General features: G+C 36.4%; 5 protein-coding genes across 11 annotated transcripts in view; 3 read left to right on the forward strand and 2 right to left on the reverse strand.

The window, feature by feature from the left end:
* The window catches only part of EMB3131 (Pentatricopeptide repeat (PPR-like) superfamily protein), a 3,636-nt gene extending 355 nt beyond the window's left edge, over positions 1–3,281 (forward strand). The window contains exons 1-2 of one of the 2 annotated variants that reach the window (XM_088511504.1): positions 1–2,247; positions 2,877–3,281. The exon at positions 1–2,247 is cut by the window's left edge and continues 355 nt beyond it. In XM_088511504.1, the coding sequence (XP_088367630.1) occupies positions 1–1,981 (1,981 nt within the window). In that variant the 3' untranslated portion in view covers positions 1,982–2,247; positions 2,877–3,281. The remainder of the gene's footprint in view (positions 2,248–2,876) is intronic. The other variant, XM_059577451.2, reaches the window with a different exon arrangement.
* A 966-nt stretch (positions 3,282–4,247) lies between these two features.
* Positions 4,248–20,950, reverse strand: SRT2 (sirtuin 2). Of its 5 annotated transcripts, none has more exons than XM_059576024.2 (12): positions 20,712–20,950; positions 16,686–16,728; positions 16,325–16,562; positions 16,093–16,158; positions 14,581–14,626; positions 11,631–11,791; positions 11,409–11,538; positions 10,490–10,654; positions 8,258–8,385; positions 5,097–5,196; positions 4,943–5,012; positions 4,248–4,736 (listed from the first exon to the last, which is right to left on the reverse strand). In XM_059576024.2, the coding sequence occupies exons 1-11, from the start codon at positions 20,754–20,756 to the stop codon at positions 4,959–4,961; spliced, it is 1,176 nt and encodes a 391-aa protein (XP_059432007.1). In that variant the 5' UTR covers positions 20,757–20,950; the 3' UTR covers positions 4,248–4,736; positions 4,943–4,958. The 5 variants fall into 5 exon arrangements, with proteins under 5 accessions (XP_059432007.1, XP_059432006.1, XP_059432008.2 ...); XM_059576023.2 differs by having other exon boundaries at positions 4,248–4,747; XM_059576025.2 differs by lacking the exon at positions 4,248–4,736 and having other exon boundaries at positions 5,097–5,179.
* Positions 20,951–44,595: 23,645 nt separating this feature from the next.
* On the forward strand, positions 44,596–46,826 carry LOC132166217 (Photosystem II reaction center PsbP family protein). Of its 2 annotated transcripts, none has more exons than XM_059576996.2 (4): positions 44,596–44,984; positions 45,074–45,229; positions 45,795–46,119; positions 46,564–46,826. In XM_059576996.2, the coding sequence occupies exons 1-3, from the start codon at positions 44,613–44,615 to the stop codon at positions 46,053–46,055; spliced, it is 789 nt and encodes a 262-aa protein (XP_059432979.2). In that variant the 5' UTR covers positions 44,596–44,612; the 3' UTR covers positions 46,056–46,119; positions 46,564–46,826. The 2 variants fall into 2 exon arrangements, with proteins under 2 accessions (XP_059432979.2, XP_059432980.2); XM_059576997.2 differs by having other exon boundaries at positions 46,606–46,826.
* A 3,132-nt stretch (positions 46,827–49,958) lies between these two features.
* On the forward strand, positions 49,959–54,517 carry LOC132166704 (amino-acid permease BAT1 homolog). The gene is made up of 7 exons (XM_059577573.2): positions 49,959–50,290; positions 50,382–50,564; positions 51,059–51,178; positions 51,280–51,471; positions 52,407–52,712; positions 53,290–53,472; positions 53,847–54,517. The coding sequence occupies exons 1-7, from the start codon at positions 50,189–50,191 to the stop codon at positions 54,336–54,338; spliced, it is 1,578 nt and encodes a 525-aa protein (XP_059433556.2). The 5' UTR covers positions 49,959–50,188; the 3' UTR covers positions 54,339–54,517.
* Positions 54,518–54,673: 156 nt separating this feature from the next.
* On the reverse strand, positions 54,674–60,707 carry PAD4 (alpha/beta-Hydrolases superfamily protein). The gene is made up of 4 exons (XM_059577571.2): positions 60,622–60,707; positions 60,180–60,510; positions 55,863–56,582; positions 54,674–55,540 (listed from the first exon to the last, which is right to left on the reverse strand). Exons 1-4 carry the CDS (start codon positions 60,639–60,641, stop codon positions 54,785–54,787), a joined length of 1,827 nt encoding a protein of 608 aa, XP_059433554.2. The 5' UTR covers positions 60,642–60,707; the 3' UTR covers positions 54,674–54,784.
* Between the last annotated feature and the right edge of the window lie 241 nt (positions 60,708–60,948).

Raw genomic sequence — 60,948 nt, forward strand, 5'->3', positions numbered from 1 at the left:
CCCATCCCCACCGTCCACTCACTCTTCCCCTTCCCCTGACCACAACTTCTTCTCCTCCTCCCTCCGCCTCTCCCCCATTGCCCGCTTCATCGCTGACTCCTTCCGCAAGCACGGCAACCGCTGGGGCCCTGCCGTTGTCGCCGATCTCAACAAACTCCGCCGCGTCACGCCCAATATCGTCGCCGAGCTGCTCAAAGTCCAAATCGACCCTGCCCTCGCCTCCAAGTTCTTCCACTGGGCGGGCAAGCAGAAAGGCTACAAGCATGATTTCGCTTCCTACAACGCCTTCGCCTATTGTTTGAACCGTACCAATCGCTTCCGCGCCGCCGATCAACTGCCCGAGCTGATGGATTCCCAGGGAAAGCCGCCCACCGAGAAGCAGTTCGAAATCTTGATCAGAATGCACTCCGATGCCAACAGGGGGGTTAGAGTTTACTACGTTTACGAGAAAATGAAGAAGTTTGGGGTTAAACCCAGGGTTTTTCTTTACAATAGGATTATCGATGCGTTGGTCAAAACCGATCATGTAGATTTGGCGTTGTCGGTTTACGAGGACTTGAGGGATGATGGGTTGGTCGAAGAGAGCGTCACTTTCATGATTTTGATAAAAGGGTTGTGTAAAGCGGGTCGAATCGACGAAATGCTGGAGGTGTTGGGGAGAATGAGGACCAATTTGTGTAAGCCGGACGTGTTTGCGTACACGGCGATGGTGAGGGTTTTGATTTCGCAGGGGAATTTGGATGGGTGTTTGAGGGTTTGGGAGGAAATGAGGAGGGACAATGTGGAACCGGACGTGATAGCGTTTGCAACGTTGGTTACGGGGTTGTGTAAAGGTGGGAGGGTGGAGAGAGGATATGAGCTTTTCAAGGAGATGAAGAAGAAGGGCTGTTTGATCGATAGAGCGATATATCGGTCGCTGGTCGAGGCGTTTGTGGCGGACGGGAAGATAGGATTGGCTTGTGGCTTGTTGAAGGATCTGGTAGATTCTGGGTATAGGGCTGACTTGGGGATCTATAATTCGCTTATTGAAGGTTTGTGTGGTGTGAAGCAGGTGGATAAGGCTCACAAGCTCTTTCAGGTCACCTTTCAGGAGGGTCTTGAGCCGGACTTTGTGACTGTGAATCCCATCTTGGTGGGGTATGCTGAGATGAGAAGGATGGACGACTTTTGCAAGTTGATCACCCAAATGCAGAGATTAAGGTTTTCTGTCATTGATGATCTTTCCAAATTCTTTGCCTTTCTGGTTGGGAAGGAGGAGAGGACAAGGACGGCTGTACAAGTGTTTGAGGACTTGAAAGGAAGAGGTTATTGTAGCGTTTCTATCTACAATATTCTTATGGGGGCTCGTTACAATAATGGGGAGGTCAAAAAGGCGTTATCGCTCTTCGATGAAATGAAGGGATCAACTTTTGAACCCGATTCATCGACTTATAGTATTGCAATCGAATGTTTGGTTGAGGTTGATGATATTAAAGAGGCATGTGCGTGTTATAATAAGATCATAGAGATGTCATCCATTCCTTCTGTTGCTGCTTATCGTGCTCTTGCTAAAGGGCTCTGCAAAAACGGAGACATTGATGAAGCTATGATGCTTGTTCGTGGCTGCTTAGCCAATGTTGCTAGTGGCCCTATGGAGTTTAAGTATACTCTTAACATTTTCCATGCATGTAAATCAGGTGATGCCGAGAAGGTGGTTGAGGTACTGAATGAAATGATGCAGCAGGGATGTCCTCCAGATGATGTTATATACTCTTCTATTATTTCAGGCATGTGTAAGCATGGGACAATGGAGGAGGCAAGGAAGGTTTTTTCGAATTTGAGAGAGCGGAAGCTTTTAACAGAAGCCAATATGATTGTGTATGATGAAATTCTAATTGAACATATGAAGAAGAAGACTGCGGACTTGGTGGTGTCTGGATTGAAGTTTTTTGGTCTAGAATCCAAGTTGAAAGCAAAGGGTTGTACACTGCTGTCAAGTTGAAAATATGCAGCCACTCTGTTCTGTGACATGGGAACTGATGGCCATCTAGAATTACATTTCTAACAATACATTCTCCCAAGATTAGAATTGCTCCCGAAGAGATTGATAGACCCGTCTTTTATACTCCTCTGCATGAGGCAATAAGGAGAGTTAGAGAGAAGCGTAAGCTGGAGTATGCATCAGAAGGTGACTCTGGTGGCTTACCTCCTCCATTCCCCTAGAAGATCTCCAACCAGGACTCCTCTGACAACATCGTCATTTGCAAGGTCTCTCTTTCTGGCTCCATGTCTATGAATGACTATGAAAGTTTTATTTCATACGAATGTTGTTATTGTTGAGTTTTTTCGTAGTGATCCATCTCACCATCACCAATTAGTTAGTCTTATTGTACCTTGACACCAATTTTTTCATGTTTAAAGTACCACTCTTGTATTACTTACTATTGAAAACCATCCAACTCTAGGCCGAGTTTGCAGCAAGAGCTGCTGGTTGCAATCAATTTAGTGTCATGAAAGTACCCAGCTTCATTTCTTTCTTATGGCATGTTTCTATTACAGCCTACAATATATATATATATATATATTGCTTCCACTAATTGGACTTGGTAATAGGAACTTCACTGCTAGGATACCCAGGGAGTGGTGTAAACTGACTCTAATTATGTCAGCAATATTCCTTCATCAAAAACTGTCATTATGTCTCTTTCTGACACGTTTAGGGTTATCTTGAGTAGGTTTGCATTTTTCTGTCAAAAACTATAAACTGCATTCACTTGTCTTTACTTATTTCAAGGTATCTAGGTAAACCACAGATCATGTATGTGTCTCGATAATATTTTTTCTTCGTTTGTGGTTATTAAATCCAAATTGCTTATCTGTTCTTTCTTCTTGTGCAGCAGAATGTACTTCAGGATCACGTTGAAGAAATGGACAAGACAGTTAATGAGAGCTCGTAGGAAATGGTGCTTTGTTGATATAACTGGAGAAGTTTTAGCCTGTAGGCTTCTTTTGTTCTCAGTGACCTGAAACTTGGATCAATTGGTGATGTTTTACATTTACCTAGATTAACTGGATTGAGGATACCAACTTTGTGATTGGAGATTTGAAGGTGAAGCTCTAATTAATATATGTGGTTACTTGATCAATTAAGTTAAAGGAATAATTAATGTTCTATTAGTGTGAGAATTAAGTGTAAGCAGTGTTAGACCATACTGTGAAGTATTTAGATGAGAAACCCTCTACAAGTTCATTAAAGCCAAACATGTTTAAGCTTAATGGAATTCTGTCGCCATCTCTCTGCACTATCTTTTTCTTTCTTTCTTATCTCTGCATTAACTTACTTTGTCCCTTGATAATCCTATGAAAAAGAGTGGGAAAGTGGTGGAGAACCATGTAGATTTATTTCTTTCACATGCTTTGTTGATATTGTTTTTGACTTGTAAATGAATTCTGGTACTTAAGAGGCACATGCATTGATTGAAGAGCACCATGGAGAGCCTGGCATCTTTTGTGCCTGATTTGTGCTAGAGTAATGCTGGAGATTCCTGAAATACTCCCCCTCTTCTCTACTCCTTGTCATTGTCGTGTCTCCTCGTACTGTCACGTTGGCCAGGAAAAATAAAAAAGAACAAAAAAATGGACAACCAAGTACACTTGAGCTAAGATGCATTTTGAGAAAACTTCTAAAATTTTAATAACTTTTAATTTCATTTCTCGAACTTTCAATTTGATGCAATCACTCTTTTGTCAATTGTTTACGTTAAACCCTAACGAAAACGCTCAAAAAGGCCAAATTACCCCTCAATTTTTGTTTTTTGTTTTGTTTTGTTTTTGTTTTTTTTTTAATTTTAAATCAAGGGTAAATTGGAAATTTTATAAAAATGTTAAGAGTATAAAAGTTATTTTATCAGTTTTAACATCCGGCTACTAACAGAGGAGGTACATTGTATCAAATTAAAAGTTCAAGTGAAATTAAGAATTTTTGAAATTTGAAGGAATCTTTTTAAAAAGCGTAGTAGTTTAGGGGGTGAAATTATCACAAAAAAATGGTACACCCAAATGAAATTTTCTTTGAACAAAACATCCTAAATTCTCTTTCTCAAATCGCTTCCTATTGTGTAACACACAAAATTAATTGCTTGATCAGAATAGGCTCGTTAGTGATAAAATTACTTCACCCGATCGGCTTCTGAAGGGGAAAAAAATATACAATGCCAAACTATACATTCATCCAAGAGGAAAAAATAAAAATAAAAAAACCACAAAAGGGACATAAACTGTACATCTAGTCATCTACACTTTTGATCTCACGCAAATTAGTGGGTTTAACCATGACAAAAGCATAAGGATTATTCAAATAACAACAGCTAGCAAAGGGCTTCCTATCTGATACAAGCAAGAATTTCAGAACAAGTTTGGCTTGTCTCAATGAAAATCTTCTCAAATAAACCAACACTAAATGTCTACAATTATTTAGATGATAAACAGAGATCCTTTTTTACTACAAGTAATTTTTTTCACTTGCTTAACTGAAATTATTCCAGACCTACCCAAAGACGTAAAAAAAATCAATGATCAAATAATTTCTTCCTTTCTTTACCTAAAAGAAATCTACATTTACAGGCAAAGGCCATAGGCAATGTATTTCCACCAAAGGAGGTGCTAATAAAGCTTTCATCCCCAGATCTTGACATAGCCTCTAAAATCTTAAGACTCCCCTCTAGTAAGTTAGTCTGTCGTAGGAGGGTGGCCCTTTCCTGCACCATTTTTGAATGCAAAGGAAATGAGATCATGAGTCAGGAAGACCCTAACCATCCTTCATCAGTCAGGAAAAGGATAAAAGAATAACCTAGTAAATGCAATTAAAATTTGACATTTTCTGAAACCATACCAAGTCCATGTGGTGCCCAACAATTTCAAAAATCAAAGTAAACGAAAATGAAAGTTTAGGGTTCCATCGTACCTTGTTACAAGTATCATCAAAGGAGAGCAGGGATGCTGAGGGATCCCAGGTCAAGCACTCTTGGTAGGATCTGTAACAATTCAAGGCAAGCAAGTGTTGATAAACCAACATAAGTTGTAGAACTAGCTGCTAAGATGATCTCAAGAAACTGTACCTCTCCTAATCGGGCATTGATTTTCAAGGGCACAAAATCATCAGCCCGTGTTACACCTATGTTCACAATGGCAGTAGCAGCACCTGCCTCATAAGCAGCTCTGTGAAACTCAATGTGAAAAGCCTTATGAGCTACATATTAACAACACTGGGAGAAATGTGTGGGTGGATTTTCTCTATCAACCTATCCATATTTCTGGGTAAATAAATGGGTGAAAATAAAAATGATTCATCTGCTTCCTAAATCAGAATCTTGACACTGAAACCAAACTGTCTTCTAACATGTAGCTACCCTCATCTAAGTTGGAAGAAGAAGAAAAGAATACTGTTTTCTCCACTATGATCCTTCATACGTTTACATGGGGTTTAAATATTAAAAAAAATTACAATCTATTATGGACATGTACTTATTGCAGATTACAATAATAAATAATAGGAATCAAATCATGGTAAACAACACAGCATATCTTAAGTTTCCATCTTCAACACTTCACCTCAAGCTAAGGCAAAGATGTTTTGCATGCCCAACTTGCATAAGGCTGAGTGAAGAACACTACTAGACACTCCCTTTGTCAAAATATCTGCAATTTGTTCCCTTGTCTTCATATAAGTGCATATTATACCCACTCATAGTCTTTCATTAATACAATTTCAAGTCAATTTCAACATGCTTAGTTTGATCATATTGGATAGGATGGTGAGCAAATTAATTGCAGCTTTGTTGTCACAATACAGTCTCAGAATCTTTGGAATCATGCCCAAGCTCTTTCAATGGTATCTTCAACCATAACATTTCACACACTCCATGAATCATGGCTCTAAATTTTGCTTCCGCACTAGATTTAGCAACCACTAATTGTTTGTATTACGCCGAGTAACCAAATTACCTGCCACAAATGTGCAAAACATGATGTGGACCATCAGATCCATAATAGATCTAGTTCAATCTGTATCTGTATAGGCTTCTATTTTCAAGTGATCATATCAAGAATGTTAGAAGAGTGTATTAGGGTTTAAGGGTATTTTAATCATTGTTATATTTCTTAAAACCTATATAATAATATTTTGAGGTAGGCTAGGTACGGAGAATAAGCCTTCTCTTTCTCTCTAATATTTTTTATGCAAACCTCTCAACATGTTATTAGAGCCTAGGGTTTAATCCTTTCCCTGATACTGCTTGCTTCTCCCTTCTTTCCCTTTCTCGCCCAATTTTGTCTTGCTGTTGATCAAAGGAGACAGACTGGGCTTAATGCCTGTGTTAGAAATGTCGTCGAGATCACTATCATCAATGGTGTTATGCCGTCGACATCACCACAGTTGGTTCTGTCGTCGTTGGTGGGTTTGGTGTAGCCAGCAGAGCCGTACTTATGGCTGCTGGGTTTTAAGTGTTTCCCTATTTAAAAGAATGCATCAAGATGGTTGGTAGTAGTCGGTCGGTAGTATCTATGGCGGTTGGTGCCGTCAGCAGTGGTAGGAGACAAGTACAATGGTGGTTTGGTGAGTGGGTTTCAGTGGAGATCGTGTGGTTGTGATCAGAGGTGGTGTCTGTTGTCGTTGTCGTTGTGGTCGTGGTCGCCAGCAACTCTTTTGGTTTTGGAGAAGACAAAGTCTGTTTGGTTATAGGTGTTCTTTGTTCCTTATTCGAGATAAGGATATCTAGAGCTCTAGTCGAGCTATTCCGGAATATGATACCACATTTCAGATCCAGCCCAAACCAAAACAGGTCAGGCCAGTTCAGCCTGACTCCAAGTTGGGCCAGTCCTATATCGGGCAACTCAGTTTGTCAGCGCAAGGCACTTTGATTTACTGGTTTTGGTCACCACCCGGTACGGTTCATTGTATTTTGGCCGGTCCAGCCTGGTTCAGGCCTTTTCGATTCATTTTGCCGTCAATTCAAGTCAGTTTTCTCTCTATTTCATCCGGTTCTGACTAGGTTTGAGTTGTTTTCAGCTAATACAGGTGGTTTCTGTTTGCTACACACTTTCTTGGTTGTTTGGCTTCGGTTTGGGCTGTTTCTTGTGATTTTTGGCTGGTTGCTATAGTTATTTGGCATTGTTCTTTGTCCATGTTTCAACATTATGGCCACTAAATCAGATTAATCACTTCAGCTTCTATGGGCAATGCTCCTATGACATCTGTGAAACTAAATAGGAAAAACTATGTTTATTTGTCGTTTTGCTCAACAGTGAATGACGTGTCGTTTTGGACAAGGCTATATGACCTATAGTTTGCCATTCAACCCTAAACGACCTGTCATTTTTCTCCCACACCAGAACCACCGTGCGAAGCTGCCAGAATCGTACCTCAGCCACAGAAACTTCTTTTCTTAGAAAACAACCTGAAACATACCCAAAACTAGCTGAAGAACCCAAAAAGCGATGGAATACCTTAAAGAAATAAACACTCAGACGCTCTCTTGAAAGAGCAGCTAAAGGATTTGACTCTACACTGACGTCAACGACTGTACAACTGATTGTTTCTCTGTGTTTTGCTAGATACCAGCAAGGATTCTAATTGCTATGAAACCAAGTTGGAAGAAGACGAAAAGAATATTGTTTTTTCCACTATGATCCTTCATACATTTACATGGATTTAAATAGAAAACAGTTGCAAACTGTAATGGAAAGGTACTTATTTCAGATTACAATCAGAAATAATAGGAATCAATCTAATCATAGAGAATCAACACAGCATATTGCAAGTTTCTATCTTCAACAATCTATACAAGATATCTGGAAGGATAATAACATATATACACATACAAACAAAAAATTATTCAGCCATTAGAAAGTACATATTTTTTCTAGCTGAAGCACACGCTGATACCAAAAAAGCATTTATCCCCTTCTGCAACTGCCAATATCATCTTCTCATAGTGAGCTAATGTGAAAATGTTTTCAGTCAAAGAGAACCCATATGTAGAGGATTAGCCAAATTAATAGAAGCTTTAGTCCACTCTATGAAATTACGATTCAACTAATAGATACTACCGAGTTTTGTTAACTAATTTAGGATGGTGAAACCAAGAACAAATGAAAAAGATCTTTCCATATATAGAGGTACGTGGTAAACACTATAAATTTAATATTTTACTTTCTCTCACTTTAATGTGAAACATATGTACAGAAAAAAAAAAAAAAAAAAAAAAAAACAGAAAGGTACCTGACAAGCCGGTAAGCAGACATGGTCATCAAAGATGATCCTAATACAAGAAACGCATCACATCCTTTTGCAGTTTCCATTGCCTTATCAGCTCTATCCTTGGGGACATTGTCACCAAAGAAAACAACCTTCAAACATGTAAGATAAGAGTATCAAAAACACTGCCTCAATTGTTTTTCTCGTATACTTAAAACATTGAGTGTGCAAAATTACTGCATGCAAATGGATTTCTTACATTTTTAGTGTTGGCTAATTCGGTGTCCAAAATACTTTAATGTAATTTGATTTTAGACAAAATGCTTTTAAGAATCCTTGTAAAAATCAAGTTTTCGGTGCTTAGTTCGAATGGGTCAGCAGAAGAGGCTATTTCTTGAAGCACAGATTGATCCATTCCAAGTGCTGTTCTATTTCAATTGGATAGATGAAGATTGAAGCTAGGCAAAATGGTCTGTTCCAAGTGCCGTTCTATTTCAAGTTTGGACAGATGAAGAATAAAGCTTGGCAGAATGCTCTGTTCTATCAGCCGTTCCAAATAAGGTTTGGATGGAACCTTTGTTCAATGTTGTTCAAAGACAAGTTGAGAGCTCCATTCAAGTCCCATTTCAAATGCAGTTCAGATGTGCCGCTCAAGAAAACCTTGTTTCTATGGTTTAACCAAGTCCAGTTCGGACGGGCCATTTATCAGTTTGAATGGGACAATGTAAGGAGCACATCGAAGACTTCCAGAGAACTCCGTCCTAAGTCCCGTTCTATTTCAGTTCGAACCAAAGTTTTCCAGAGTTAGCCATTCTATTGGTCGCCCTATTTCAGTTCGAACTAGTAGTTCCAGGCTTCCAGTATTGACCCAGTCAGAGTAAACAATCATAACTTTTAATTTCAAAATCCAAAAAGACAAACTCAATGGCGTTGGAGAGCAAATTCAAAATGTTACAATTTTTTATTTCATGAAATGTTTTCAATTCCAACGTTTAGGGAGTCAAAACGGGCTGTGAATATAAGACTGAAAAGCTGAATCGCTGGAACCTACTCCAATTTGAACGAGCAACTTACCAGTTCGAACAGGAGTCTTAAAACTGCAATTCTTGATCAGCCGACTTCTAGAATTTAGGACTACTTTTCCAAGTCTATTTAAGGGCTTTTAGAGCACAATTTTTGGGTGGATTGGAGGCAATATTTCCAGAGAACAAATAGCCAAATAGCCTTTTTCTTCATGTTCTAAGAGATAAAGTTTATGTTTTTGTGCTTTCAATTGCTCCACTCTTAGAGTATTTGTTATAAACCACAACCCTTCATCAACAATAATAGAAACCTATCAAAGTTCTCGTAAAGGAAATCAAATAGTAGAATTTTTCAGAAGTTTTTAGAGAACTACTCGGTAGTAGACAAGCGGGCCACTTATCTAATGCAAGAGAGTGTCAACTTAAAAGGTTTCGTAAGTGTAAACTTCTTGTATTTTCATTCTTCTATAGTTGATTGATTTCTTGAGTTTAGCTACCTCAGAGTGGTTTAACATTTAAAGAGTTCGTCGAAAGGTTTCCACTTCGTCACCAAATTACTTGTATTAACTGATTTATCGCTTTCATTATATTTGGTGAATGTTTGTGTTGTTACTTATTTTTAAATTCCGCGTTATTTTTATAAACACCTATTCAACCCCCCTTCTAGGTGTTATTGGAATCTTGGACTATAATTTTCAGGATTGAACCAAAAAGAATGAGGACTGAAATATCACCGAAAGATTGAACAATGCAAACAAGAAATTGGATAACAAATGACCCCCATTTTATTGCATGTGATGTTACCACCCAGCTTCCAGACAATATGGAATTTACAGAACTGCAAAGCATACTCATGATGCAATCTTCCCCTGTATTGCACATCAAAATCTACAAGAACCTTTTCATAGTTTAATGGGGTCAATGTGTTCATTTGAAGGGGAATAATGATTATCAACTATTTACTCTCTATTGAGAAGATATAGGTGATTTTCCTAAAGTCTACAATTACTTCTAGATATTTCTAGTGCATATGAATTCAGTTGTTTAACAAGAATAACAGAACAAGCCAGATCCAGTCAATTCCATTACATTTGTCCAGTGGTGCCTTGGCAAGCCTGTCACATAGATGTCAACATTACAGTTTAAATTCATGATCCTATTCGGTAAAGTAACAAAAGCTTTCAGAAAATGTAAACTGAAAACTTCTAATTTATAGCAAAAAAAAATATCTTACATCAGGTTTGAGCACACCATTGCATTTTTTGCAAGTAGGAATATGAAAATCCTCTTCCCAAAATTTTTCATCAATTTCAATATCACCGTCAGGTCTTTGCTTCATGCCAAAGCTTTTGTCTGACCCAGAGCTGCCATAGTCCAAGCTTTCAATTGCTGCTGCCCACTGCAGTAGAAAATTAAAATCTTGCTTATCAGTCAAACATGGGTTTGCACCTGAACATTAGATTCTACTGTTCAAGGCATAAACAGTGATATAAAGCATTCATAAATTAGAAGGCAACAAAAAACTGAAAACATGACAAATCCTACCTAGAAGATACAAGAAAGTGTTAGCCACATTTGCAATATTACTTTAAAAAGTTTAGTTGAAGTTACAATAAGAGCTCCCTATAATCACTTATAAAGCTCAGTTTCACTTAGGATGCAATGTATGACTCAACACCCGTGTAACACCTTCACATTCCACCAACCCAATATGGGACTTAAATTTTCGGAATGTCACAATCTTCCCCACTCAAATCCCTGATGTCCTTGTCAAGGCTTGCGCCACTATGCAATGCCTCAGCGCTATATGGTGTTACTGGGTTACTTTGATACCATTTGTCACCATCCAAAGAAGCATTAGTCACATATGTGCTATTACTTCAAAATGACTAGTTGAAGTTACAATTAGAGCTCTCTAAAATCACTTACAAAGTCTAGTTTCATCTAGTAAGAAACCAATGTAAACTTGGCACTCATGTAACCTCATCATAATTCACCAACCCAATGTAATACTTAACTTTCTGTGGTGTCACATTAATGACCACTCATAAATCCCCTTATTAAGAAAAGGTGATTCCGAAAGTAACCAACAATGTAACATGAGAAGCTTAGATAGTTGCGAGTCCAAGAAGAATAAATTGCTCAAAACTAACCTTTGGATTAAGCTCCTTCACTTGGTCCTGAAACAAATTCCGACAAAAGGAAAAACCACAATCTAGACAAGCTACAGTATACACAGTCCCATGTATTTCAAGTGGGTTGCTACCAGCACGATGATGCAGCCTGAAACAAGATAATTATAAATTAGTCCCATTGGACTCGCTTCTAACATGTACAATTTCTCAATCAAGGGATAAGGACATATAAATAGTTACCTGTCAACATTTTGTGTAGTCATAAAATTTATCCGGCCAGCATTTTCTAGAGATGCTAAAGCAATATGGGCCGCACTCGGCTGTGCTGCAGTAAACCGTCTCCATCCAGCATAGCTCCTGGTCCAATACCGCCTACGTGCTCGACTTGATCGGAGAAACTCCTGTTGAGAATCCCAGAATACTAGAACTTACAAAGAAAGAATTGACACAAACAGCAGTAATTGATAAAGTGATTATTCACAGCTTTGATCAACTGTTTCAAAATTTTGCAAGAATCGAGCAGAATACAATTAAAAGTTTACCTTGATGAAACTAAAAAGAAAAATTGTGAGTAAATAGACTACCCCGTTTAAAACAGAAATGAGAAGCAAATACATGAAGGCTAGTCAATATGATTTGTGCTAATGGCATGCTTCTATAATTAAATAAATCTTTCAACTATGAAGAAATATCAAGGGAGCAATGACCACCTATATTCCAGAACTTCACACCAAATACAACTGTTGCCCAATGAGAAGCAACAAAGATCCCCCCACCCCACCCGAATTCTTCTTTCTGGTAATTAGTGTCAACTTTTCCTCCTACTCGTACACAAAAATTGCAGATGTTTTTTTTTTTCGAAACGAATTAGAACAATTGTCACCATAAAACATAGGATACCAGTATTACAATCCAAGTTAATACTCTCTCCATAATGAGTGGCTCAGTTGGCAAATGCTCAAATTTTGAGGAGCAACAAACACTTAAAACTTTTAAACATAATTTTCCATATTGTCCTTCAAAAAGTAATCAGCATGCATTTAGGCATATACATTTCTTTTACAATAAAGGCTGTGTAGCAGATGGTGTCTTCATGTCTTTTGTGGTGCCTTTGGAAGAAAAGGAACGAGAAGTTTTGAGGACCGTGAAAAGATACTGGCAAAAATTAAGTCGTTATTCTTCAATACTCTGTATCTTTGGACAGTTGCTGTTATTTCTCCCTTGGTAATTAGTTATCTTGTTTTCCTTGTTCTTTTTGCTCCTACTAGCTAGATGTTTTATCTTGTATACTTCATGTGTACTTGGAGGCGCCTTACGCTTTTAATGACATTTTGATTACCTATCCAAAAATAATAAAGGTTATAGTGAAAAGAAATTATTTGATTTTGGAAATGGACATACATTATGAGACAATAAAAAAACGTGAATTGAGCCACTCAATATGGGATGAACGGAGCGATAACTCTGAAAATATGCCCAATTGTTAGAGATGGTGGTCTGAATAGATGATTATTTTTCAATTTATTAGCATGTTCATTGAATTCTAGGTAATATTAAACCTTTCTGACAATAACTTGTTCGCTACTTAGCTTCTCCATTTTCATATAGTTCTCTATTTCCAACCTTCCTAACTTTGACCTCACTCTTTCAGTTAGCCTTCAAATTTTTTTTATTTTTTTGATAAGTATTATATCATTAATAAAGCACAGAGGGGCACAACCCTAGTGTAACACTCCACCCCAATGACACACAATATTGTCCGCTTTTGCCTCCCCTCGAACTAGACTTCCCAAGAGGTCACCCATCCTGGTATTACTCCAGTAGAAGCACGCTTAACTGCAAAGTTCTTATGAGATCATGACCATCACGGCTTTAAAACGCGTTGTTGTCATTAAGGGTGTAGTATATATTTAAGCACATCCTCATCTCCATACCCAAGCGATATGGAACATCACAATCACCCCTTCTTAGGACCAGCGTCCCCGCTGGCGACCCTCATGGGATTAGCTCATTCTTGGAGTCTGTCCCAGCGAGTGCCCACTAGCGACCTTCATGGACTTGTGCACGCTCCCCCTATATCAGACTGAGCAATGGCTCTGATACCATTTGTAACACCCCACCCCAATGACACACAATATTGTCCGCTTTTGACTCCCCTCGAACCAGACTTCCCAGGAGGTCACCTATTCTGGTACTACTCCAGCAGAAGCACGCTTAACTGCTAAGTTCTGATGGGATCATGATTATCACAGCTTTAAAATGTGTTGTTGTCATTAAGGGTGTAGTATACATTTAAGCACATCCTCATCTTCATACCCAGGCGATGTGGGACGTCACACCTAGAGTATACAAAGATGAACCCCTACATGGAAGAAGAATAAAATATATTCATGAAATCTACTAAAGTATGGACAGCCGCTCAATAGTAAGCCACTATCCACATATACAACAAGTTAATCATATCCTTTTGCAACTCTACCACCGAAACCTCAACATCCTTCAAACATTATATGCTGGAGCCTTCCTTATTCATAATTGATTTAGGGCATGAAAACTTGTGATGAAATATGTCTGTTTTTATCATGAGAAGGAAATTGAAGAGAAGAAGATTTAGGGCGGAGATCAAAAAGGATGAACAGATGGAATGGAGTAGAACCTAAGAAAAGTAACAAGGTAGAGAAGATAATATCTGAGAGGGTCAGGGGTATCTTTCAAATTCAGAGAAACCCTGGAATTGAAAATGAGAGATATGAAATAAAGAGAAGCATCATACCAAGAAAAAGAGAGAAAGATAAATAAGGAAGATGAGAAAACCAGCAAAGAAGAAAAGAGATAGAAAGGCAAGGACCAGATAGAAAAGAGAAAGATTTGGAAAGCAGGAGAGGGAGAAGAGGAAAGATTAAATGAGAAAAGAGTACTCACTTATCCTATACCTTTTTCAATGAGAAAGAGGCTTTCTTTAGGTTTCAAAAAACTTGGGAATAACAAAGAACACGCTAGATCTAAATCTTCGTAACACAATAATATCATCAAGACCTATACCTCCTACTTAAATTGAAGATAATTAATGCAGATAAAAATTACTCAATCTCCATGATATATACCTAATATACCTATATATTTTTGGGGTATTAGATAGAAAATACTGCTATAGGATATAAATAGCACACAGCACATGCCTTCAGATCACCTGATGAGTAATTGGTTTGAAACCAGAACTATAAGCTCCATTTGGGCTGCAACATGATAATACACAACAATATTATTCAAAGAGTATATATAATTGAAATATTATTAAAAAGCACAAAAGATGCAATCCAAGTACACATGAAGTATACACGTGATATACCCAGCTAGAAAGAAAAGAAAGGTCAAGAAAATCATGAAAACCAATCAAATTATGATAGTCTAAACCAGTTGTCTAATGATAAAGAGTATTGACGAAGAAAGACTTTAGTTCCACCACCATCTTGCAGTCTTCAAAAGAAAAGAGTTTACAAGTGCTATGATCCCAAATATATGTAGATAGCTTGAAAATAAATTATATATTGCAATCTATGTAAACTTTAAAAGGAAACATCACTTTCACTAAGCTAAGATAAATACAACCACAATACCTTAAAATATAATCATTGTCACATTCTGAGAGCAAGAACACATAATGAACTTGCTAGTTATGATGGGAATAGGCAAATGTAAGAGAAAATAGGGGTGAATTTTATTCTACTCATTCATTCCATTCATTTCACATATATAGGCGCTTTGTACAATGTTTTAGATAATAGACAGCTCATACTAAGATAGCTCACTAGGGACAACTCACCATGTTTCTAGAATAGGGACACATCACACGTTCACACCCCTTCTAGAATAGCATACTATTCTCTAACAGAAACAAAACGCCAAACAAACTAACAATGTTTGGCTTGCATTAATGTTAACATTTCCTAACTATATGAACGACAGACTTATCTACTTACATTCAATCAAAGTAAAAGTGAAATCTTTGATATGTGACAAAATCATATAAGAGAAATATCGACAGAATGAGGGTCTATGACTGATAATGGCTTGCTCCTCTGTACATGTCATACATCCAATGTAGATGTATTAGATTGCCTCTCACTAGTGCACAAATTTCCTGACTACTAGGAAAAACTGACGCAGACAGATACATTTATTTTCTTCTCTGACGACAACCAACTACCAAATGCAGCATAGATAAAAAATAATACATGTACATATATTATACAGTCAATGAAACCTTTGCCCACCCCAACACAGTAGAACTTTATGTGATTGGAAAAGGTAAGCAATCAATAGTCAACATCAAAGGAGGATTGACAGTGTCAACAAAACAACCGAGAACAACTATCAACTCTTGCCAATAACTACCTAAAATCATGAAAATTACTTGTGTAGAGTCTATATACACTGAGGGACCAAAAACAAAGGCTTAATGTGATCAATCACAAAGTGCAGCATCAGCAAACATAACAAGGTCTTCAACAGCAACATATAAAAACACAAAGACACAACATCCTTTCGTTCTGTTTGGGGAAACTTTCAAGAAGCTTTTAATTCCATAAGTTACAGTTTAATGTTACGTCACACATATTAGCAGACATAAGGACCCAACATCAAAAGTTTTAAAGACAACAATTGTGGATCCAAGCTCACACAACCAAAGAGGAGCAAGAACCTTCTATAATCAGGAATTCCACATTCTGTGCTAATCCCAGCTCCAGTCAATACCATGAGCTTCGTGCTGCAAAACACCATATGACCAATAGAACAGAGCTGGTGAGAAAACTAATAACAAAAAAAGGGTGAAAAGTAAACAGTTTGAGTCATAAGATATATTCATTCTGAAAGATATGTTCATAAGCTACACAAAGTTTTAAAAACTAAATATGAGAATATCTAAGATTGACCTTTGATCAAAGAATTGATACAAGAGGTTCACATCATTGATGCTAGGAGGATCTGAATCAGGAACCAACTTCTTGTCCCTCAAAAATTTTGAAGGCACCTTTTCTTCTCTCCCTGATGAAGTCCCAGGGATTGAAATCCGACATGAGGTTTGTACAGACTTTACAGTGCCCTGGAACAATATGACTCTTCTTCCTGTGCTCGGAGATAGCCAATTTTTGCTATTTGATTGAAAAATACCTGAAGTAAAGAAGAGATTTCAAGCACATAATATCAACCATTTATGACGCACTTAAAGAACAAAAGTTGGGAATTTATTAAATGATGCTAAAACAATTTGGTAGATTGCATGGGCATACTTGCCTGGCATAATGCCCGATTTGAAAAAACTTGCACTTCTGGAACTCTGCATAGTCAACCTGAACAATTAAGTATCAAGAAATCCAAACCGCTATTGGACAGAGCCATGGAGAAATGATGCTGAATTACATAATCAAACAGCACACACTACTTTCCTTGTATAAAAAAAGATATGTATGAACCTTGTCTAGATGGTTGAAAGCTTTTCATAGAAACTTTTATAGAATATTCATTGCACTATTCCACTATAATAAAATCCCGCATCTTTATTTTTGAAAACTAAAAGCTATAAATATATTCATCCGATGTGTATGCAGAAGGTTGTGAATGGAGTAATTATCAGCCTTCAATTTGACCATTAGGTACCATTCATCTTCATCATATATAATTAATTTTACATTTAGTGGAATCTAGAACAATCTGCAATGCACCTAATAACTTTTTCTCTATGGGAGCTGAATAGGAAATAATTTGACAATGATGAAAGATAGAAGGGTCTCCCTTTGATAACTCAAATAGACATAGAAAAGCATCAAACAAAAATGTGAATATATAAATCCATAAAATGTGAACTAGCATCTTATGTAACAGAAGTTGGCTCAAAGAGAAGTTTCCCAAAATAAGTAAGTTCAATTGCATTCCCTTTTTTTTTTCTTTTTTTTTTCCCTCATTGGTAAGATAAACATGCGCCAGATTCTTGAACTCACGACCTCAGATTCCACCCTCCACTTCTAGATGAAGAAAATGCCATTTGTGCCAAATATAAATAGTTCACACAAGAAGGGTTTCCAAGTGAAGGGAAAATATTCACTTAAATCACTACCAAAAACGCATGCCAATTCTAGTTCTACTTGCCTTCTACACACACTAACTAAACTTCAATAACACATTACACAATTTTATTAAAAAGACAATGTAAAAAACAATTTGCATAATTATCTCTGGGGTCCTTTCAACTCTTCCAAGTAAGGTCTCATTGCAAGGAACGAATTTGAACTAGGACCAAGTGGTGGCTAGAGTTCTCTTCTACTCTATTTAAATTTTCAAGTTTTCCTAATAATTTTAAAACTTATTTATTGGTGTTTCCAAGTAACTTTAGCACTTCTATTTTTCCATGTTTTCCAAGAAACTTTAGGATTTATTTTATTTTCTTTTTGGAGTCTTCTAGTAACTCAAGTATTTCTTTCTAAGCTAGGATTGTAGATATAAAGGTTTGCATTGAACTTCTTTAATTATTGAGTCATTGAGTTTATTATTGAGATGTTTTATTAAAAGGAAGGTTTTCTTCCTTATTCTTTCTTCCTTGTGGATTTCAAGGAATTCAAGAAAAAAGATGTGTTCATCTTTTCTTCTCTATTGCTTATGGTATTTCAGTTGATATCTATTCCCTCAATTGATGGTTAACCCATGCAATGGCAGCAACGCCCTTGGAAACAATCCTCGCAACAAGTAGGGCTCTCATAAGAGCCGAATTTATGGACTTCCAGCATGAAATGCAACAAACTTTCCATTAGACACAGTATGCTTTGGACAATATTTAAGCCACTCTTGCTTGACTAACGATCCAAATGTAAACCACAACAGTAATAAGATTCACAATGATGATGGGGCTCGTAGGCAACCTGCTCGTAATCATGCTCATATGTCTATAAATAGACAGCTAGCCTATAAAAAGAACTCTAGCGATGATAAAGAGTTTTCCAAATGCGGATTTTAAAAATTTGATGAAAACAAGCATCAGGATATTGGTGATGGAAAATCTAGAGATTTTCACATGAACTTATTGGAAGGTTTGTTGATAGACTTTATGTTGGGACTATTACAAACCCAACAGGGATTTAAAATTGTGCTTGTAGCCTTGTAGTATTTGATAGGAATTCGAAAAATGGCACATTTCATAGCTAGCAAGAAGACTTCCAGTTCTACTTATGTCTTGAACTTATTTTTCAAAGAAATTATTTGTTTCATGGAGTTTGTGAATCCATTATATTAGACTGAGATACTAAGTTTTTATCTCACTTTTGGAGCATCTTATGGAAAAGGTTTGATACGTATCTAAACTTTAGTAGCACTAGTCATCTAGAATCAAATGGACAGACAGGTGGTAAATCAAACTTAGGGAAATCTTATTCTTTACATTTTTGGAGAGAAGCCAAAGTAATGGGACCTTGTAGTCCCACAAACACAATTCGCTAACAACAATACAGTTAAAATATTCTTAGGAAATGTGCTTTTTGAGATAGTATATTGTAGGCTGTCAGAACATGTATTAGATTTAGGCTTCACTTGTTTCACTATAAAATGTAAAATGTATCTCATAAAACATTTTCAGTATTTTGAGGTGTTTGGCTATGCTTCAAAGCTTGGTCAACCGGAAAACATTTTCGGTCAACAGTAAAACACCCATTGTTTTCGGTAAAATGGTTTACCTTTATTTAATGCATAAAAGATTTCACATTTACAACTCCTCTCTCTTCAAATCTCTCCTACCTGCAAATACCCACACCATAGTATATTTCAGACACCACCCTCTCTTCCGTCTGCACCAACCCCCACCGGAGCCACCCCATTAAAAATTTAAATGTTCATAATTTCACATTTTCAATACATACCAAACAATGAAAAATGTTCTCAGAGAAACTTTTTGAAAGTTACAACAAATACCCAAAAATTCTTTTTTTTAAAAAAAAATAAATAAAATTTCAGCTAAAAACATTTTACATCAAAAAATGTTTATGTTAAAACAAACGAAGGCTTAGTTCCATTTCCTACGGATGAAGTGAGACAAAAGTTAGAAGAGTCAAATATCAAGTACAAGAAAACCACAGATAAGATGCAGAGAGAAAGTATTCAAGCAGGGTTATATTGTCATGTTCTATTTAAGGAAAGACAGGTTTCCTGGGGAAATGTATAACAACCTCAAGAATAAGAAGTATGATCCTAGTCTCATCATTTGGAAGATCAACAATAATACATATGTTATTGACTTGCCAGATGATATGGCTATCTCTTCAACTTTCAATGCTCTTGATCTGTTTTTGTACCATACTTTGAATGATGCATCTTCTTCCAGTAATAACTCAAGCAAGGTCCGTTTAAGCAGGGAAGGCTGATGTAGAGTTTTCTTTCGCTTTATTTAATTTTCGTGTTTTCCTAATAATTTTAAAATTTCTTAATTTCTGGATTTTCCTAATACCTTTAGGAATTGTATATTTTCAAATTTTCCTAAGAACTTTAGAATTTATTTTATTTTAGTTTTATAATTTATGTCTAGGCTAGGATTTGTAACCTATATACCAGCTTGAATTGAACTTATTTCATCATTGAGTCATTGAGTTTATTACTGAGTTATTTTTACAAAAAGAGACTACTCTTTCTAGTTCTTTCTTCCTAAAGGGTTCCAAAGAATTCCAGAATGAAGATGCAATCTTCTAATTTCTATCGCTTCTATCGTGTCACAATTTCAGTCTGAATGTATTCCGAAAATAAATAAATAATACAAAAGATATTTTATTACATCATGTATTATTCACACTAGAAGCATTCTTGAGGCTAGAATACCCTGCACTTGGGGGCGAGAAACAAGGATCCAGAACCTTCTTAAACACCTGCTTCTTCTTGTACATTGTGCACTTTATCAGGCTCTATTAAAAGAGAGATTCAGTTCCACCATCTACTAAATACTACACAATTTGTATGTTTTTCCAACGCTTTGGACACAGCCAGTTTTAGTAAACATTATCTTTTTCCCTAAAAACAAAATCCAAAACATAAATTCAGCTTCATCTGTATGTTTTTCTTCCCAATATTCGGAAACCCATGTCCCAAACATCGTTCCTTTTCCTTTCCTTTTCTTCTCTAACCTCTACTAGTAAATACTTAACTGTGTAAGAACCCTTCAAAACATAATATATATATAAAAAAAGCATTCAATCAAAAACCCAGAAATGAGCAATATTCAGAAAAATGACTACGAATAAATCCAACCATATATAATGAGCAAATATAAGAGAAGGAATTGGAACTGACAGGGAAAAAGGGTAGGTGGAAAGGCAAGCGCGTGAGCATGGCCATTTAATTGCCTTCGCAAATTTGAATTCTAGTACGTTGAACTCTCTTTCTCTCCTTCTCTGAGAACCTGTCAGCAAAGGTGGTCGGATTTTGGCAGAGAGAAGAGGCAAAGGCTATTGTCGGTCACTCTCTTCCAAGCATTGGAAGCGTCGGAGGTAGTTTCTAATTTCTATTTCTTCCAATTTTGGTCCACCGGGAATGGGGGACACTTTTTCCACGTTGCAAACTTCTCTACCATTTAAATCTTTACAAGAAATAAAATACGATCACTTGTATTTATTAATAAAAAAATTGTTATGGGCCTAATCATGGTTAATATATTTAAGGAATTTGAAATAGAGATATTCATTTACTACATTTTGGATGGTAATATTGTCTAATTGTTTTTTGCAAAATTTTTGACAAGTTTGCACTTCGAAGGGCATGTTTGAGTGTGTATTTGAAGGGTTTAAAAGTATGTTTAACACTTAAAAAGTTCGTTTAAAGAAAAAAAAAAAAAAAATTACTCGTTTGGTAAAAAAAATTGAAAGCGCTTTTAAAGGTTTAAAAGGTCCAAAAAAAATGGTCAAAATATACTTTCGGCAAAAGCTAAAAAATGAAGCTTTTGTCAAAAAGTATTTTTTGACTTAAATGCTCTATTTCTCAAACATGCTCTAAATGCACTAAGGGCTTGTATGAGTGGCCTAAAAGTGCATTTAACACTCAAAAAGTCCGTTTAAAAAAAAAAAAAGTATATGTTTGGTACAAAAAATTAAAAGTGCTTTAAAGGGTCTAAAGAGCCTAACGTACTTTTGACAAAAGCTTAAAAATAAAACTTTTGTCAAAAAAAGTATTTTTTTGATTAAAAAAATATATTTCTTAAATACAATTGCAAACATGCTCTAAAATTGATCATCTCCATAATTAGAGTGGGCAATTATTGTTAGCGGGCAGTTGTCTTAGGTGAAGTTAAGTGTTAGTGGGTCTCAACCATATAAGTTATCTTATGTTGTGGGTAGTGGGTAGTTATTTCTTGCATTTGGTATTGTATTTAAAGCTTGTTAGAATTCTAATGAAAGGTATTAGAAGCATTTACAATTGAAGCCGTGAGCTTATATAGCCGTGTGCTAGAGAAGGAATTGGCCCATATTTTTAGTGATGTGGCAGATGGACAATCACATGAAAGGGAGGATCGAAATTTGAAATTTGATGGGCCTTGGATCTAATGGTTGTTTCGTGGCCGGCACATCCTTAATGGGCGGTCACTTCAAGACAAACATCATTAGCGGTGTGGGCCACCCGAGGTCGAACCTGATCGTGCTGCTAGTGTTATGTACGATAGTGTACAATATCCGGGACACTCGTGTTGTATTACAGGTCATTAGGGACAGCGCCAACCTTGCTGAGAATACGTAATATCTCAGGTATACCATACTGTTGAACTATGACTGTTACCTTATATCATATGCATATATCGTATACCTGTATCACATCTATGGAAAACTATCATAATGGACTTGTTGCATACTTTATAAAAACCAGAGTTCATTACAAAAATTGGCATGGGCATTCTATGCATTAATATTTACTAAGTCTTTAGACTTACCCCTTTTATTTTATGTTTTTCCCCTTCCATTACGAATAATTGCGTGATTTAGCTATCTTAGACGAAGATACATTCAGACCAGACATGGGTGATTGGGCAGGATCTTACTCGAGTCATTTTGGAGGATATGGATCCAGTTTGGTTACATTCTATGTGGATTGATGGAGGAACCACCCGAACAGAAATGATCGGGATTGTTATCTCTTTAACTTTGCTTAAACTTAGGATTTGATTTGTGATATTCTGTTAAGACGATTATATTATGGGTTGTAACCTTATTTGATGATGGTCTGATGACCAATACATTTAATGATTATCTTTATATTATGAGATATTTTGTTTACTCTGGTATATGAATGTGTGGTTATGTATGTAATGCTCTCTATTTCTATAGTTTAGAAAGTCTTCCACTAAGGTCTCCCGTCTATGAGATGTTAAAATTCTCGAGTCTATGATAGGGATGGGAGACGAACTATGGAATCAATTACTAGTTAATTGACTTGTCCATCGGGGTCATTACAATAACATCTCCCTTTTCCATGCTTGGGCTTCCCAGAGATGACGTACAAACATAATCCATGTTATAAAAGACGCTGTCGGGATAGAATGGAGGGATAAGCAGGGAGTAAGTACAACCTTTGTTAATTTTTTTCAGGAGCTATATATGTCAGAAGGGACGAAGGGAATCATGGAATGCCTTGAAGGCCTTCAAGCCACGGTTACAACATAAATGAATGAAACCCTCTTGGCTGAATTCACGAATAGCGAGGTGGAGACAACCCTAACATAGATGGCACCATTGAAATCTCTGAGGCTTGATGGGTTCACGGCGGTTTTCTTTCAGCAGTCATGGTCCACAGTGAGCCTTGAGGTATGTGCAGCGGTTTTGGGTTTTCTAAATGGAGGGGTTTTTGATGATGCTCTTAATAGTACTTATATAACTTTGATTCCCAAGAAGAAAAAACCTAGCAATGTTATAGAATTTCAGCCCATAAGCCTGTGTAGCATACTTTATAAGATTATTGCAAAAGTGATTGCTAACAGGTTGAAAAGGGTGGTACCTCATTTCATTTCCCTATTCCAAAGCGCTTTCATCCCAGGAAGACTAATTATGGATAATATCTTGGTAGCTTTTGAGGCGTTACATACCATGAATGGGAGGAAAAAGGGGAGAAAAGGGTTTATGGCGATCAAGTTGGACATGACCAAGGCGTATGAGAAGGTGGAATGGCTCTTTTAGAGGAAATAATGCGGAAAATGGGGTTTGCATCAAGGTAGATCCAGATGGTTATGACCTGTGTACGCACGGTTTCTTTCTCAGTCTTGATCAATGGACAACCTCATGGGTGTTTTTTCCCTACGAGGGGAATCCAACAAGGCGACCCACTTTCACTTTACCTGTTCATTTTATGTGCGGAGGGCCTTAGTAACTCGTTACAAAAAGCAAAGACCAAAAAGGAGAGTACGGGGCTATCTATCTCAAGGGGAGGGTGCGGCTTAGTCATCTTTTCTTTGCGGAAGACGGTTTGCTATTTCATAGGGCTACTCTAGGGGAATGGTCAAAATTGCAGGGGATTTTTGACACCTATGAAAAAGCCTCGGGACAACGCCTTAATAGGGATAAGACGTCCCTATTTTTCAGCAAAAACACTAGTCCAGGGACTCGGGAAATAATTCAATTGATGGTAGGGGCTAATTCCACACATTGCTATGAGAAATATTTTGGCCTCCCATCCTTAATTGGGCAATCCCGGATTCGCTCTTTCAAGAATATTGAGGGGAGAATTTAGGATTGTCTAAATGGGTGGAAGGAAAACTTTTTATCCTAGGCTGGAAAGGAAATGCTCCTCAAAGCGGTCATTCAGGCAATCCCTACCTACACAATGAGTGTCTTTCAATTACCAAAGTCTTTATGTAAGAAAATTAACTTTTTGATGGCAAGGTTTTGGTGGGGGCATAAAGACAACCTATCCCGGATAACATGGATGACTTGGAACCGGATGGGCTTTACAAAGAAGAAAAGTGGCTTGGGTTTCAGAGACATTGAGTGTTTTAACCAAGCTATGCTAGCAAAACAGGGATGATGTTTACTAAAATACACCACTTCTTTGATGGCATAAGTTTTGCAGGCAAAGTACTATCCAAGGGGTAATTTTCTCAAATCCAAACTGGGTTCCCAACCTTCCTATGCATGGCGAAGTATATGGAAGGCAAAAGAATTGATTAAGGAGGGTATCATATGGCGAGTAGGTGATGGACAAACAATTAAGATTTTGGGTGATCGTTGGATCTCATCTCCAACTACAAATGCAATTCAGTTGCCTATTAGCATTCTGCCTTTTGATGCACAGGTGTGCAAGCTTTTTAAGGAGGGCCAACAAGAATGGAATGCTCCACTCCTGCGGGAACTATTCAACCATGAGGAAGTGGATAAAATCAGTAGCCTGCTTCTCTGCTCTAGAAGACAGCCAGATAAACTTATATGGAATGGCACACAAATTGGAGACTTTTCAGTTATAAGTGCCTATCATTTGGGCAAAGAGATTATGGAGAAGGATAGAGGCTATGGATCGCGAGGACACCTAGTCGAAGAACTTTGGGGGACTTTATGGAGAATACAGGGTCCACAAGTGGTAAAAACGTTTTTGTGGAAAGTATGCCACAACATCCTACCGAACAAGGCCAATCCCCATCATAGAAAAATCACAACTGACCCATTATGCCCACTGTGTTGAAGGGAGGAAGAATCACCAAGACACATACTTTGGAGCTGCCTGTCTGCAAGAGACGTGTAGATGGAATGTGGTAGGAAGTTTTAGAAATTTCCAAGCACTGAAGAAGATTTCATAACCATTTATGACACTGTAGAGGATGTTAGATGATACAGAGATGCAACTGTGTGCCTTGGTCGCCAGACTGATTTGGCTTCGAAGAAATGGGGTGGTGTATCAAGGAGAGATGGTGTCTCCAAAAATGATGGTGAGCAATGCCAGGATACAAGTAGAAGCTTACAACGCAGCAATGGCGGTTAGGAAGGAAAATAAGGGATCTTCTGTGATGGCAGGAGTAAAGTGGTCCAAACCTCCAGAAAATGTAGTGAAACGCAACTAGGATGCTTTCCTTGATGAGTGACGAAAAACAGTGGAATTAGGAGTTGCTTGCGACTTTGAAGGACAGGTGTTGGCTGTTATGTACGACTGAAAATCCATGACGACCGAACCAGAAGGGGCAGAAATGCTAGCTTGCTAGAAAAACAGTTGCAATGTGTCTCCAAATGGGGTGGGATAAGGTATGGTTCGAGGGAGATGTACTCATGGTGGTCAACGCTCTACGATAGGAGGACAAATGTGGGGCCCGCTTTGGGCATGTCATATAGGAAGTTGTTGAGAACTTGAAGACACTGTAGGAATGGCGGGTGGAACACATTCCACTGGAGGCCAATGGGCTAGCTCACAATCTTGCTAAGTTTGCTTCATCATTTACACAGAGACAGTTGTGGGTAGGAGTTTTTCCACCCTGTATCCATGAACTTGTACTTGCTAAACAAGCATTTTCTTGATTAATGAAAAATGATTTTTCTCAAAAAAGAAAAGAAAAAGTTTACCATATGTAATACTGTTTTAGTTATTTCTACCACGACAATTTCGGATCTAGACCCTCAAATGCTAGTTAGGAGGTAATTAGCATATATTAGTCACATGATTCAATAGAATGATAAGTTTTTAATTGTCTTGCATCGTCTCTTTCCATTGTTAGAGTATATTCACCTAACTATATAGTTGAAGATTATCACCTATCTACAGTTGAAGTCTATTACCTATCTACTGTTGAAGTTTATCACCTATTTACAGTCGAAGTAGTCTATCACCTATCTACGGTTAAAGACTATTCACTTAGTCATAGTTAAAGACTATCTACGGTTGAAGACTATTCACTTAGTCATAGTTAGGCTTCGTTTGGCAATAGCCTTGTCCTAGATACTGTTTACTATTTGACCGGTTGACCATAAACTTTGAACTTTCAACCTCAAAATTTCACACACTTTTGACCGTATTGCCCCCCTGCGCTCCATCCTTCACTTCCTGAATTTTTTTCCTTGAAAATCTCCAAAGCACACAACCAGCGTCCCCCCTGCACTCCATCCTTCACTTCTTGATTTTTTTTTCCTTGAAAATCTCCAAAGCAGTGAAAGCACAGAACCAGGCGTCCTCCCCCCGCTCCATCCTTCACTTTTTGGTTTTTTTTTTTTCCCTTGAAAATCCCCAGAGCACCAAACATCCTCCCCCCCCCCCCCCAACCCCCTGCGCTCCATCCTTCAACGTCCCCCACGCACAAGATCACGATCGAAGGTACTGCATATAGATTTTTAGCTTGTGTACTGCATATAGATTTTGCCTTGTTTGGTTAGATAGAAAAAATGAAAGAAAATTAGAGAAAGCAAGGAATTGAATAGTCTCTACAAGAGACCGGCCACCATTTTCCCATTTTCCCTTTGTGGCCTTCATCAAATTTCACTTCTAGTGCAAGTGAAATTATAAGGAAAATTTGGCTTTCTGGGATGGATTTTTCATGAAAGGGTAAACATTTGGGGTTATTGTTTGAGTCTGGTGGTGTCGGTGGTAGTGGAGCTGGGGGATGTTTTTATGGGCTACAATTGTAGAGAACACCCCCCTCCCAAAAAAAATAAAATTAAAGAGGCGGAGTGTGAATTAATAATTGATGGTTGGATGATTTGGGGGTGAAAGTGTGATGGGCTCACAAGGGAGATTGTGTGAGGGAGAAGAGTTCGTGCGCTGGGAAAAAGGGGAAGAAAACGAAGGCTGGGGGCAGAGTTCTTGCCTGGGAAAAAAAATGAAAGAAAACAGAGGTTGGGCAGCCTTCGTGCGCTGAAAAAAAAAAAAAATGAAGGACAAGAGTGTAATTTCATAAATGGGAGACTGATGAGTTGTGTTGACAAAGCACTATTATCGAGAATGTACAGTGTCTAGGCTGACTCTAGCATGTTACCAAACACCCCCTTAAAGACTATCTACAACTTAAGATTATCACGTATCTACAATTGAAGTCTATCAACTATCTACAGTTGAAGATTATCACTAAGCTACAATTGAAGACTATCACCTAGCTATAGTTGAAGTAGCCTATGACCTATCTACAGTTGAAGTAGTATATCACCTAACTACAGCTGAAGACTATCACTTAGTCATAGTTGAAGACTATACACATTATCACATATTTTTGTTTTCATAACATACATGATTTGTACAAGTACAAACCATAACAGACATGATTGAGGTTACAAGATGCGTAGCCATCCCTTCGAGGGCCTTTTTGACATTTGCCCTGGGTACTGGTGGAGGTGTTGCCTTGTGTGGAGCTACGGCGGCGGGTGGAGGCGTTCTAGTTGCCAGTGGAGGGACGGCTCCGACTACAGTCACGAAAAAAGTAGCATGATAGTGAGAGTGAGGGTCATTGTGGTTTCGAGAAATGGAAGGCTCTTTGTTGTTCTGAGAAAAATAGTAGAGAGGAATAACTTAGTACTTTAAGCGTAGTTAAAATGATAAGACGACCCCCTTAGCTTCACACATGGCGACGCCTCCACCAGAACCCAGGGAAAATGACAAGACGGCCTCCAGAGCTCCACATGACAATATGGCATCTCCACCACTAGCCAGGGCTGATGACAAGACGGCTACTGGAGTTGACAGCAGCTTCAACCGGTACTAGGTCATACCCAGTTTATTTGGGCCTCCTAATGCTCATTTGGCAAACCCTCATTCGGACTACATTTGCCATTGCCAATCTAACAACAAGAAGATACTCATGGACTGGTTGATCTTTTGTGGACTGATTGAGGCTATTTCTGATGCCTACATTGGTGACGAGAAGTCTATCAATTGTGGACTTTCCAGCTATGCGAAGAGACATTTGTTCTCTAAGGTGGGCTTAGAAAGAACAATCCATATAACTATGAAGTTAGAAAATATTTTTATGCTACAACAAATATCTCAAGTAGCGGCAGCGTGTTCATCAAGAATCCATTTAAAGTATTTAATTGTCCTTAATCATACCTGTTGTGGTTTGTACCTATACAAATCATGTATGTTATGAGGATATAAATAGGGAAAAATGTAGCTTACCCCTTGAAGTTTCAGGAGTTTTTCAATTTTAACCCCAAAGTTCAAAAATTGGCAATCTACCCCTCTGAAGTTTCAAAAATTGGCAATTTAAACCTTCAGTTTAATTTTTCCGTCAAAATTTACGAAAATCTATGAAATTACATTATTACCCTCAGGCTTTTTAAAAAAAAATTTCGTCCAATTTAACGGAAAAATTAAACGGAAGGTTTAACTTGCCAATTTTTAAAACTTCAGGGGGGTAGATTGCCAATTTTTGAACTTTAGAGTTAAAATTAAAAAACTCCTGAAACTTCAAGGGGGTAAACTGTATTTTCCCCATATAAATAAGTAATAACTTTTAACTGTAGATAGTCTTTAACTATGAATAAGTGAATAATCTTTAACTATAGCAAGGTGATAGTCTACTTCAATTGTAACTAGGTAATAGTCTTCAATTGTAATTAGGTGATAATATTCAACTATCGTTTCATCGTTCATAATTAACAAAACATTTGAAACTTTAATCCATTAGCAAATGAGCATTATATTCCTAAAAATGTTTCATACGTTTGTAGGTCTTGAATTAGAGCCAACATATGATCCGCGAGCTCTATGGTTCGACTCCTTGTTTCTTGTATAGAAGAGCTACTAACTAGTAGACCGAAAATGGCATAAACGAATAAAAATGGAGAGTAGAAAGAAAATGGGCTCACCATTTTTGTTAATGTATTACTTCAAATAATACCTCCACCATGTCCGCCATATTTTGTCTACTAGTTGCATGAAAGAACGTGCTTATCAATTTTTTCAAGTTGTCGCTAATCATATGTTGGCTTCAAGTGAGGGTCTACCAACTTACAAAACTTTTTCTCTCGAAAATATTTTTTGACTTGCAATTTTAGCCAAAGTTGAAGCAATCACATTCCACTAAAAATATTCAAAATTTTGAAACAATATTAACCACGATTCAACTGAACTCACAAACTCAACAGTGCATTATCTATCTCTTGGTTTGATTGGCTGATTTCTGAATTCCCAGAATCTTGTACCGCATATAAGCTCCAACAGGACGACGTTGAATACATAAACTTGGCCTTTCTCTAATTCCCTACTTGTGCTTAAATACTCTAGGGCTATGTAACCCGGCGTTGCTCTAATAGACGACAAGGTGGCATGTGACTCCTCATGAGCCATCGGCCTTATCAAACCAAAATCAGCCACCACAACCTCTAATTCATCGTTAAGCAAGATATTATTTGGCTGGACATCTCGGTGAATAATCTTGGGGTCACTCACCTCATGTAAATAATGTAAGCCTCTCATAGCACCCTTGGCAATTCTTTTTCTCCTTCCCAAATCCAAAGTCGCCCTTGCTACAATGGAGATCACATGTATAAAGATAAATTGTTCTATTATTATTGGAGACTCAAAACATTATTATATTTATACATATAGTCAGTTCTATCTACCTTAAAGATGGAAGGGTTGTGGTGGTTAAAAAACATAAAGGAAATAAAAATTATATGGGGTGTGGACGTATTTAAGAAGGAATTGGAGGTTATAAATCATGCCAGGCACCAACACATTCTTCCATTACTTGGAATTTGTGTTACAACAACTAAAAGATTTTTGATATACCCCTACATGTCCAATAAGAGTCTTGCTTTTCCTTCAAAATGTAGATTCAACTGACTATATATATAATAATGTTTTAATTATTTCTACCATGACAATTTCATATCTAAACCCTCAAACGCCAGTCAAGAGGTAATTTGCAGATATTTGTCACATGATTGAATAGAATTATCAGTTTTTAATTGTCTTGCGTCGTCTCTTTCTATTGTTAGAGTATATTCACCTAACTACATAGTTGAAGTCTATCACCTATCTACAGTTGAAGATTATCACCTATCTACAATTGAAGTCTATTACCTATCTATAGTTGAAGTTTATCACCTATTTACAATTGAAGACTATCATCTAGTTACAATTGAAGTAGTTTATCACCTATCTACGGTTGAAGACTATTCACTTAGTCATAGTTAAAGACTATTTATAGTTGAAGATTATCACATATCTACAATTGAAGTCTATCAACTATCTATAATTGAAGATTATTACCAAGCTACAATTGAAGACTATCACCTAGCTATAGTTGAAGTAGTCTATCACCTATCAACAGTTGAAGTAGTATATCACCTAACTACAGTTGAAGACTATCACGTAGTCATAGTTGAAGATTATCTACAGTTGAATATTATCACATATTTTTTTCTTCATAACTAACATGATTTGTACAAGTATAAACCATAACACACATGATTGAGGCTACATGATGTGCAACCATCCCTCTGAGGGCCATCTTATTTTTTTTCCCTAGGTGTCGGTGGACGTATCGCCTTGTGTAGAGCTCCGAGGGCAGGTGGATGCGTTCCAGTTGCCAATAGAGGGATGGCTCTGGCTACGGTCATGAAAAAGAGTAGCATGAGAGTGAGAGTGAGGGTCATTGTGGTTCCAAGAAAGGGAAGGCTCTTTATTGTTCTAAGAAAAATGGTAGAGAGGAATAACTTAGTACTTTAAGTGTAGTTCAAACGACAAGACGGCCCCAATAGCTCTACACAAGGCGACGCCTCCACTGGCACCCTGGGCAAATGACAAGACGGCCCACGGAGCTCCACACAAGGCGACACGTCCGCCGGCACCCAGGGCAAATGACAAGACTGCCTTCGAAGCTCCACATGATAATACGGCATCTCCACTAACAGCCAAGGCCATAACAAGATGGCTACCATAGTGGACAGCAGCTTCGACTGGTGCCAGGTCATACCTGGTTTGTTTGGGCTCCTGATGCTCATCCGGTAAACCCTCATCCGGACTACATTTGCCATTGCCACTCTAACAACAAGAAGACGCTCGTGGACTGGTTGATCTATCATGGACTGATTGAGGCTATTTTAGATGCCTTCATTAGCGATGAGAAGTCTATCAATTGTGGACTTTCCCACTATGCGAAGAGACACTTGTTCTCCGAGGTGGGCTTAGAAAAGAACAATCCGTATAACTATAAAGTAACAAAATATTTGTATGCAACAACAGATATCTCAAGTAGCAGCAGAGGGTTCATCAAGAACCTTTTCAAAGTATTTAATTATTGACATGGTTGCGCAACAAGTAGCCTCAATCATGCCTGTTATGGTTTGTATCTGTACAAATCATGTATGTTAAGAGGATATAAATATGTAATAACTTTCAATTGTAGATAGTCTTTAACTAGGGATAAGTGAATAGTCTTTAATTGTAGCAAGGCATTAGTGTACTTCAACTATAAATAGCTGATAGACTACTTCAACTGTATATAGGGAGTAGTGGTTTTTGGGACTCCGGCATGCTTAAACAATAAACACGCTGGTGACGTGGCACATGCCACGTCTACCAAGTTTATATATATATATATCAAAAACAAGTGTGACCCATCCTTGACCATTTCATTTTCCCCCAAAATTTTTTCCCCCAAACCTATTCTCCCTCCACCGGCACCGGCGCTGTGATCTCCTCTCCCCACCGTCACTGCTGCTGATGACACCAGACCCTTTCCTTTTCCCCTTTTTCTTTCCCAACCCATTTTCTCCCCCCACTGGCACCGTGCGTCCTCTCCTCTCCCCATTGTCACTCCACTTCCTTCCATCAGCTCCGGCCGGAACCCGTTCCCCCACGAGAGGCAGCTCTTCCTCCAATACCCTCATTTTTCTGAAGCCTAAAATGAGAAAGTAGCATAGAAAAGTGAGAGGCAGCTTTTCCCCCACCGTCACTACCACTGACAAGCCCAAAACCACTCCCCTTAAACACATATCGTTGTCCTGTCTTCAGGGAGCACCACTACGAGGTACCTTTTCTTTTCCTTTCTTTGAAAATCATTTTCGTATGTTGTGGGTTGGTTTTTCTGAAAGGTTTTGTGGAGGAGCTGTGATTGTGTTTCTGGGGTTCTGGTAAATTCCATTTTTGTGTCTTGGATCTTTCGGTTTTTCCTTGATTTTCTTGTTTGATTTTTCTAGTTAATTTTACCTGTGCACACATTTGTTTTTTGATCTTTGGATATTTGGGTTGCTTATTGTTTGATCTTTGGGTTTTCCCTTAATCATCTACTACCGGTCGACCACTATGTTCGCCAATTTGTGCCATCATTTGTTAACAAAAATGCCACCAAATTGCCTTCTCTTTTTTTTTTTTTCTTTTTTTTTTTGTCACACTAGTTGGTTTGGTTTGAATTTGTTTGGTGTATGTGTTCTGCCATATTAAACAAATATTGAAGAAACTAAATAATGGAAGCGTAGAGGCCAATAGATATAACAAAGGAAACATCAACTTTGAACATTTTTGGAGAGAATCCATTTGATAAAATACACAACAACTACCACATGTATAATAATGAAAATCTGCAGATGAAAGTTAGCAATAAGAAATCAAGATAAAAAGAAATAAAAGCAACATGACATAAAATGGACAAGGTCAAAGGTAAAACAGAGCAATCTTGTGGCAAACTGAACAAAATCTAAAAGACTTAGTGGACCACATTGAATCAATGTCATCTAACAATTTATCTCAAGTCACATCTCTAAATGATGTATTTCAAACAATTCCTACTTCATGTCCCTTTTTCTTAGTCCTTATAAAACTCTTCCTTGTTTGCAAGACATCTCCATTTGAAGATGTTGTTGGCCTCCAAAATACCATCATAGAAGTATTTGTCTTGACTTATAACTTTTCAAAGTGGCATGGCCTTGATATGTAGTCTCAATAGTGCCTAATACAAAACTAGGTGGAACAAGTTGCTTTTGAAAAAAAACAAAAATCAGTAGATAAGGCAAGGAAAGCACTCAGAAATGGAAAATCATTGCTTAAGACTAATAATTTTTTTTAAAAAAAAAATATTAGAGCTTATTATCAGTGGGAAAAAGACAACTCACTAAAAATGATGCAAAATGTTCTAAATCTGAAGCTTTTCCGTGCTTTGGTGTAGTTGCAAGTTTAATGACTTGATTTTTCTTCTGTTGAGATAGTTTCTATAAAGTTGCCCGGTATTAGAACTGTGTTTTGTTTGGGGTTAGTGATGGTTTACTTCATTGTAGCTTGCTTTGGATGCTGAAAATCATTAAAGAATACACAAACAAAAACAAAAAAAGATGGTAGAAAATTTTGAACATTTGTGTATTGTTAATGCTTACTGAAGCGTACAACACTTCTAAATATGATACCTAATTCAATAGAAATGTGGTGTGTCATATACATTCCATCATAATTGTTTACTTTTGATCAAAATTGGAGGCAGCCCCTTGAATTTATTTCCTTACCCCCCCTGTAAGCAAATAAAGTGTTTGTGTTTTATTGATTTGACATTTATGGATGCAAATTTGTTTGCAGGTTGGCTAAACAAGACGTTGTATTAGATTTTTCTAGTGTACCTTCTTTGGTTACTCCCTCAACTAAGACGATTATATATAGATATTATTGCGGATATAAGTGATCTTGTCATAAAAAGCATAAGTTGAAGGTTTCTTTTTTTGAAACAGCTCGATGGGGATAAGGGAAGACAGCAAACCTCCTAATCTTTCCAAACCAGCTTCTTCAGCTCAAGTATCCTTGTTTTTTTTAATGCATTGCTCTTTTTTGTTCAGCTAGTGCTTTTAGTACATGTTACAATATTTTTTTGGAACCATTGCTCTTTTTTGGCTGATGGTGGTGTATAGTTTTTGCAAGTGTGGAATAGTTGGAATGGTGCATGTTTTTTGTCAGTGCTACACATGTGGAATGGTGTATAGTTTTTGTAAGCGTTAAATAGATGCAAACTACTTTTGGCTACAACAACTACCTATCTATTTACTGTATCCATTAGGTATCCCCAAATCAATTGTTGACCAACATTGAAAGAATTATTACACTAACTTTTGACTTGGATAGCACATTGACGAAATTTAATTTTCTATTTTATTTTCCATAGATGAGTATATGATTCATCCATTTATGATACTAAAGAGTTGAAGAGCTTCATTGTGATTTAACTCATTAACCAAGTATGTCCTAGTTTTTGAATTTGTGGAGGGCTATAGAATGTCAATTGGTTGCAACATGCATCCAGAATCTAATAAGGGAAATTTATTTGTTGTAGCACAAAGTATTTTTATTATGGGAATTCATCAGAATATATACATTGAAAAATATACAAAAATTATTGCATGTAGAAAATGGGAGGAAATCACATGTGGCATTAATTATTTGCACATTGTTTGATGTTTAACCGCTTAGGTGCAATTTTATGTATGTGTTGACTTTTGACGTTGTTGAAAAGTCTTCGCATCATCAACATGCAGCTTAGCCTATGCCGTCAAAAAGTTTCAATATGTATGTAATTGTACAAGTCGATCAAAACCCACTAAGAATATTGATTTGGTTTTTTGTTTGTCGGTACATAGTAGTGCTGCTATTCTCATAAAAAATGTATTAATTCTCCATGTATCTTTCACCTTTCTTGCAAGTTGATGTAGAGATTCCATTCAGAACAATTGAGTTGCAGAAAGCAGAAAATCTAGTCCAATCCACAAGCAAGTCCCATACAATCTTCTTCTTTGCCCATCTAATTTATTTACTAAAATTTAAAAGCCTTGAACTCTTTTATTTATTTATTTATTATTATTTTTTTGCCTGGCAGATTTTTATTTATTTATTTATTATTAATTTTATCTAGCTAGCATGTTACTATATATAACATTTTGTTCTTGGCATCATCAACATGCAGCTTCCAAATACAGTGAATTTTCTCTTCGGCCTTGTTTTGATGCTGCTCTATATAGTTTACAAGAAGGCCAATTCTGTTCTGGTCTTGGAGGAGCCGAAGCTGCATGTACCTGAGAACATCATTGTACATGTGCTCGTTACCACACTTGTGTGGTGGTTTTTAAGTTTATTAACATGTGCCCACTAAGAATATTTATTAAGTTTCAATATGTATAGCTGATGAATACTACTCCACCAAAGCTTAATTAACCACTCAATATCATGTGGTGGTTTTTAATTTGTTTGTGTTTGTGAATTTGAATGATGCTTAATTGAATATTGATTTCACGTAAAAGTTCTATGATTGCTACTCTCAAGAGAACATGAGAAATGCAACTTGGTCAGGAATCAAATGTAGCAATAGATAAGGAATAGTACATACATAAATTTTGATACTAGGATCAAAGCTATTATGTCTTTGTTGTCTAACAGGATACTTCCTACCTACAAGGTTGCCAAATTAGTTACCAGTTTCTTTACTTTTTTCTTGAGAAGAAGTGAACAACCTAAGGCTAGTAATTTAGAGAAGTAGATTTTATTAATATTATTTTATAAGGGGGCGACATTTATTCGCTTGATTAAAGAAGATAATTTAAGCAATTTCCTCCCATTTCCCTTGCCAATGGTTAATTTGTTGATGATCTCTTACTCATTCACGGACTCACTCACTTAAAATAAAAAAAGAAGCTTACCATTATATATGAATGACCATCCTTATAAGCTATAAGTCACAGCTAGTAGAATGTTAGATTAAGCCACTCTCAACCTCAGTACTCCAGCACAATTTCTTTCTTTTGGGATAACTCAAAGATGGAGAGAGAAAAAATGGGGTTTTGTCTTATTCTACTTTCTTTCTTTCTTTATCTTTTTTTTCCTTGTATATTATACTATTTTCACATTTACAATTGTTTAATTTTATGTTTAAGATCTTGCAATCAAAAAGACACCAACCAAAAAAAGAACACGAAGATGAATACTTTTAAACATGCAATGTCATGTCCATCCTCAAAACACTGAAAAAGTAAGAAGTTTCGCAAACCTTCCAAATCAATCTTAACATAATAAACTCGTACAACAATATATAATTTGAAACTACAAACTAATAGCATCATCAACCAAAATCAACAACACTGCCCCCAAGCTCCAAGATCTTCTAACAGGTTCCATCATTCATGAGATCCCTACAAGAATTTAAAACATTTAACCCTTAACAATATAAAATGAAAAAGAACAAAACATGCTAAATAACTGCAATAAGAATAAATAGATAGCAAGCTAACATTTACAGAGATGGTAGGAATAAACTCACCGCGTTTAAGTCATATGATATATTCAAAACGTATTAGAGACAGTCAAAAGTTCCACTCACCGAAAGAAAGAGGCCAATGATAAATCATTTCCAAAATTTGTTTAAAAAATCAAACTCAATTATAACTTTGAGGAGTACAGAAATTTTAAATGGATGAAAGATTACAATGACAAAACATGCTTGTAAGAGGCTTTATAAAAGTATAAGCGAAAGGAATTGGAAACGTAAGTGAAAAAGAGGCATGCAGTTCATCCCATAATGTAGATCTGTCACAATTGACTAGTTTGCATAAATCTATTATTCCTTCTAAATAAATAAAAAAAGAAAAAAAAAATCCAAAACATAGAAGAAGTCCAATACGCACACTCTCTGTGGCGTTGACATACATGGTCGTTTGTTTATATATTTTAAGTCCAAAATTAGAGCATTAGTAACTTCATTGACGATTTAAAACGTAAAAAGAAAAAAATGCAATCCAATAAGCAAATATTTCATTAAATATTTCCATAATATAACAAATCAACACGATAGTTTTACGTAGGGCTGGGAGTCGGATAACTCGGTTACGAAAATGGCATTTTCGCATTTTGCACCGCCATGGTCGGTAAAGTCATAATTTTCACCGACTTCTTCTGCCAACCTTCTTTTCCGTTAGCTAACCTTTCATATGACTATATATTTAAGCAAAGAAATGGAAAAAGACAGTCGGTAAAGTCGGTCGGTGATGTCGATTAGTTAGAAATGTTATTCCGCCTACCGAACCGAGTTCGTAGGAAATAGAAAAAGTCTAGCGCCTACCGGCCGTCAGTTAAGCGGTGACGGTCAATGTCGGTCGGTACTCGGCCGGCAAGCGGTATGCGGTTATTTTGTATAGCCCTAGTTTTACCTATTAATGAATAAATGGAAGAAAAAAAAAAAATTCAGGTCAATATAAGAAGAGCAGTACAACCTAACAAGTCAAGTAATGAGAAGTTTCAGTGTATCTGTTGGTAAATGAATAGGATCACAATGAAGCTCTCCAGCTATTTAATTGAATAAGCAGATTGACCACATGCTTACATATAAAAAATGAAACAAAACAAAAGGTTCTATCATTGTGCTATACAAATCAACTCTCATACCCTTGAATTAATGTCATTTAATATAGTAAAACTAAATAATTGATTTGGAAATACATGGTAGGAACAGTAAATAGATAGGTACCTGTTGTAGTCAGTAGTAGTGGTGTCCATCTATTCAACGCTTAATAAAACCATACAAAAACCATTCAACAAGTTCAATACTTACAAAAACCATACACCATTCCAACTATTTCATACTTACAAAAACTATACACCATTCCAACTAATTGATACTACAAAGACTATTCACTACCATTAGACAACTACATACTCAAAATGTAGTATCATCTACTAAAAGCACTAGTTGAACAAAAAAGAGTAGTGCTTTAAAAAAGAAACAAAACAACATGTTCAATCGCCTAGTCGAAGAGGTTGAAACCTGTATCCTACAACAAAACAAATTTATAAGTTAGCAAATTAAACAAATCTGCGTAAGTTACAAAAACTTTTTTTTAAAAAAAAAAAAAAAAAAAAATTGAATAGATAAGGGAGACAAGCAAGTACATAATTTCTTTTGACAATGGAAAAAAAAAAAAAAAAAAATTGAGGCTAAGAGAGAGAAATAGAAAAAACTAGGTTCTTAAAAGCAAAACATTACATAATCAAAAGTGCAACTACCAACAGGTGCTAATGCCAACTTCTCCATCTCAGCTGCAATAAACTTTGTGATTTCTTTTGAACCCTACAAGTATTTAATAGTTTTGACACTTACAAATATATAAATCAAAAGGCAATGGAAATTCTACAATTTAATGTGTACTTGAGTCATTACACTATCTTCAATTCCTAAGGCAAGGCAGCAACAAATTTTATTTTCAGAATTCTATAACATAAAATGAGCAGGGCTGTGAACATTACATTCTACATTTCCAGCACATTAACCCTAACACACGCATTACAATTACAATTTCTGAGGATTAGTGTTCAAAGTAAAAAATTTTAAGGAATGTGAGCTTACCACAATTTGGGGCAGCAACTGATGGAGGAGTGACCGAAAAGGATTGGCCATGATTGAGGGTAGCAGTAGGTGGATGCATGGCCAAATATGTCAAGCTGGGGCTTGCAGAATGAATTGTGTCGGTGGCCTTCCAATCGTTTGTGGAGCCCATTGTTAGTTCCATTGTGGTAGTGGAGGTAGTAGTCGTAGGTGGTGATGAAGATGGCAGACTACTTTCTCATTTTGGGTTTCAGAAAAATGAGGGTTTTGGGGGAAGAGCTGCCTCTCGTGGGGAATGGGTTCCAGCCGGAGCTGATGGAAGGAAGTGGAGGTGGTCGTCGGCAACAGTGACATTAGGGAGAGGAGAGGACGCAAGGTGCCGGTGGGGGAAGAAAATGGGTTGGGGAAGAAAAAGGGGGAAAGGAAAGGGTTTGGGGTCTTTGGCGGCAGTGATGGTGGGGAGAGGAGATCACAGTGCCAGTTTCGATGGGGGATTACGGTGCTGGTGCCGGTGGAGGGAGAATAGGTTTGGGGTAAAAATTTTGGGGGAAAATGAAATGGTCCGGGGATGGGTCGCACCTGTTTTTGATATTTTTTTTTTTAATTATTATTTTTTTTTATTTGGGCAGATGTGGCATATGCCACATCACTGGCGTGCTTACTGTTCAAGCATGCCAGAGTCCCAAAAATCACTACTCGTAGATAGGTGATATACTACTTCAATTGTAACTAAGTGATAGTTTTCAACTGTAATTAGGTAATAATCTTCAACTATAGTTTCATCGTTCTTAATTAACAAAGCATATGAAACTTTAATCCATTCGCAAAGAAGCATTATATTCCTAAAAATGTTACGTTTGTAGGTCTTGAATTAGAGCCAACATATTGTTCGCAAGCTAGAGCTCGAGAATATGGTTCAACTCCATGTTTCTTGTATAGAAGAGCTACTTACTAGTAGACCGAAAATGACATAAATAAACAAAAATGGGGAGTAGAAAGAAAATTGGCTCACCATTTTTGTTAATGTATTACTTCACATAATACCTCCACTATGTCCACCATACTTTGTCTACTAGCTCGTAGCTTTTCTATGCATGAAAGACTGTGGTCAACAATTTTTTCAAGATATCGCTGATCATATGTTGGCTTAAAGTTAGGGTCTACCAACTTACGAAATTTTTTCTCTCGAAAATATGTTTTGACTTGCAATTTTAGCCAAAGTTGAAGCAAATCACATTCCACTAAAAACATTCGAATTCTGAAACAATATTAACCACGACTCAACTAAACTCACAAACTCAACAGTGCATTGTGTGTCCTTTGGTTTTATTGGTTGATTCCTGAATTCCCAAAATCTTGTACTGCATATAAGCTCCAACAGGACGATGCAGAATAAGTAAACTTGGCCTTTCTCTAATTCCCTACTTGTGCTTAAATACTCTATGGCTATGTTACCTGGCATTGGTCTAATAGATGACATGGAAGCATATGACTCCTTATGAGCCAGTGGCCTTATCAAACCAAAATTAGCCACCACAGCCTCCAATTCATCGTCATGCAAGATATTGTCTGGCTAGACATCTCGGTCAATAATCTTGGGGTCACTCACCTTATGTAAATAATGTAAGCCTCTCACAGTACCCATGACAATTCTTTTTCTCCTTCCTCAATCCAAAGCCGCCCTTGCTGCAATGGAGATCACATGTATAAAGATAAATTGTTCTACAATTTTTGGAGACTCAAAACATTATTATATTTATACATATAGTCAGCTCTATCTACCTTGAAGATGAAAGGGTTGTGGCGGTTAAAACATAAAGGAAATAAAAATTATATGGGGCATGGACGGATTTAAGAAGGAAGTGGAGGTTATAAATCATGTCAAGCACCGCCACATTCTTCAATTACTTGGAATTTGTGTTACAACAATTGAAAGATTTTTGATATACCCCTACATGTCCAATAGGAGTCTTGTTGTTCATTCAGAATGTAGATTTATTTGACTATATATATAAGAATGTTTTAGTTATTTCTACCACGACAATTTCGGATCTAAAACCTCAAACGCTAGTTAAGAGGTAATTAGTAGATATTTGTCACATGATTCAATAGAATGATCAGTTTTTAATTGTCTTGTGTCGTCTCTTTCTATTGTTAGAGTGTATTTACCTAACTACATAGTTGAAGTTTATCACCTATCTACAGTTGAAGATTATCACCTATCTACAGTTGAAGTCTATTACTTATCTACCATTGAAGTTTATCACTTATTTACAGTTGAAGTAGTCTATCACTTATCTACAGGTGAAGACTATTCACTTATTCATAGTTAAAGACTATCTATGGTTGAAGACTATTCACTTAGTCATAGTTAAAGACTATCTACAGTTGAAGATTATCAGAGTGGGCAACCCGATGTCGGACTCGGTTGGGCTGCTAGTGTTATGGACTGTAGCGTAGAATGGTCGGGGCACCAGCATTGTATTACAAATCCTTCGGAACAGTACCAACCCTGCTGAAAGGATTAATATCTCGGGTAGACCATATATGATAGTTATGACTTATAAAGCATTAGTTTTCTACACTAAAATACTTAGGCAATTGCCACTAGAAGTACATCACTTTTCTTCAATAAAACAATATATTTAGGGTGTATTAACAGAGACAACACCTCTTTCAAACCTCTGATAAAATTGCACATGTATTTTTGCTCAATAATAATTGGCTCATGTCGTACCCAACTGAGAGGTTTACTTACTAAGTCGTTAGACTTACGCAGTTATTACATCTTGTAGGAAACCCACTTCTAGAAAAAGAAGAGTGGCAAAGTTGCCACTACGGACTTTGCTTAAGATTATGATCTTCATGTTGATACCAGGTTTGCTTAACTTATTATTTCTACTAGTTGCTCTGTGTCTATGTTTCAAGGATAATACATGTTCCATTTATGGTTATTAGACTTCTCAGATTAATTTCACATTCCTATGCATTAACCTTGATGATTGCTTCAAGGGGCGGTTCCCCATCTAACTACCAGTTTGCTAAATAGGGGTAATTGTCAGTAATCCTACCAGACTGGTCAAGGCTAGATTTGGGGGCATTACACTGCAGCTGAAGCTTCTATCCCTAATGAAGTAGCAGCCGTGAGGAATCATACTGTAGCTAAAGCACCTATCGTGAAGAACAAGGCTGCTGCTGCAATTGATGAAGATGAAGTCGAGAAGAATGCTACTATTACAGATCAAGACAAGAATAGAAGGAGTGAGGCTGCAAAACACTTATCCAAGACAAAGTGCAAAGAAAGAGAAGTTGGATACCTATCCACGACTGTGTGCAAAGGAAGAGAAGTTGGATTCAAACCAACTTCTCATTCCAAGATTGAAATAGAAAACCTTCAAGTCATTAATGATAGATAACATTACGAATTCAATCTCTAGTTTTCAGCTTACAATTAAAAGCTCTTGTAATTACTTAGAACACCTCATGTATAGTTCAAATAGGTTTCTTCCCTTGTAATTGTTGATGTTAATAATAAAGTTTTTCTTCAATGGTTTTGGTATTCTGCCAAAATCAATCCATTAAGGTTTTCTTTATAGTATCAAAGCCCATGTAGGCACACACCCCATATTAATTTTTCTTTCTATCACCTATCTTTGTAATGACAGTTTCTACTTCTCTTACTGCTCCAACCTTTTCTTCTTCCACGCTTGCCCAATTCAATGTCAAGCTTGAAGGTCCAAACTACCTTGGTTGGACAACTTAATTTCTTCCAATCCTGCACACTCATGAGTTGGTAGGCATCGTTGAAGGATCTAAACCGTGTCCTCCTTAGGAACAATTTCTATTTTCTGCTTTTATTATTTTTCTAACATGTTTATAAGAAAGATATGAACAAATAAGTGGATAATAAGTACAACCAAATACTTTGAGTAACATCGAGTCAGGTGTTTGATAAAATAATTTTGAAAATTGAGAATCATTGGATAATAGAAGGGTGGGAAACCGACCAATAATATACGCATGAGTAATGCTAAAAGGAAAATTGGATATCATTTTTTTGCCCTCCCAAAATTAATGTAGGAAGATATAAATCAAATAACAAATTTTCCTTCTCAAAAAAAGGAAAGGGCAAAGTCCACTTAACCCCTTCAAACTACTACTCCAATAACAATCTACTTTCCAAACTATCAATTGCGACAATTTACCTTCCAAACTATTAAAACAATGACAATGTACCCACAATTTTAACAAAATAACAAAATTACCCTTACTGAAATAAAAACAAAAATACTAAAATTTATTTTTCTTTTCCAAAATTTTAAGGGTATTTTTGTCTTACTGAAAATTTTATAAGGGTAATTTTGTCATTTTGCTAGCATTGGGGGGCACATTGTCATTGTTTTGGTAGTTTGGGAGGTAAATTGTCGTAATTGATATTTTGGTGGGTAGATTGTCATTGGAATGGTATAGGGGTGTCAATGCAGGCGGTTAAAAACCGCCCACTAACTGCTAACCGCTTAACCGCTTAACCGTAATAATCGCTAACCGTAATAATCGCTAACCGCCTAACCGCTATAACCGCCTAGCTGTTAGCGATTAACCGTAATGGCTAACTGCTAACCGTCTTTTTATATAATATATTTTTATAATTATAATTATAAAAATATTTATACATATAACATAATCACTTGATCATTAAATCATATTTTTTTTAAAAAATAATTAAATTACAATTTGAGTATTAATATATTATCACTATAATTTATATGATTATATCACATGATCAATTGATCATTAAATCATTTGATTATATAATAACAAATTATACATATTAATATGACATAACTCATAAGTATACCAATTCATACTAATACAACAATTAAATATCTAGAGACTTATTTTCAATGTATGTTATAAACTTATAAGTCTATATATGTTATACGTCTATATAAGTCTACATATGCATATGAATAATATAAATGTATAATATCAATACTTAATCATATGATTCAATGACAATTCAAATACTTTATTCAAGACTTCAAGCGAATCATATTATTAATGTACAATGATGATATGATTCGTATAATATCAAATTAAGTAATTGACATTGAATTAAAAAATGACTAATGTATTACTTATAAACACAATTTAAGTATTAATGTATTATCATTATATGTTGTGACAATTGTCTGAATTCTGAACTTTTTTTTATATGTTGTGTTGAATTTTTTTTTTTTTTTTTTTTTTTTTTTTTTTTTTTTTTTATGTGTTGTGTTTTTTTCTTTAAAAAAAAAAAAAAAAGGTTAACCAGTTATGATTTAATATTTAAGGAATTTTTTTTTAAAGTACAAGTAAATGTAAATTTTGGGTCAAATATTTTTGATATGGGCTCTTTTTATAGGAATTGGGCCTAAGAAGACACTAAAAATACATACAAAAAAAAAAAGAAAAAGAAAAAAGAAGAGGATAAAAAAAAAACCCCAAAAACGCTAAAAAAAAAGCCAAATTTTGAAAAAGTAGTTAGTGGGCGGTTATCTATTTCACTAACCGCTAACCGGTGGTTAATCGTTAGGCGGTTAGCAGTTGTGGTTAGTGAAATTTACTAACCGCTAAGGCGGTTATGATTGACGGTTATTGCCAATAACCGCCAACCGTAACTGCCTTGACACCCTTAGAGTGGTAGTTTGATGGAGTTAAGTGAATTTTATAAAAAAAAATTAAAATTAAAATTAAAAAGAAAAAAACACAAATTTTCAATTCTTTGCCTATATAAAATATGAAATTGAAATAATTAATACGGTGTTCATCCTATAATGTATGCATGCGTTGTTATATTCACACATTTTTTATAGAAAAGATAATTAATATTCAGTCGGTTGGAATTTCAAAATATAATTGAGTGGATAAATTTTCAAACCCAATATTCAGTTAAAAGGAATATGAATTAGAATCTGAAGATGAGGCTTGCTGAAGTCCAGGCCTCGTCTTCTCTAATGGCTTCCCAGATTTGCTTCCCTCTCTGGACCCACAATCTCTTGAAGCATAACAATGCTCCAACATTCTCATCTCCCAGAACCTTCTTCTCAATTTCCTTGTCATCAACTCAACAGCAACACCCAAAAAGCATTTGTAATGACCCTCCCAAAGATGCACTTGTCTCACATTGTTTGAGCAGGAGGAAGCTCAGCCTCTCAATTCTTGCAGTGTTTTGGTCTTCTGGGCTTTTGCCAAACATGACAAAGGCCATTTTGGCTGGCGAATTGGAGCTTGAAAGGTATACAGATCCCACGGAGGGTTTCACTCTGCTCAGACCCTCTTCTTGGACAAAGGTATATATGGATTGTCTTATCATACAAATCGACCCACACTTTCACCATTGTTGGCTGAATAATTGAGGTTAGTTTTTGGGTGTGAATAGGTTGATAAAGCGGGGGCAAGTGTTCTTTTTGAGGAGGCAAATAAGGGAAGTAACAGTGTAGGGGTTGTGGTAAACCCTGTTCGTCTTACAAGCCTCGGAGAGTTTGGGAGTCCTCAATTTGTAGCTGATAAGCTTATAGAAGCCGAAAAGCGCAAGGTAACTGTTTGTTTCAATGCCTGTTCGATGGGCGTTGCCCGATTGGTGATGATTGCAATTGCTTCTGGTTTGACAATTAAGTTTCAGATAGGTGCGGTTTTGAGTATGACCTATATGCTTGTTTCGTACCAATGCCACTTTCCCTTGGTCCATTGAAAAACGCTAAATGTACTCTTAATGCGGCATTGAAATTCACAATTGAATTTTAAACAGATTAATCTGTATATTTCACATGAATGGTGATTTTCGTTGCCTCGTAAGAGAGTAAACACTTGAAAGTACATGTGGCATTTCTCTTCATCCGATATCTGTCAACTGATTATTTTGGAGTGTTAATTGTTATATTCATGACTGATTGGCTGATTGAAGGTCAGGAAAGAACATTAAAAGCTTCAGCTAGAGAAATAATCTAAGTCATGCATGTGCAACCTCAATGCTTCTGCTTAGATGTTTTATTGAGTGATCACAAATTTGGTCAAATGATGCTTGGTTGAGATTGCTGCAGCCTTTTTTATAAGAAGAAAAATTCAAGGCAAGCAGTCATAAGAGTTCTCCTGTCATGTAGGAAAGTACAAATGATGCTGAGGTTATTTCAGTTGCGGAGAGATCGGGCCAGGGAGGCTTACAAGTGTACGAGTTTGAGTACAAGGTTGACAGCACAAGGGGAGGGATGAAAAGGATCTTTTCGGGTGCATTTGTGTCGTCGAAGAAGCTCTACCTCCTAAATATTGCTTACTCAGACAAACCAGAGAATCCTCTTGACATCCACACAAGAATGATGTTGGAGCAAGTGCTTCATTCCTTTGATGTGGCTCCAGTGACATAACATTAGAACTGATTCTTATGTTGACTTCTCTTTTATGCCTTAGCAAGAGTCTTCAACAGCTAAGGTAATGCTAATCACTTGTCTTGAGTTCAGTTAATGTAGATGAGTTTTCTGAAACTAGATATGATTGAAGTCAAGTGCAGTTTTTTTCCAGGTCACTTGATGGCTTAGAATTCATCCTTAAGCATAAATTCATAACCAAAATAGAAAGATAAAAAGGGGAAAAAAGCTAGTGTGGAAAACCGCTCGTAGATACATACTCCTCCTACATGTATATTTATGCATCCATTATATATGTGTATGTATGTATGTATGCATGCATGCATGCATGTATATATGTGTGTGTGCATATATGGATGCAATTCCATGATTCACATGGGCCATGAAAAGCATCCAAAATATGAGAATCATCACTGTACACAGTCAAGCTCATTTAGAAGTATTATTATTATTATTATTATCATCTCTGTTTACATACTCATTTTACAATCTGATCGCAATGCACTAGAATGGAAGTGACCTATGCTAGCTGATGCATTGTAAATGGCAGAGAATCATTCTTTGAGGTTGATCAAGAATAGAATCACCCTTTCAGGACATGGAGAAGAGTGTGACGGTTTATGACCAAATCTCTTTAGTTTACATTTTGTTAATATGAATTTTGGCAAATAGCCCTGAGTTGTAAAGAAATACAGTTGTACTATTTTTGTCTAGCGGTAATTATTTGACCAAGATTTCTTCAGCAAAATGCCTCAAGGATTTTTTTGCTCATTGTGTTATGTTATTTTAAGTTTATGGACCGTATTAAAATTCTTTTCCCTCTGGCTAAAATCCTTCTTGTTGATTGGTGATGTGGTTGTTGTAACATCCTTATCTATAGCTCTCTAATGCTAATATGCCACTAAGGCACTAATTAACAAATAGGAAAAACTTCACTTATTATTTCTGATCTTTTATCACTTTTACAATCATACCTTTAAATTTTAAAAATTGTCAATTTAGGGTTATTATCTTTCAGAAGTTTGAAATGTCAATCCTAACGAAAAAAAGGAAATCCCCAAAATAACCCGTCCAAATTTAAGGTATATTTGTAATTTTATAAATATTTTAAGAGTATTTTAGAAATTTCACTCATCAAACGTTTGATTCAACTTTAAGGGTTGACATTATAAAAGTGATTGAAAGAGTAGGAGTAGTAAATGAAGTTTTCCTAACAAACACCAGCACGTTAAAAGCTCTTAAAAAACAAAATGGAATGCTCATTGCTTTTGCCTACAGAAACTTTCAAACCAATAGAATAAAAAAATAGTCTGTTAGCTGACCATTCTCTTGCATGTTCTGATTTTTCAAATACTATTGGGAATTGGCAACTAAGATATAATCTGATTGAATATAGTATTATAGTTTATAAAGATCCTTTTCACACAGTGTTCAAGCGGCGTACTCCACATTATTTTTCTGTATGGGATTGAAATTAAGACTTCATCATTAAGGTTTTGTTTACATATCTCTTTGCAACCAATCCACTGGAAAACCCTTGGGCATGTGCCCCAAATCATGCTGTATCTATCCACGTGTACGTTGGGATTTTTCTAGTAGTTTTCCTACTAGTTGCTTCCATGAGGATTTCGTCTGTTGCACGTTTTCTTTTGCAGTTCATGCATAAATTAAGATGAAGTGGAATACTTCTAGCTTATGGAGAACGATCCTCTCCATATTTGAAATGGAGGGTAGCAGGTTGGTGTAAATGAGGGGCAAAATTGTCCTAATTTTAATGTTGAGAAAATTTTGCTCATTTTAAACACTAAGGCCTGTTTGGTTCGCAGATTAAGTATTCCGTTAGGAAAATGAATAGCTATTACGAGAAATAGAGGAAAGTGAAATGGAATAGTTGTTCTTAATTTGGTAACAACATATATATTCTAATTAGAGTTAAACCAAAATTACCAAAAATTCCATCATTTTTTAAAAAAGAAAAAAAAAAAAAAAAAACTCATATAAAAAAATAAAATAAAAGGGGAAACCAAGAATTGCAGGGGTGGCCGGCCACCTCTAGCATGACTTGGGGGTGGTCGCACCACCCCCGATGGATTTGGGGTTGGCCTTGCATCAAGGGTGGCTTGGCCACCTACGATGGCAATGGGGGAGGCTGCAGCCACCCCCTAAACATCGTCGGGGGTGGCTGCAGCCTCCCTCGTCACCATCGGCGATGGCTAGGCCACCCCGAAATCCACCGACCACCCCCGGGGCACCTCGGGGGTCTACCCTATGGTGCTCTGGTTACACCACCCCCAGGTCTTGCTAGCAGGTGGCCAGGTCTTTTTTTTAAAAAAAAATAAAAAACAAATTCTAGGGTTAAAATAAAAAAAATAATAAGATTTTTTTTGGAAAATCTATTTAATTCCATAAGAAATAGTAATTTCACTCATTTTTTAAAGGAATAGTTATTCTTGTATGTATGAGATTAGTCATTTACAAGGGAATAATTATTCTAAAAAATAGACCTTTACCAAACGAAAAAATGACTATTCCATAGGAATAGCCATTCTATTCTAGGGGTCTATTCCGCAAACCAGATGAATCCTAAGTGGTTCCGAGAATCCTATTCCCTGCAATAGGAGAGGAGCATGTGAGTGTAGAAAAGGTCTTCATTTGTTCGGGCTTTAAAGACTAGCAACAACTTCCCTTTGATTTTCCTTAAGTTTAATAAACAAAACTTTTTTTTTACTTTCATATTCAAATATACTTTATAACTTCTCTTACATTTTCCTATACAATTAAAATATTATTTCTTTACAAAATACAAGTTTCTTACCTATTCTCCAATTTTTTTACAAAATTCTAACACAATCTTGAATAAAATGCAAAAAAATGTAAGATGAGGGAGGAATTAAAGAGAAATATTTATATTAAAATAATATATGGGGAAGCTCTTTTAGTTTGCTACATAATTTTTAATGTTTAGGGAAGCGCAGATGAGTTTTTGTGATTTTTTTTGAGATTTTTCATATATATAAGAAGGGAATGAGTTATTGTTTTTGTTTTGTTTTTGTTTGGTGAGTGCAAAAGTTCAACATTAGTAATGTAGTATCTTATTTAGACAGAGTTTTCCTTAAAACTGGGTTAGAGAAAATTCTTTCAACTCTGTTTATAAAAATAACATGTGTCATTTTTTTAATAACATGTGAGATGCACATGCGTTTTTAATAGTAAGGACAAAGTTGAAATAAATAATATTAAAAATTCATGTGCATTTCACATGTTATTAAAAAAATAACACATGTCATTTTTATAGACTAAGTTAAAAAAACTTCCTCCAACCCAAGGTGTGTTTGATAAAAGGTTTTGGTTTGATATTGTAGTAAAAATTGATTGATGTAAAGAAAAAGTAAATTTTTTTTTTTTTTAAAGTGAAAAATGAAAAAATATTGTTTGGTAGTGATTTTTTTATTTAAATAGTAATAAAAAGTGATTGACGTAAAAAAGTTAAAAAATAAGATAAATAGAATGAAAGAAAAAGTGAATAGTATTAAAGGCAAAATCTGTTATTAAACGAATTCCAATTTAGAGGAAAACTATGCCCATCTTGTCATAATCTAAAATTTGAAAGGCCTTTTTTCTACCTTTATCTACGGAAGAATGATTTTCAATTATTTGGATATATACCAAGTTCTTGAAAAGCGTTGTTTGTTTGTGGGATTGCTGTCAAAAGATATTTTTGAATGCTCGCAAGTTGGAAGTGGTCAAAAGTCTTTGGTTGCATGTTGTTTTGTAGCCCCGATCGAGAATATTCAATGCTGTTGTACAACAGATTGAGGTGATTCGCCGCACTCTTGGACCACCTGGATTCCCAACGTTGAAGTAACCAAATAACAAAGCAAAAGAATAATAGACCACGCAAAAGCCAGTGTGAAACTGAAAGTGTGTCTTCCTGTTCCTTGGTGGGAACTCAAACATTGCAACACCTTTGACTCGCTATTCTTCACCCTTTTTTCCCGAAAGCTGGATATTCTATAATGTTCACATGTTAAAAGTCAATCTCTCTCTCTCTCTCTTGAGGACAAGTTCCATAGGACTAGTCCAGTTTCATTTTTGGTAATTGGTTTTTGAGCTCAATTACCAAATAAGATTTCATGGGGCACAGCCAACGGGAAGTGCAGCAAATCCCAGAAATGGATTCCGGGGAGAAGCGGCTCAATGAGCTGGGTTACAAGCAAGAACTCAGAAGAGAAATGGTGATTCTTTATTTGAATATCCTGCTTTTATGGTTTCTGTCTCCCTGCAATGTTCTTTTCATTAATTTCTCTTCTTGCTTATTTTGTGCAGACTTTGTTTAAAACACTTGCAATATCGTTTTCGACGATGACCCTTTTCACTGGGATTACTCCTCTGTATGGTTCCAGCCTTCAGTATGCAGGTCCTGCAACTCTTGTGTGGGGGTGGGTGGTAGTATCTTTCTTCACCTGGTTTGTTGGAATAGCAATGGCTGAGATCTGTTCATCTTTCCCAGTTTGTGCTTTTTCTCTTTTCCCTGTTTATTTATTTTTTACTTTTAAGATATTTTTCTCTATGTGATCCAATTTTTTTCCAATATTGAGCATATTCACTCTGGAATTTCCAGAGCCATGTAAAGTCCTCTTGAACACGACCTGGTTGCAACTTGAACCTGTAGGGAAATCAACTAGCTATCTTAGCCAGAAGGCTCTTTATAAGATACTTTTTAATGGAACAGATAAAAGTTTTACTTTGTTTCTTGAAAGAGGATAGAAATTACTTTACTTAGTTTCAGGAGATATGTGAGCAACTCTTGCATAAAAATGCAAGAATCAATATGAACTAATTTGGATACGGCCAATTAAATTTTGCTGACTTTTATATCCAAAACTTCTTCTGAGCCTGCTTTCTTAGCACATTTGATCTGTTTCTGCATGCCTTGCTAATGTCTATGCATGCTACTTGCTGATTTTAGATAACTGACTTTCTCTTGGTTTTGTATTTTACAGACTACTGGTTCTCTCTACTTCTGGGCTGCCCACTTGGCTGGCCCTAAATGGGGTCCATTTGCATCATGGTGTTGTGCTTGGCTGGAGACCATAGGGCTCATTGCTGGCATAGGCACACAGGTACCAATTTACCATTATTTTATAGAATTTGTTGATTAATATTTCTGGTAAATGGTACTCAAGAGTTTAACCATTTTTTTTTTCTTAACTTGGTGGAGAAGGCTTATGCAGGATCACAAACACTGCAGAGTATCATTTTATTATGCACCGGAACAAATAAGGATGGAGGGTACTTGGCTCCTAAATGGCTATTCTTATGCATGTACATAGGCCTGACTGTTATATGGGCATTTCTCAACACTTTTGCATTAGAAGTGATTGCCTTCATCGACGTAATTTCAATATGGTGGCAGGTATAATCTAGATAAGCTTGCTGTAATTTCAATACTGTCTGTTTCATGGATGCAATGCTATAAAATATACTTTGGTGTCAATATCTGAGTGTTGTTCCTTTCCTTCCTTTTCTTAACAACCAAATGAAGCATTACATATGCTCTGTTTGCCTACGTCTCAGCCTTGTAGTTGCTATATTGTGTGAAATTCTGTCTGAAGTGCATGAAAAACAATATGGTAATGGGAAATTTAGTACAAATTATTCCATTTTATCACATAGAAGTTAAGTTCAATACATTACCTCAACAATACAAAATAATCGAAGTGAAAAAAATGGTCATAAGCCAACATGATAAAGCAATTAAATGTTTGTGTTAGAAAAATAATAAAATTTCTAATTGCCTAATCTTCTTTTTCTATATATACATAAAAAAAAAAATCAGCAAAGTTAGCAATAGTTTTTAGTTGTAAGACATGGTTAATCATCAGCAAGGCAATTAGGGTCTCTTGCAGTGGCTATGCATGACACATCCTCAATCCAGCAGTTGGCAATTAAGTTTCTAAGATGCAGTAGCTCTGTTTGGTTTTAAAAATGGAGGAAATGGAATCTTAAAATTATCTGGAATGGGAATGGTTATAAGTTTCTAATTTTTTTTCCTAAAATTAGGAACTCTCATCTTGCTCAATAAGCCTTATAGTTACCCTATGGTTTCCATTTTATAGATGTAGCTTCTTTTCTTTCCCCTTCAGTTTCAAAGAATTGTATCATACCAAAATGAAGGAATAAGAATTCTTAAACAAAAGGAAATATGCTTTCATATAGTTCTTATGTGGTAACAGTATGCCTCACTGACAGAATCTAGTCTTTCAATCTCTATATCAGCTGTTGTGAATTAAAATATCATGTGAATGTAATTACTTCAGTTCTAAATTTTGACTGCAATCCTTTTTTCAGGTTATTGGAGGAACTGTTATTGTTATAATGCTTCCCTTGGTAGCACAGACCACACAATCTGCCTCATATGTATTCACACATTTTGAAACGTCACCTGAATCAACTGGAATATCAAGCAAACCTTATGCAGTCGTTCTATCTTTTCTTGTCAGTCAGTATTCACTATATGGATATGATGCCGCAGCACATCTAACTGAAGAAACCAAAGGTGCAGACAAGAATGGTCCTATTGCAATTCTGTCTAGCATTGGGATCATTACATTATTTGGATGGGCTTACATTTTGGCCCTTACTTTCAGCATTCAGGTATGTGTGCTGATGATTTATAGTCTGTAATTTTGTTGGTGTATGAAAGCAAATTGAATGAGAAAAGACATCTAGTTGGATGTAATCACCTGCTGAGGTACACCAAATGGTGCCATTTCTGTTTTTCAACAAAATGCATGAGGTTTTAGCCACCACCTATGGTTCATTTTGTGTCAAAAGAAATAATCCTTACAAGTAATCAGAGCCTACTGCTGCACTGGGCTGCCCACAGACAGCCCAAAAAAAAAAGAAAGTTCAGAAATCTTGGTTTTAATATGTTAGTTCAGTTCCTCTATTTCTTTTGGCTAGTCATTTTCTTCATCTTTTTGGCAGTAAATTATAGCATAAAGGACAACCTGAGGATTTAAAGATTGCATTCAATCTTCCTCTTATAAGATGCACTTCCTGCTTTTTTCTAGAAATTACTATGCAATGATTTCCATGCAAACTGTGTAGCAAAATCTTCCTTTGTGATATGTCTAACAGTGAGCTCCACATAATTTGCATATTTTATCTAATTTTTTTTTCGCTCTCTGGATATTTTCTTATATGATATGCTTTGCAACTTTTCACTCAGGATTTCAGCTACCTATATGATCCGAGCAACGAAACCGCTGGAGTATTCGTGCCAGCTCAAATACTCTATGATGCATTCTATGGGAGATATCATAGTGGTGCTGGAGCTATCATTTTACTTTTTGTCATATGGGCTTCATTCTTCTTCGGTGGTCTTTCCATCACTACGAGTGCTGCCAGAGTTGTAAGTGGCTGTCATTTTCATATATATATATATATGTGGTTATTATCTGCACTAGGAATGGTAGGTGTTTTGGGGGAATGAGAGTTCACTGTCTAGCTTGATTTTGAGCTTCCACAACAAAAAATCTGTTTTGCAACTAGGGGTGACCACTAATCCCAATGGTCGGTTGCTGGGAACTTTTTACCGGTTAACAAAAAGTCCTAACAAGATCGTGAAATTAAAAGAAGCAGAAACTTGAGAACTCGACATTGCAAATTTTGATAATTCGGGATTATGATTGCAAAAAACCCTCAATAGTTCGGGGGTAAGTAAAGTTTGCCCTATATTTGTTTATATTCTGCACAAGCATTGCACTGAACCATGGCACTCTTCAGGTATATGCTCTATCAAGAGATAAAGGAGTTCCCTTTTCATCCGTATGGCGAAAAATACACCCAAAGCACAAAGTTCCCTCAAATGCTGTGTGGTTGTGTGCAGCCATCTGCATTCTTCTTGGACTCCCAATCTTAAAGGTCAATGTAGTCTTCACTGCCATAACATCTATATGTACGATTGGGTGGGTTGGAGGCTATGCAGTTCCAATCTTTGCAAGGATGGTTATGGCTGAGGAAAACTTCAACCCCGGGCCATTTTATTTGGGGAAAGCAAGAAGGCCAATCTGCTTGGTTGCCTTTTTGTGGATCTGTTATACCTGTTCAGTCTTTCTTTTGCCAACTTACTACCCAATTACTTGGAATACTTTCAACTATGCACCAGTGGCTTTGGGTATTGGTTTGGGTCTGATAATGCTTTGGTGGGTGTTGGATGCAAGAAAATGGTTTAAGGGACCTGTTAGGAATATCGACAGTCCCAATGGGAAGCCTTGACTTCCCTCACATGTTGGAACTTGTTTGTCCAATGAACTCTTTGTTGCTTGTTTTAGAGGTATGTTCCTAGTCACATATTTTGTTTTGCCAAAAACAGAATTACAAACTACTTTTTAGGTCAATGTAAATTCGAAATTGTTAAAATATTGATTAAATGATTAAATTTATCATTTTCTATTGCTTGAACTTTTGAGATAAGTGCTGATTTATCAGTTTAAGCCCACACGTGAGGGAAAGTATTAGAACATTGATTAAATTATTATATTTATCATTTCCAATCGGTTTAAACTTTCGGGATAAGCAGTAATTGAAGAAAAATATTATCGCAAAAGATATGCATAAAAATAAGTAGATAAGATAAACACTAGAAAGCATTATTATCCTGGAGTACAGACTAAGGAAAGCATCTCCCCATCCAAAAATTTGGAAACTGAGTGAGGGAGATACTACATCATCTGTGATTTCAATGCACTGTATTCTTTCACCCACTTACTATAGCTTGAATTCCTTGCCACAACATCTTTAGAAACTTCCTTACTCTCCACCAATTTCCTTGCATACCTTTCGAATCCATTAATCTTCTCCCACAACAAAGCCAGCACTTTTCTGTCACTTTCTTGTCTGGCCTCATCAAGCCACTCCTTTGCCTCTTCCACCCTTGCCCAGAAGCATGAATCTTGAGTCAAGCTTGCAAATTTGCTCCTCTGATTGTTTTCTTCCTCGCTAACCCTTCTCTCTCTCCACCACCTATCAAAAATCTCAAACCTCCTCTCTCTTCCATGGCTCAAGTAATGGCCATTGACACGGTGCATACCATTTCTATAGTATTCAGCAATTTCCAAAGGCTCAACCAGGAGCTTATAGAACTGGGAGGTATTCACCCATTTAGCACGCCTATGAAAATCGTGAGGCAGTTCATTCTTCTCCAGCATGTCGATGACTCGGTTCCAGAAACTCGCAAGCTTGTACCTGTTCAAGTCAACTGTTGAGTCCCTTCTTGAGGTTTCCCTTTGCTTGAAGCAATCATAGTACCCCATCTGATCATCAGACTCATCGCAGGATGCTTTGTACCATTCTATCTGAGCCCTGTAAGGGTTGATTTCTGATAATCTAATAGCCAGCTTTGCACTGTTCAGGTTTGGTGTCCGACCCATTCGCCTTGCCATCTTAAGGCAGTCTTCCGCAGCTCCAGCAACTGATTCCTGCACATAAAAATTAAGTAATGCACTGCTGATCTCTAGGAAAATATTGAAGGATCCACACTCTAAAGAGCAGATTGATGTGGTATTTGGAAAGATGATTGGCCTTTTGGCCTAAGATCAATGATTGACATGAACCCATAATTCAAGTCACTACTTATTCCAAAAACTCAAACTATTACGATAAGTGATGATTTAACATGGACTTATAGGAAAGGTCCTGAATTCGAGCCCTATCTTTGTCATTCACCTCTCAATTCAATCAAATAAGGAGGAATTAGAACACACATGTGAGTGAGAGTGTTAGATTGAAGGAATGCACTACCTGGATATCCATCCCCGATGACTGCAACGCCAAAGCTACCCCTGCTTCATAGCTTGACTCAGGAAGATCTCCTTGCATGAAGCTTCTCTGCTTCAAAAATTGTACACAAACATTCCCAACATAATCCCCGTACATAAGATGATCCTCAATGCAACTACTTGGAGAACCTGTCATAAGCATCAGGTGCATCATCTTAACAACAGACACAGCATTATCTATGCACATTGCTCCCTCCTGAGAGCAAAACAAGTAGCTCCCCAGTGGCCAAAATGAAGTACTTGTGGGCGCCTCTTGTTCATCCAGTGCTAACACTTGCAAATGAAGCAAGACAAAGCGAAGCAGCTCAGCTTTGTCTTCATTGCGCAGTTGGAAAACAAGGTTGTCAGAGGGAGAAGCCATAGACAAGTGCCAGTAGTGCAGCAGGCCATGCAGGTGGGAGAAGGATGGCAGAGGAGCAAAGAGCAGCCTCGGCATGATGTCGTGTTTCGAGACGACATGGCAGAAGTTGCCACCCCATCTTTCTCGTAAGACAGCTCGGGAAAGGGAGGCATTGCCGAGCAGTGGGGAGCCGAAAGTGATGCAGAGGACTTGTGTAGGAGAGGGAGAGGACACAGCAGGGAGGTTGCAGAGGAGCCAAAGAGCACAAAGAGAGGCAATTGCTCCTCCTATGCCATGGCCAGTGATTATAATTGACTTGCTTTGCTCCATTAGTGCCAACATCTGCTTGCATGTAATTTGAACTTGTTATTTAAGCTGAAATCATGTAAGCAATATATTTGCATACTCAGTGGAATTTGTGAACAATTTTTTCATAGGTTTGCATAATGTAGGGGCTATCAAATTGTGTAGAAAATAAATTTAAGCTTTGTATGTTCACATCCCTTATCATTTCATTGCTTCAAATTTATTCACCAAATTTACAGACATATTTTTGGAAAGGTAAGAAATGATTTTGATATTATTTTGAAGTAATACTTAATTAAGAGTGTTGATCATTTAAGGGAAAAGTGCAAAATCTGTCTATGTGATTTACCTGATTTACAACTAATGGGTTTTGAAAATTGAAATTCATTGTACGTAAGATCTGGAGTTTTTTTTTTTGGTTGGAATTAATTTGGAAGGGAAAATAAAGGGTAGATAAAAATGAATTGGAAAAAGTAAGTTTTCCTTCTGACTTGATCAACATGAAAGTCAAAAGTTGGCCAAAGTTGGTGATTCAAGACCTTTGACTGAAGCAAATAATGATGAACTTACATATATAATGGATTAATTAGTTGAATTAGGTAAGCTTAGGTTGTTCATGGTGTTTGAGTATTCCTGAGCTCCTAGCAACTTGAAAAACCGAGTGATTGAGGATGAGATATTTTGTTTCCAATGCTTCCATTCACAATATGTTTCTGTAAAAGCTTTCTCAAATAGCTTTTTACATAAAAGTTTTTTTTTTTTTTTTTTGATGGGCTTCCATCTATATATAACCGCTACTCATTGTTGTTCATTCTACTAAGGTTCTGTTTGGGATTGTATTTGAGAAATAGAGTTTTTAAGTTAAAAAGAGCTTTTGGGCAAAAGCTTCATTTTTAAGTTTTTGTCAAAAGTGGGCTCTGACAATTTTTAGGTTTTTTAGACCCTCAAAAGCACTTATGATTTTTTTACTAAACGAGTATTTTTTTTTCTTTAAACAAATTTTTTGAGTATTAAAAACACTTTTAAGCTATTCAAATGCAATTCTAAACATGCCACTAAGTCAATAAGTCTCACCAAATCCGTGTCACATATTTACTACATAAAAAAATAACCAAAAGAAGACAAGATGATGAAAAGAAAGTCATTGAGAAATCAATATCAAATAGTATAATGCAAATAAATAAATAAGAATTCCAATTGCATTTGATTTGGTCCAAAGTCCCAGTCCAAAATTTGACCCGACCACTCAGTCAATCGAATCTGTTTGTTCAATTGGCTACTTCCTTATTGCTATTGACCAAAAAAAAAAAAAAAAAAAAACACAAACACAAACACGTACACACACAAAAAGTTAGAAAAGTGTAAATAGAATGGAAAATAATTGGCAAATCAGTCAGATAGGACTTGGGCACATAAAACCCACAGGGTGGTTGCACAAGGATTTGTTCCTCTTTTATTTATTTATGTAATTTTTAGAATAATTCAAAGCCTGCCTTCTTCCAGCCCGTTTCTATTTTTGTTTTTTTGTTTGTTTTTATTATTTATATTTTTTTGGCTGTTTCTGGGTATGTGGTGGTCTATAGTGTGAAAGCACTTTCTATGAAGAGAAGTGACGGCAACCAACTCGTCCTCAAAAATCTGAGAGTAAGATAAGAATACGATAGAGGTAACAGCAAATAATTACAAAAAGGTTTTTGGCCACATTAAAAGATAACATAGTATATACATACATATATATGATATTACTTGTCCGGACAAAAGTAATAATTCTCACTTTGGTTCCACAAACATTGAATATAGACTATATAAATTCAACACTAATTAATTTTATCTAGTATACTGTTGTATAACTAAAATAAATTTTAATTTATAAATTTATAAATTAATAATTTGCTTTCACTTTATCGAATTATAAAATAATTTTATACTAATTTACTAAATAATATCACTCTTAATATATATTGTGGGGTAGCATTTGCATCAAGGTCAACTTTTACTCAAGAAAAGAAAGGAAAGTGGAAGTTGTACGTCTTTAGCATCATCTTCTCTCTTTTCCTGGAAAAGATCCAAACCCGAGATTTTAGTGTCTTTGTGGCCTTCAAGTAATATATATATATATATATATGCTAAAATTTAATAAAATCTCTATATTTTGTTCATAAAAGTTCACGTGGCAAGATGCCACATCATCTTCTTTTTGTTTGGAAAATAATAAAGGTATAACTTAAACTCTACTTTGACAAAAAAAGAAAAAGAAAAATTGCATGTGGAGAGGAGAGAGCAATTGACAATCTGTGTGACGTGATGATCAAGTGTATGTTTATATATAATTTGTAGATTATAAGTGAGATCCTTCAAGATAGGCAGCCATCAAAAGGTTTTGACCATACTAATTAATTAATTATATGAAGATTATTAGAAAAACAAATCTACAATAAAATATATAGTTCGAAATTGTTTCGTTATCTCAATTCTCAAATATATCTATATGAAATGAGTACACCATGGATCCGCAGCTAAATCTTCATCATTCATTCATTTGTAAAGTCACCTTGTGAAAGCGATGGATGTAGTCAACACGGCAATTAAAAAAGAACAAAGCTTGAAGTTGACGTCCCAACTACAATTCAAACATATAACAGACTCGTGTTCATATGCTTCTTTCTTTCTCTTTTCTTATCATTTTTTTTTCTTTGTTTTTTAATTTTTGGAAGGTGGGAGGAAGGGGGTGTTTTGTTTTGGTGTTTGTTCTGAATTACCAACCTTGCTTTTACTTTTACAATTACCAACCTTGTTTTGTTTTGGTGTTAGTTCTGAATTGGTTAAGTTAGTGAGATGTCAATGCATGCTAATTTATAAAGTTTTGAGGTCTTTTATATGCATTAATTTCTAGCTATGCTCTCTCTCTCTCTCTTTCTTTTTTTCTTTCGCTTTTCTCTTTAATTTACACGTACGTTCATACTTGATTCAGAGATTTTGAGGGGGCAGAGTGAATTGGGTGATCAGTAATCACCTTTTTCAAACATTTCAACTTGCCCTTTTCACACAATTGACAAGACTTAGTGCTTCTTTTCTTTCCATTCTTAATTATTTTCCAGTTGATAGAATCTCCCTTTTCACATGTTTATGGTTTATGATATGATTAATCTTTAACGTTAAAAGTTCTACTTGGAGCAACCTTTGTTACTATTACATCATTAACTCAGTTACACAAACAAAGACAAATATAGTTATACAATAGCTAGCTCCCAGCTCCCACCCTCCCATCTTACACTAGCATTTTGTGTATAATGTTACCGTTAGATGTAACAAAATAAAATTTTAAGCGTTTTTTGTTGCTTCTAATGCATGCAATCAAACTATATTTTCACTAACCACCCCCTGGCTCGGCCTTGTTCGGGTTACGAATTTCAAAATAAAGACACATCAATTTGATCTTTTAGCATATGAAATATTGTGTTATATATATATATATTTTCATTGAAAACTCAAGGTATTGGAGTCTTGGAGAGTAAAAAAAACAACCCAGATGTTTGGAAAGAATATGAAAACAGAGTCTATATATATATACATGTAGTGTTCTAGATTGATGATAAAATCTTTTTTTGAATTAGATTATGAGAAGCAACCGACCTGGATTTGGAAAGTTGAGGAAATATGCAGAGAGAGGTAGAGATGCAACATCTCTGCATGCACCATCACCGGCTCCTCGCCTTCATTGTGGCGGTGCAGGGGAAGGAACAGCCCGTTACCGGCGCTTTCCAACGGCACCAAGTTTCCGCAGCCGGGGTCCAAGCTTCCGTCCATTTGGATGCCGGAGAAAGCAACATACCCAACATCTCCGACCACGCTCATGACGAAACCACGTGGCGTAGTGGCGTTGGCGACGTCGCATAGCCTCCATGAGTCGGACAGCAGAGGCGTGGACGCCAAGAAAGCTGCCAACATCTCGCTGGTTTCAAACCTGACATGTACGTATATATGTAATTTAGTTTGAGCAGAAAATTCGTTGGTCAAAAATTCTAAACTTGGAATAAAAACAGGAAAGAAAAGAAAGGCGGAAGAGTTAAGTTACGGTGAAGCTTCGGCGTCCATGGAGTCTTGAAGAAAAGTCTGGGGTGTTTGGGGAGAAAGAAAGTTGAGTGGGGGGTAGTGGATTTTGTGTTGTTATTCAAACATTTAAGGCTTATTTGTGATAAACAGAAAACCAAAAAAAAAAAAAAAAACAAAAAAGAATAATTATTTTGTTGGATTTTGGGACGGGGGTGATGCAAACATGTCTTTGGGGAGGCATGATTTAGGACCCACTGAATAATGGAGTCTTATTTAATTCTAGTGACTATTTTGGACTTCAAACACCGCGTGAGAGAGATGAAAGACCGTGGGTCAAGAGAAGATTTTT

Source organism: Corylus avellana, chromosome 11 (genome assembly GCF_965113065.1).
Source record: "Corylus avellana chromosome 11, dhCorAvel1.hap1.2, whole genome shotgun sequence".
NCBI lineage: Eukaryota > Viridiplantae > Streptophyta > Magnoliopsida > Fagales > Betulaceae > Corylus > Corylus avellana.

What these genes read in the sequence shown, in the direction of transcription:
- PAD4 (XM_059577571.2), bottom strand. Translation starts at nt 60,641, where the DNA reads ATGGACGCCGAAGCTTCACC. An exon ending in CCTCAACTTTCCAAATCCAG is followed by an intron (nt 56,583 to 60,179) that starts GTCGGTTGCTTC and finishes ACATGCAAGCAG; the next exon opens with ATGTTGGCACTAATGGAGCA. An exon ending in CATCGGGGATGGATATCCAG is followed by an intron (nt 55,541 to 55,862) that starts GTAGTGCATTCC and finishes TTTTATGTGCAG; the next exon opens with GAATCAGTTGCTGGAGCTGC.
- SRT2 (XM_059576024.2), bottom strand. Translation starts at nt 20,756, where the DNA reads ATGGCCATGCTCACGCGCTTGCCTTTCCACCTACCCTTTTTCCCT. An exon ending in GGAATTCCTGATTATAGAAG is followed by an intron (nt 14,627 to 16,092) that starts GTTCTTGCTCCT and finishes ATCATGTTGCAG; the next exon opens with CCCAAATGGAGCTTATAGTT. An exon ending in ACTACACAAAATGTTGACAG is followed by an intron (nt 11,539 to 11,630) that starts GTAACTATTTAT and finishes ATCTTGTTTCAG; the next exon opens with GCTGCATCATCGTGCTGGTA.
- LOC132166217 (XM_059576996.2), top strand. Translation starts at nt 44,613, where the DNA reads ATGAGGCTTGCTGAAGTCCAGGCCTCGTCTTCTCTAATGGCTTCCCAG. An exon ending in GACCCTCTTCTTGGACAAAG is followed by an intron (nt 44,985 to 45,073) that starts GTATATATGGAT and finishes GGGTGTGAATAG; the next exon opens with GTTGATAAAGCGGGGGCAAG. An exon ending in TAGAAGCCGAAAAGCGCAAG is followed by an intron (nt 45,230 to 45,794) that starts GTAACTGTTTGT and finishes CCTGTCATGTAG; the next exon opens with GAAAGTACAAATGATGCTGA.
- LOC132166704 (XM_059577573.2), top strand. Translation starts at nt 50,189, where the DNA reads ATGGGGCACAGCCAACGGGAAGTGCAGCAAATCCCAGAAATGGATTCC. An exon ending in TTGCTGGCATAGGCACACAG is followed by an intron (nt 51,179 to 51,279) that starts GTACCAATTTAC and finishes TTGGTGGAGAAG; the next exon opens with GCTTATGCAGGATCACAAAC. An exon ending in CCCTTACTTTCAGCATTCAG is followed by an intron (nt 52,713 to 53,289) that starts GTATGTGTGCTG and finishes CTTTTCACTCAG; the next exon opens with GATTTCAGCTACCTATATGA.